At 44.6% G+C, this 72,089-nt stretch overlaps 1 long non-coding RNA gene across 3 annotated transcripts; it reads right to left on the bottom strand.

Moving 5' to 3' along the window:
• Positions 1–2,632: 2,632 nt before the first annotated feature.
• On the bottom strand, positions 2,633–57,055 carry LOC148031922 (uncharacterized). Of its 3 annotated transcripts, XR_015691728.1 has the most exons (10): positions 56,918–57,055; positions 50,651–50,739; positions 50,412–50,528; positions 25,208–25,346; positions 24,828–24,890; positions 24,532–24,636; positions 24,191–24,241; positions 23,657–23,967; positions 23,357–23,566; positions 2,633–3,104 (listed from the first exon to the last, which is right to left on the bottom strand). It is a non-coding gene; the product is annotated as an uncharacterized LOC148031922 (long non-coding RNA). The 3 variants fall into 3 exon arrangements; XR_015691730.1 differs by lacking the exons at positions 2,633–3,104; positions 50,412–50,528; positions 50,651–50,739 and having other exon boundaries at positions 23,215–23,566; XR_015691729.1 differs by lacking the exons at positions 2,633–3,104; positions 25,208–25,346; positions 50,412–50,528; positions 50,651–50,739 and having other exon boundaries at positions 23,217–23,566.
• Positions 57,056–72,089: the final 15,034 nt, after the last annotated feature.

The following is a 72,089-nucleotide window of genomic DNA, read 5'->3' on the forward strand; positions in this document are numbered from 1 at the left end:
ATATGGGAAGAAAAGGATAAGTTGGCACATTTCACTATCATGCTAACACTCTCAAAGTCCATGTATGTTAATGTAAAGGACATGGAAGATAGTGCATTTGGTGTATGAAAAACACTTGTGACCTAGGAGAGAAATTGTAGTTTCACAAGTTTATTAATTGAACGAACTCATTGATCTTTGCATGAAGAAGGAAGATTCTATATCCAACCATCTTGATGAGTTCAATACCATTATCAACTAGTTGACATCTCAGAAGATCACCTTGCATGATTTAGTTAAGGCTATGTTTTTGTTGGCCACCTTATCTTTAAGAGTTGGGACACTTTCAAGACAGCCATTAGTAACTCCATACCTATAGGTGGTCTTAAGAGTGTTAATGTTGAGAGTAATTTTCTTACTATCTAGTGCCCTCATTGTCAGAGGAAGGTCAATTGCTAGGGGGAATGTGGAATGATTATACTATATATACAGCATAATTGGTATTGGGGATATGCATTTCTCTATGGCTAATTGCTCTTTTTTGTCTTGCAAAATGTATGGCATATTCCAAACTTGACTAAGATTCTAATTAGTAAAGACAACTTGATGATTGTGGTTGCAAGTGATCTTTGGAGATCACCTATAGAAAATTTGCAAAGAGCCTAAATCTAGTACAGCTAGACTTCGACCACCTTTGTTTCCGTCCACTTGGCAGGCTCCCAGTGGGGAGTGGGCAATGGGCATTGGGCATTTACGTAAGGGAGCTGGCTGCTTGCGATGAACCTCACGGAGAGTCGAGCTACGGATTCAATGGAGTGACGAGTGTCTCCCTCTCTTTCTCTCTCAGAGAGATGGGAGAGTACTGGCTGCTGAAGAGCGAACCCTAGGAATGGTCTTAGGACGACCAGGCTGCCAAGTGCCCACTGCCAACGGAGGCGTCTCTCACTGGGCAGTGGGACGGCGTCCGCAATCCTCTGGCCCAGAAGCACCTGCGCGCCATGGCCCTCGGTGACCTCTGCTTCTTCTACCACAACGGCCCCTCCTCCAACCACATCGTCGGCATCACCCGCGTCTGCAAGAGATTCTACCCCGAGTCCTCGACCCAAACTTGGCTTTGATAATAATGAACCAGAAACCATAGTTGAATCCATAGCTAGTTAATAACAAATTAGAAATAAAAAGCATATCTTGATTCTCGTTGCTCCATACCCGGCAATGCCTGCGAGCAAGTGGTACCATCCGTTTAAGGGCGAGTTGGAGTAGCGAGCTAGAGCTTGGAATGCTGGAGCCTGGAGCAATGGCGAATTGAAGGCTAAAGCAGCAAGCGTGACGGTTAGCCTGAGATGACAGTGAGAGGTAGACCTGAGGCCCGAGGGGGGGTTTTGGATATTCAGTCATCACGACTCACGCAGTCACAGTCAAGTTTCAACGCACTCACATCGAAATTACGGCTTCACTAAACAATCTCGATTCTTGAAGCCCAATGCCCAATGTGAAAGTTGGGCTGCGGAGAGCCCACTGCCCACTGCCCACTAGCCTAGAGCCCTAGCACAAAGGCATGCCCCTCGCGCCCGACGCCTGTAGTCCCACTGTCCCACGATCCATCTTTAGAAGACTTATTATACTTTGTCATATATATATATATATATATATATATATATATATATATATATATTGCCCTTCTGTAGCAAGGTGTAGAAAAACTTCTCCTTCATGAAGAGCAAACTTTTTGCTTTGCCCTTCGACATCAAGGTTGATAAAATAGTTGCTTTCTGTTGAAGGTCAAAATGATCCTAGAAGGGCTGTGCAACCCCTTTTAAAAAACCCGGTCCAACCTCTTTTGCGCCCATCACACCTTTCATCAATTCCCATCCTACTTATCTCACTAGATAGGGCCGTGACAATTGCTCGAGAATTTGCTAGTCCAACCATAGCTATTTTTTTGAGCACACGAAGCACTGCTATGCCCTAGCAGCAATCGAGCTGAGCTTGACCTCATAGGGGACGGGTCAGCTATATTATGACATGTGGATAGATGGTAATTAGGTCTTTTGAGAGACATAGCAATGGAGGGTTGAAATTGCATGCCAAGAAGAAATATGTCCTCTTTTCAGATATTCACAAGCACTTAGCAGTTAAGAGTGCAGTGAAAGCAAAGGTAAGTTTTATCTCATCACAGACAAGAGTAAAGCTTGAGCACTTGGGTGCTCACTGACTCATGGTACAGTTTATTGCAGAAACAACTTCAAACAGTGCCCTGCTTTTTGTACGTAAGTTTTAGTCTCATCACAGATATGAGTAAAGTTTCAGCACTTGTGTGCTCGGTGACTCATGGTGCAGTTTGTTGCAGAAACAGCTTCAAACGCTGCCCCACTTTATTGTACATAAGTTTTAGTCTCATCACAGATATGAGTAAAGTTTCAGCACTAGTGTGCCCACTGACTCATGGTGCAGTTTGTTACAGAAACAGCTTCAAACGCTGCCCTGCTTTACTGTACATAAGTTTTAGTCTCATTACAGATATGAGTAAAGCTTGAGCACTTGTGTGCTCGCCGACTCATGGTAAGTTTTAGTCTCATCACAGATATGAGTAAAGCTTGAGCACTTGCATGCTCACTGACTCTTTTTTTTTTCGCTAGTAAAATGTGGCTGATTATATTACTCAAAAAAACTGATTACAACAGAATGCTCATGCTCAACAGATTAACTGGAGCTGATGCAAAGTCCCCACTACATCATGTATACAAGCCTCTCAAGGCGGTCTAGGGGGATGGGGGCAAGAAGCCATTGGGGGGGGGGGTAATATCGCCAGACGGGACTGCCTGCCTGCATCACAAAGAATAAGCCCTGGCCGCCCCAGGTACGCATGAAGTGACCACGGAGCTCCTGACTCGCCCTGCACCTGATCCCATCGGCCGCGGAGGAGTGAATGATGGAGGTCCATAGCTCTGCTAAGGTCGCAAGTGCTGAGAGTCTCTCTCCGCCGAAAGCCACCAAGCATCGTGCCTTCCAAATATGCCATCCAGTAAGACTCCCTATGATCTCCCATATCTACGAGCGGTCTGCTGTGGGCTCCAGTACCTGGCAGATGGGTAAAGCCTCCAGACCAACCACTGCGCATGACCCTGCCTCGATCATGAATATCGAATTCCAAGCCTCTCTCTCTCTCTCTCTCTCTCATAAAAGGTAATTGCATTAAATATGAAGAAAGTGCAAATTACATGGTTTTACACGACACAAGATGGCTCTAGGCCATTGTGCATAAAATCTAAGACATCACATTCAAGCAGAGTGACTAGAGGGGGGTAGAAGAAACTGTGGTGTGCCAAGCAAGCAGATCCTATCTAGGGAGAATATCTGTTAACTCAATCAAGTCAAAGCTACCAATGAAGAAGTCCATTCAAGCACGTTATACGACTCTTGCATGCCTGATGAAGCATCAAAGATGAATGCATTCCTTATGGTCCATACATGCCAACAACCCAGAAGCGTAAGAAAGGAAAGAGCACTTCATATCAGCCTGCACGGGGTCCACAAACTTGGGATGTCCAAAGACCCAATCCTTTGGAAGCATCGATAGCCCAACCACTTGGAACCAAATGGCCGATAGCAGTGACCAAACCTTCCATGCCACCGGGCAAATAAGATGGTGGGGGTTTTCAACCAATATCTGATAAAAGAAGCAGTAACCATTGGAAATCCTTCACTTGGAGAGCATTTAGGCAAGAGGAAGCGCACCAATCAACATTCACCAAATGAAGACCTTGGATTGAAAATGCATTTTGTTAATCCAACCTATCATTACCACAGATTTCCACCACGCTTGGCCTTTCTGGAGACCTCAAGTGGTATTGCCTTTTTGGGCAGGCCAATCCTTATCATGATAAGCAAATGATATACCTAATTGGCTGAAGCATAACCCAAAAGCAGCCAACCATTAATCATCCAATCCTACCAAGGGACCTCCTAGTCCAAAGAGGAAACAAGCTGCATGGCCTGTAAAGTGGTGGAGATGGCATTCCACAAATCACGATAGCCTCGCGGAACATGAAAGTAGCGTCGAGCTGCTCTCTCTCTCTCTCTCTCTCTCTCTCTCTCTCTCTCAAAAGGTAATTGTATTACTTACGAAGAAAAGTACAAGGTTACACGGTTACAAGATACAGGATGGCTCTAGGCTATCATGCGTAAAATCTAAGACATCACAGTCAAGATACAAAGGAAGCAAAGTGACTAAAGGGGGGTAGAAGAAACTACAATGTGCCAAGCAAGTAGATCCTGTCTAGGAGAATATATGTTCACTCAATCAAGTCGAGTTGCCAATGAAGAAGCCTTTTCAAGCAAACTATATCACTCGACATGCCCGATGAAGCATCAAAGATGAATGTATTCTTCATGGTCCATATATGCCAACAGTCCCAGAAGCGCAAGACAAGAACGAGCGCCTTCATATCAGCCTGCATGAGGTCCACAAACTTGGGACGTCCAAAGACCTAGTCCTTCGGAAGCATCAATAGCCCAATCACTCCGAACCAATGGCTGATAGTAGTGATCCCTTCCATGCAACCGAGCAAGGAACCGATGGCGGGTGGTTTCAACCAATTTCTAACAAAAGAAGCTCCAACCATTGGAAATCCTTTGCTTGGAGAGCGCCAAGGCAAGAGGAAGTGCACCAATCAACATTCGCCAAATGAAGACCTTGGATCAGAAAGGCGTTGTTAAGCTAGCCTATCATTACCACAAATTTCCACCACACTTGGCCTTTCTAGAGATCCCATGTGGTATTGCCTTCTAGACAAGCCAATCTTTATCACAAATAAGCAAATGATATATCTGATTTGCTGAAGCACAACCCAAACGCAACCGACCATTAATCATCCAATCTTGCCAAGGGGCTTCCTGTTCCAAAGAGGGGACAGGCTGAATGGCCCATAAAGAGGTGGAGATAGCATTCCACAAATTGCAGTAGCCTCGGGAACATGAAAGTAGCATAAAGTGGATCTAAAGGGCAGGTAGAAAAGTATCAGTAATAGTGACAAGTCCCAAGCACACCATCCTATTCAACATCGGCCTTTGTTGCTCTTTGCCTTGCGAAGAGAGAAGCTTCGAAACTGCCAGAACCTTTGCTCTCAGGGAGTTTTCCGCCTCCCAATCCAAAGGTGGGTGCCAAGAAGATTTAACAAGGACCGATCTCTAGGAGTGGACCAAATGATTCAATAGCATAGAAGACTTAGGTTGGGTTCATACGAGCGGAAGCAGAGATATATCAAAGGGGTGTGCTTTTGACATGGCATCCCCCAAATGGCTGAGACTTCCCTCCTCTTTCTGTCGGACCCACCCTCTTTCTACCGATCCCTCCCCTTCAAAAGAGCCTTGGCACTAAGAAAAAACCTCTCTTTACCTTCTTGTAGCACATTGTGCCTCTTACTTCACTGTTCACACAAAGGAGGCGGAATGTTGGTCATAGTTTGCAGTGCTGCTGCCTTCGTTTGAACCCAGCCTTAGATGGATAGGCCATTCAAAATTAACCACATGCCACCATGAGGCAGAAATCCTAGTGTTTCCATACTTGATACCCTGAGTCTCAAAGAAAAATCTCGCAATCAAGGACCAAGGTTGCCTACCCTCGCACAAGGGCCTAGAATAGTGACCAATGAAGAGCAATCATGTGTCTCCAAATCCAAAACAGCCCCACCAGCCATTCTTTTAGGAGTGCAAACATGGTGCCAGGAGATCCATGAGATACCCATCCATGTAGAATCTTTTTTCCAAAACAAAAACCAGATGGGTTGAGTTATTTGCTATAAATGAGACTTCGGCCAAGGGAGCAAGGGAGGGTAATATGAAACCATCAATATCATGATTGTCTGCACTATTTTTAATCTCACACGAAAAGGCCAAGCTTGTGATTTCCAATACACAAACTTATCCATAATACCCCAGGAGATCCAATCTATTAGCACTTAAACAAAACCTGCACTCCCAAAGTATAGCCAAGTGCAATTGATAAGGGCCGATTTAGATGCATAAATGTATAGTCCTGAGACAAGGGTGAATAAGTCCCATGTGACTATTGCTCTTTGTATATTATCCGAATCAACCTTAAGAAACATGAAGGTGTCGCCCACCAAGGCCTACCCCACCAACCATTACAATTGAAGAATTTTTGCTGCTAAACCCTAATTTACAGCAAAAATTGGGGTTTAGAAGAATGCTCAGAAATTGGAGTCTAGTGCTTGAAACTCAATGGCTGAAATTTGGGGATTTTAGAGCATTTCAAGAGGCCAACCAATCAACATTAAGTTTGGGGCTGAATTTATCATCCAAGGAGCAAGCAAACCAAGGGGCAAATTGATTTGAAGGCTTGCTAGTTACTATGGACAGCAAGATATACTAAAGATTGAAAGAAATCAAGCTAGATCTCAATGTACTTCAACCTTTAGCAATACAAGTTAAAGAATTACTACAAGGGGTGTCTATTTTGGTGCCAACAAGCCATCCACCATTGTCTAAGATTACACGGTAACATTTGCATTTTCAGTCTATGTGAAAGTTATGCTTACTGTAACTTAATTAGGTTATTTACCACCCTATCCAAGAAGAAAGACTGGTTTCATGATTCCATGGCCGGGATACCATCAATTTTCTTGATTTGGTGGCCCATGGCACCTGATTGGAAGTCAAAAGTATTGCTCTAGAGCTGAAATGATAATCAGCTGAGCATCACAACAAGAATGTCTTTAGATAGTGAGATGGAATCAAGCAGGGATGATGCCTCTCAATCTGAAAATTTCACAAAGTGTTCGGGAAATGCAATACCTAATCTTGGACCAAGCACTCAACATGGGCAGTAAGCTAAGAATGTGGGAATTGGACAATAGGTGGGTCCTTCTAGGCCTCTTCAAGAAAAAGAGGAATTTGATGACCAATTTAATGATTCGATGAGAACACCACCTGAAATTTCTATGCAATTGGCAAATGATCCTCAGTTTATGTGCTTTTTGAACCCCTCAAAAGAGGGTAGCAAAGGCAAGAAAGGAAATTGTCTTCTAGAGCTTTGGGATAGCTAGATGCACCGAGCGAAGAGCCAATACAGCAACAAGATGTTTTAAATGTGGATAATGACCATAAGCAAATGATGCCAAAGGGACAACCGATACATATATAAGGCCCCATCCTGCCCTCTTCTATCTCCACCCTTGATCATCTCTCTTTATCCTTTCAAAATCTCGGATTACACTCCACATCCGCTTCACACACACTAGGGGTTGGATCTTCCATCTCCACTCCTAGCACCTTCTCCTTCTCTACTCCATTCTCTACCTCTTTGCATTATGGTACTTTGTTAGGGGGAATGCCACCCTTTAACACAGTGCCTCTCACCTTTTTGCAAATGAGTACACCCATAGCACCTGGGACGGCTGTGATGGGCATCCCCCTCACTACCCCTAGATTCACCTCTCACATAGCCACTCAGATGCAGGGGATTTCATCCTCGGCTTATGGTGCATCATCCCACTTATCATGGGTTACACCTATACAGGGATTTCCATCTTTTGCTCCACATGTTCCCATCCCACCTCCACCATGGGCTGCTCATATGGCTACCATGCCCATGCCTAGTCAGCACATCCCTACCTATGGATCCACCTTGCACACTACCTGCATGCTTGGTGGACACTCTGGGGCCCATTTCCAAGTGCACTCCACTCCCCCATCTTACCCCCATTACATTTTTTCACACTACCCATCTCCGAGCACTACCACTCCTGTTGCAACGGCCAAGAATGCCTTCACGGATAAGAATCGTTTTAACGGGTCAAATTTCACCACTTGGTCAAATGTTATGCAACAAAGTGCTTGAGTCTCAGGGTCTTTGGTGTGGAAAATCAAAGTGGAAGAATGGATTGAAGCGTGCACAAGAGCGAGAGAAGAGCTCACAAGTACAAGAACAAGTCTTGCTTATTCAGTTGCTCATGAAAGTACAACTTGGGTCACTCTCACTCAAAAGTTGATGTAGACCCTTGGGTTGTTTATATAGCCCCAACTGGCTAGGGTTAGGGTTTCCCCTTCCACTCAAGACCATTCACACTTGCTTGCCCTTATCCACTCTTGCATAAGGAGGGTTCATATGCCTATACTCTCAACACCCCCCCCACCCCCCAATGCCAAGTGGCATTGGAATACTAAGTATAAGAGAATGCCCCCCCCCCCCTTAATCCAAATTGGATGCCTTTATAGAACAGGCTTACAAGGATGGTTATAGGCAGAAAGGATACAAGACTTAGAAGAGTCGATCATCTGTGGATTGGGAGGCAAAATTGGCCTCCAATTCCTTAGGTACTTCTGGAACACTGGGACACTTATTGGTGATATGCCCAGTCTTTTTGCATTTTTTACACTTCATTTTTTCGAGATACTTCTTCCAGCAATTACTTACAATATGCCCTTTTTTATGACACAAGGAGCACTTTGTAGAAGCTTTATGGACTAACGCTTGCTCATGGGAAGTAAATGCTGAAGAGCCTTCATTATGGTTCCTCTGCTCTTCATCTAGGCATGACTGAATGGTACTTGCCAAAGTTGGGTTCAGGATATTAGTAAGGGTAGTAACAAGGGTTGGAAAGACCTTCTTTACATACTTCAGAAGAATGGCAATGGCAACTTCATCATGAATTGGTGCTTGAACGAAGGCCAGCTGTGCCATGAGCCCCTTCATGTGTGAAATAAACTTACTTAGATCTTCTCTCTGTTTATACTCCAAGCTAAAAAACTCAATCTTTAGAAAAATCTTGGAGTTCTTCCCTGTAACGCCATAGAGCCTTTCAAGCTCATCCCACTTCTCCTTGGCAGTGGAGAGTTGGTCAATATGATGAATTAAGGATTCATCCAAATGAAGCATGATGATAGTCTAAGCTCTTTCATCGTCTTCTACATCAAGGGGATTTGATGGGTCAATAGCTTTGGTCCCTTTTATGAAGGGCCAATAGCCTCATTCCATCCTTTTGTATTTTACCACGACTTGCCAGGGATAGAAAACTTTTCCATTAAACTTGTGGATTTGAGGCCTTACATCTGCATAGGCCATGGCCATTATAGGAAGGTCTTACCTTTTGCCTTAGGCAATGGCAGTGTCTAGTCCTTTACAGGTAGCCAAGTATGAACCAAATAATAGAATTGATAGCCCTACAAATGATACCCAACCTTAAAGCTGTAAGGATGAAAAAGGTTGGAAATCATACATATGTAATATTTCAAGGTAAGATTTTGGCAGTCCTGTCCTTCGAACAGCGGCACTGGGTAGGCACAACGGCAACATAGGCATGACGGGTTAGGGAGCGTTTTTTTCTCTCTTTCTCTATTTTGCGTTTATTGACATCTCCTGCCACCCCAGCCCTAGATGACACTCAGACTGCTGTGTTTTGATTGTTTTGCTGCCGCTTGGCCATTCTGGATCTCCTCTATGCTGCATTTTGCTGATCAGAACAGTGGACCAGCTGCCATGTCATCACCTTGCGCTGAGTTTGCTGTTTTCACATTGTCTTCTGCCCATCTATCACTGATCCAGCATCCACTATTGCATTTGCTGCTGCCAAAAACCTTCAGAGGCTGCCTTGCTGCGTTTGAGGATCTGTCAGAGTACAACACACTCTCCAGCTCATAGTCTTTGCCCCAGTCTTTGATATGTAGCACATATTAACCAAGTCACCAATGCCCAAGTCTCTTTAGGATCCCAGCTCCAATAAGAACCCCATGTCTCATTAGCCTACACTGCCCCGGACAAAATACCAATAGTTAAAAGAGAAAATCCTAAAGTAATCATTTGGTAGATCCATTGGTCCATCCATGGAATACCGGGATATCTAATCCCATTTGCTCCCCAAGCTTTCACACCTTAGCATCAGCAAAGACCCAAAGAGCTGCCTTTGCTACTTTGGCGCTCCTTCATGTATCTCCAAATTCTATCCCTACACATGAAATTTCACTCTTCTCTATCTCACTCAAGTAAAGGGGTTTCGTAAGCCATTCTACAGAAATCGTCAATACAATCAGATTAGGGTGCTATCCTACAAATTTGGGAACCAGAGTAGCTACTAGTTCTACTAAGTTAGGTAACTATTCATTTTGTGGTCCCCATGATTAATGACATTTTTTGGTTCGATCTTCGCAAAAAATTTCGAAAGTCTTGTGTTGCATAATACATAAAAAAAGAAATCAACATTTGTTTAGTGAGTTGTTTTCTCTTTTTTCTATTTTCAACCTTTGGTACAAAAATAGGATCTTTACAGGAAAGAATTACTTCGACTAAAGAAGGATCAAGAACATCCATCCATTCAAGTTGTTTATGTACTTGTGGATGATTCAACCAACCCAACTCCGGCTACAACATTTGCGTATTCAAATGCTACAATTTGCTATCCAGAGACTTAGCTGCTAAAGGTATTTACCCCGCCGTAGCACCTTCTTCAATGAAGCACTAGTTCGCTACAAAGAGAGGAAGTATCTGTCATTTTTTCTACAGAGACAAATTTTGTTTCCATTGGTTTGTGATCCAAGGACTCTCTGTGCATTGAAGCGGCTCGTTATCCTAATTTATTTTATCTAACACAATCTGGTTCCCGTACTAACCCAAGATATGCTTTTCAATATTCACACATTGACTATCGGGAAGGATTTCTAAAACCTACGACCGAAATTTCTTTTGCTTACAAGTCACAAGTTTTTAGGGCCAAACAACTGAAAAGTACATGTGTCGCCCAAAGTGTGAGGGGCATGCTGACTTGATGTCATCTCCACCTTCCTCTGGCCTGGTCATCCGAAAAGATCAGCTAAGTATCGTAGGCTTCGTTGGCCTTTATCCAACCAACTATCTAATACTACATAGGCTCATCAAACAGCACTCTATTATCTTCTTGCATAGCTTTATTGCTTGCATTGCTTCGGGATCTCCCTCGAATTGTTTAGTAGATTCATGTGCATTATGCACCCATTTGCTACTTTTTTTAATATTATTTAAACGGCATATCAAGATAGTCAGTTCGAAACTTTCCCTTTCCTCCTAAGGAACCACACATGAAGTTTTTGCTTCGTATGGCTCTAGCCAAGTAAAACTCAGATACTCTTTCAACACTACTTTATTTTTCTTTTCGTAAGAAATAAAATCAGCTCAACAAATAGAGGGCTTTAAGGCTGCCTGATAAAGAAGGCAAGCCAAAGTCAATTGTCTTGCACGAATGTCTATTTTAATGACAGTAAAGCCTTACTTAGAGTTTTTTCAAAGTGGTTAACCTTTTTCGTTTTTTTTTTTTTTTTCACAACAGGGGAGTTTAGGGGTTAGTATTCATTCACTACATAGTGTATTTGCTACAATGGGCATTGCATTACCTTTAGATTTATTCATTTTGTTGTTCACTCTGTTCATAGTCTCTAAGTTACCCTAACCCTAACTATATTCTATTATCAATTTGTGCATTGTTGTACGATGGTATTTGAGGTTCTATGGTAGGGTATTTCTTTACAACATCCAATGGGCTGGTTGAGAGGTCGGCCCTGCCCGCACTGTCAAAGTATGGAGGGAGATCTACAAGCTGGCTGACTAGGCCATCGTACAAGAGGCGTCTGGCTACCAGGGAGGAGTTGAGACCAAGTGGAGGGAGATCGAGGCAGCAATCCCACATGATTTTTTGGAACCCCCCATTAGAGAGCCAATGCTGCCTAGTGAGGTGTGGGCAGCTAGGTTCTCACTAGGAGGCATCTCCTTTCAGGTGGCAAGTAGAGTGGGCAGTGCCCCCCACAAGATTTTGTTGAAAGTCTAGACTGGCGAAAGGCTAGCCCTAGACACAGATCAGTAGGAGGAGGAGCTACTAGTTGTACCCTAGAGGAGGATTTGTGTCATTAGACTCCAAAGAAAGATTCGGGTGTTGGACCCCTACATACCCTAGAGCAAGTTCTAAAAATGGCACCTCTGAATCTCAGAGAGACGGCCTCTAGATGGGATGGAGTGGGACCCTTGAGAGTGGCTTTGACCAGCCACAACAGTTTTCAAGAAGCCCCGGGGCTTCTTGGCTTACACAGCCCAAATTGGCGCGCATGTTTTGATGCAAGAGGACAAGGATTGGGCACCTTTGTGCAGCAAACACTAAGCAAAGCACAAGATTAGTAAGGCCTTTCGATAAACCATTTGGCGATGCTTGTGGAACAATTGGAGGCTGCAGAGGGTGGCATACTTATTGTAGTTACTCGCAAATAGAGGCTTGGCCATTGGGAGCTAGTTGGTTTAGATGCAATAGGATGAAGTCTGCAAGCATTACTCACTACTACAATTGGAAACTCCAAAGCATTGCCTCTAGTCTTGTGAGGCAGCCTAGCTGGTATGGAGAGGAGCCTACTGTATTCTCCACTTAGTGGCACCTAGCCTGGTGTATATATCTTGGGGAGCCCATCTATTTGACAAAAAATTAGCTAGGGTCACCGATTACTATATGAGGTTGAGATGCATGTATGACACTATTTTCCTCATTGAGGCAAGTTCCTGTGTTGTGGTTGGATTGGAGGCTCTACCCATCCATCAAGTACTAGAACCTACAACAAAGCGATCGCAGGTATGGGAGATTATTGGGAACCTCACAATATGGCACATCTTGAAGGAATGTTGTTAGGTGGTTTTGGGCAGTGAGTGCTTGTCCACATATGCGACTTTGGCAAAGCTTTGGACCTCGATCATCCACTCCCTTTGAGGCCATTTAGATCAAGTGAAAGGTGACTCTCAAGCTCATGAGAACTCCAACACCACTTCTTATGTACCTAGGGTGGCCATGACCTGTTCTTCAGGATGTAGGCAGGCAATCCTAGGTGGCAGTACTGTCCTCCTCCGTGGCTTCTATCCCCCATTTCCCTCCCCCACCCCCCCGACTGCCTTGAGAGGCTTGTATATATGATTCTAGTATGACCTTGTTTCAACTCCAGCCAGTCTATTGAGCACTTGTACTTCATTGTATATAAAATTATTTTGGGGCCAATAGGCTGTCCTTTATGTGAATTTTATGCTTGCTGTAATAAGTGCTTAATCAGGCTATTTACCACCCTATCCGAGAAAGAATTCATCCAAAACAATATAACGAACCCCAAAAAAAGCCAGTGCACAAAAAAAAGGGGGGCCACTGATGTGCCGCACATTTTTCACTGCAAACAGCAACAACTGCTTCTCTATTTCCAATCATCCACTCATACCTAGTGTGCTTGATGAAGTGTTCGTGGATGAAGTCAATTCATCCTGTGAAGCCGCTGTTGAGATCAAGCCAAAGGTGTTTTTCAGTGCACAAAGAGAAACTTGGTGGCATGAGTCCATGAGTAGAGTCAGTGCTCAGTAAACTGAATGTGAGGCTCCTCCCATGTATTTGACTTCAGTCTCCTACTGATTCCAGTAAACTGAATGTGAGGCCACTGCCCAAACGGAATGCTCATGCTCGATAGACTAGCTGGAGCTAATGCAAGGTCATTATTGCATCATGTGTACAAGCCTCTCAAGGCGGTCTAGGGCGGATGGGGGCAAGAAGCCAAGGGGGGGGTGTATTGCCGTCTGGGGCTGCCTGCCTGCATCATGAAGAATAGGTCCTGGCCACCCCAAGTGCGCAAGAAGTGAAAACAGAGCTCCTGACGAGCTCGAGACTCGCCCTGCACCTGGTCCCATCAGCCGCGGAGGGAGTGGATGATGGAGGTCCAAAACTATGCCAAGGCCGCCTGTATTGAAAGTCTCTCCCCGCCAAAAACCTCCTGACACCGTGCCTTCCAAATGTGCCATCCAGTAAGACTCCCTACTATCTCCCATACCTTAGAGCGGTCTACTACTTGGCGGATGGGTAGAGCCTCCAAGCCGACCACTACGCACGACCCAACCTCAATGATGAAAATCGTGTCCTACATCTCAGCCTCATACAAAAGGTGACGGCCCTGGCTAACTGCCTGCCAACAAAAAGCTCCCCATGAGATACATCCGAGGCAGAGTGCTAGACGGCGGAGAATGTGGCAAGCTCCTCTCCACACGAGTTGTGCCACCTCACACGACCAAAGATAGTGCTTTGGGGATTCTAGAACCTGCTGTGTGCAGCATTTACAACCTCCATCCTTCTACATTTGGGCTAACCAACTCCCCATCGCCAGGCCTCCATGTGCCAACAACCATAAGAAATACGATACCCTCCTCGGCCTTGAGCTATCCCATAGGTAGTGCCAGAAAGTCTGCCAGAAAGCATCCGTGATGCTGTGCTCCGCCTAGTAACTGCTACGTGAAGGTGCCCAGTGCATGTCCTCCGAGTACATGTCTGCCAATCTTGGTAGTGTACCCCAGGAACCTCAGTGACTTATTGGCGACCGCAATGGCCGGCTATAGCCACTCTCCAAGGTCCCACTCCAGCTCATCAAGTGGCCTACTCTCCCATACCTAGAGATGCCACTCTCGAAACTCCTCCCAGAACATATAAGGGTCCACACACCATGTCTTCCCCTGAAGGCCAACCACCCGAATCCTCCTCCACAGAAGGACAACTATCCCCTCATCTTGCTGCCCTCTATCAAGGACTAGACGCCCCCCTCCTATACAGTGAAGAAGGTCCCATGTGGGGCACCACCCACTCTACCTGCCACCTGTAGGGGGATACCTATTGGTGAAAATCTAGCAGCCCATACCTCACTAGGCTCTACCGGCTCTCCTATCGGGGGGTCAAGCCACTCCTAAGGTATCGCTGCGTCAATCTCCCTCCTCCTCAACTCAACTCCTCTCTAACAACCTGATGCCTACTATAGCACCTCCTAGTCCACCATCCTGTACACCTCCCACCATGTTCTGATGGTACGAGCAAGGCCGGCCTCCCAACCAGCCCACTGAATATGGGGGCACTCGCAAATTTGTACCCCATCCCGATCTCTAACCTGGGGATTCCAAACCACCGGCTGACAGTCTATCTCCTCCTGGCAACCTAGGGGGCTCTAAATTAGGGCCTTACGGAGGCCCTGCCACACATGAAGTAGGTTGCAGAGGAAAGAGGATCTGGGGGGCGTGATTTGGTGGGCCTTCGTGAAGATCCATCTCAAGGACAGCCTCCAATCACCGCCAAGCCTCAGTCTACCAGACTCTGATACTCTGGATCTATGATCCCAAGCCCTCCCTCTAACCAATGCTAGATGATGGTCGCCCACGCCACCTTGGCCTGAGAGTCTGTGGAACTGTCTAACCCAGTCCAGAGAAAATTACGAACTAGGTGGCGAAGCTGAACTACACAGGACGAGGAAAGCACCAACATAAGGTGATGTACCAAGCCATCACTAGGAGGACCTGGTTAACCACCATGGCTCGATCCACTAGGGAAAGGCGAGCGATACTCCAGTAGGTCAGCTTCCGCCGAGTAGAGTCGAGGACTGGAAGAAACTGTTGGATAGGAGTGACGTCGAGTCTGTTGAGAAACCCTTTACCCTTCACCTACAATTTGCGTTTTTTGCATTTCTGCGTTTTGCGTTTAGGGTTTGCGTTTAAGGTTTACAGCCCCAAAAAGGAGCGCCATCCTAGACTGACTATGCCTATTTATTGGCCACTCTCATTCATTCACCACGGCTGATTCATTCAATCCATCATCTCTTCTTTCCAACCTCTCCACTACCCTCACACCCCTTCAGGAGGACATTGCAGTTCGTGGTTCGTGGCTATTTTCATCATCATCCTTGTGCTACGGCACCCTTGGTCCCTTGTCTCACATTCACTCCATGATTCGGAACTTCATCATTCCATTCATCAGAGTTTCTTCTCTCTTCTCTTCTCTTCTCCATGTTTGCCGAGTTCACTCCGTGTTCTTCCCCGCCAACCCTACTGTCTCGATAGTACATCATCTTTTGACATGGTATCAAAGTTGGATCTGCTCAAATAGCGGCAAAGATCCTCCACTCCAGTGAAGGCAAAGACCGGTGGCGGGTTCGGCATCCACCTCTCTTCTTCTTCCGCTGCATCAAATTCTCATTTTTGCAGATTTCAGGTGTTTCAGCTTGCTGCCCACACCCCATTCGCGGAGGACATCTCAGCCCATGCTGTCCATTGTTGTCTCCATCAGTTGGCGCTTGATTTCCAGCCCTCTCCACGTAGTTTGGAGCTGATTCCAGCCAGGCGACTGCTGCTATTGTACAGACATGTTGCCGTACAGCCTGCCACGTCATCACTGTCCTACTGCCTACGTTTTTAGTTTTTCTCTCTCCTGCAGGCTGTCCTGCCTGCGTTTTTAGTCTTTTCCTCTCCTGCAGGCTGTCTTGCCTGCGTTTTTAGTCTTTTTTCTCACTTGTTGCCTGCGCTTTTAGTCTTTCTCTCTCCTATTGCCTACGTTTTTAGTCTTTCTCTCTCCTCACCTACGTTTTCCTACTGGTTGCAGTCTCTTATTGCTGGTCACATCCTCCTCCCACTAGCAGCTCACTTCCAGCCCTTCCACTACCCTCCCACCCGTTGAGGCAGACATTGCGGTTCGTGGTTCGTGGTGGCTGACCTCTTCCTTCTTGAGCAAGGCACACTGGTATCCATGGCTTCTTTACCAATAGATGACCAGACTACTGGGTGCTCCTACTATGGCATCACCGGACACACCACCAATGCTTGCCGACTTCGACCTTTGCTCCCCACCCCCCCGGAGTATATGTGTCTTCCACCAGGCACTCCTTGTGCCCCCTCTCCTTTCTAGGCCATAGGGATCGTTCTACATCGGCTATCAGAGTACTATGCTCAAGGCAATAAAACGCATCCGATGTGCACTAAGTCCTTTCCAGCACATGAAGGATCGATTGGTGCTACGACCTCCTGGAGATCGTCGCAATGCCAGCGGTAGTCTTCTCCCACCTATTTTCGGGTATAGTGGCTACCACGGCCCGCGGTTCTGCAGTTCACTCCATTGAGAGACAGTGATTGTTTGATACCGTCTCCTTGTCAGTCTGCTCCTTCGAGAGACAGTGGCTGCTCGACTCCTTTCTCTTCTTCGGCTACCCAGTCCGCTCCACTGAGAAACAACGACTGTTGCCCACCTCTTGCTCATTCTAAGCTCCACCCTCGACTACTCAGGTTCGAGAGGCTACCTCTAGGAGCTCTTCGGCACCCCAGATACCTTCTTCAACACAACCAGCTGCATTTCCTTCATCATCAGACATTTCGGAGTCTGTGATCCATGAGTTTTTGGATTCCCTATCTACTTTAGAGGGGGATTCAGAGGGGGATGTTATTTCTTTGCCCTCAGAGGGGGCATCTACTTCTTCGACTTCAGCGGGGCCCCCTCCACCTCCCACTTCAGAGGGGAAACCTACTCCACATGAAGTTTTTCAGTGGCTGTCTTCGACCAGTCATCTCTTCTACTGATACCCAAGATCTTCAGGTACCACCTAGATCAGGACCTCGGAGGTTCAACTACGACTTGGTGACGAGGCCTTCATATTCCTTCCAGAACGGATGCACGGAGCTAGTGGCTTCTCTATCGAGGTTGAGTTTCGGTTTCTCCAGTTCACTCTGTCTACTGTTCTTTATTGCAAGTTCCCTTTCCGGTGGAAATCTTGGCTCTTAGGGATCCTCTACATCTTCTTCCTCTTCTTCTTCTTGCCTTGGTCACTTGGTCAGCATGGAGCCACCTCCCGAGATCGAGTACGGGCATATTCTTATGGTTCTCAGCACCACACAAAGTCTGGCATTCCTCCTATGCATTACATGTTTTCATCATCTTTGTACTAGGACGCTTGGGCAAGTGAACAATTTTCCCACAAGGGACACTGTCCAAGTGGCACCTGCTGCATGAGCATTCTTTAGCATGTAGCATTGCATCTCCACCTCACTCTTCTCTTGTTCCCCTTTTTGGGCCTGAGAGGGGGTATTGAGAAACCCTTCACCCTTCACCTGCAGTTTGCATTTTTTGTGTTTCTATGTTTTGCGTTTAGGGTTTGCAGCTCCAAAAAGGGGCACCATCCTAGACTGACTATGCCTATTTATAGGCCACTCTCTCATTCATTCACCACAGCTGATTCATTCAATCCGTCACCTCTTCTCTCCACCCTCTCTACTACCCTCACACCCCTTCAGGAGGACATCGCGGTTCATGGTTCATGGCTGTTTTTATAATCATCCTTGTGCTATGGCACCCTTGGTCCCTTGTCTCACATTCACTCCATGATTCCATTCATTAGAGTTTCTTCTCTCTTCTCTTCTCTTCTCTTCTCCATGTTTGCCGAGTTCACTTCGTGTTCCTCCCCGCCAACCCTATTGTCTCGCTGGTACATTATCTTTTGACAGAGTCTAACCTGGAACCCTAGGTAATGGACAGTCTGCCCTCTGCACACCCATCTGAATCCCAAAAGTGGATGCCCCACTCCGTGCTAGAGTCCGGATCTGTAAGGAAACCAACTGACTTTCGCCAGTTGATTTTCACTCCCGCTGCAGTGCAAAACACCTTGAGAGCTAGTCTTACTCTCTCCAGCATTAGCTCATCAAACTCTATGTGGAGTGTTGTATCATCTGCATACTCTAAGTCTAACAACTCCGTCTCCTCTCACCGAAAGTCGGAGGCCACGTAACCCGCTCACCCGTGACCTGAGAAAGTGAGACATCGCCTCTGCAAAGAGTAGGAACAGATACGGGGCCAGAGGGCAGCCCTGCCGGACCGATCTCTCCTGCCGAAACTCCTCCCCCTGCTAGCCACAAGTATGAGAACCCTGCTAGTAGCCGATCTATAGAGTGTGGAGACCTCGCGGATCCATGCCTAGGGGAAGCCCAAGCTCACCATGATGCCCTCTAAGAAGTCCCAGTCCACCCTATCATATGCTTTCTTGAAGTCCAGGAGTAGTACCGCCAATCCCTAACCACTGTGCTGGGGCCACTCTATCGCCTCAAATAAAGTGAAGACATTGTCTAGGATGCTCCCATCTTCGACAAAGCCTACCTGTGTGTCATGAATGATGTCTGGAAGTACAGGGTAGAGTCGCCTACCAATCATCATGGCCACTGCCTTGTAGGTCACTGACAGCAGGGTGATTGGTCTCCATTGGGATAACTTCAACCGGTCACCCCCTTTGGGGAGGAGACCGATAAGATCTGCCAACAGACTCCCTAGCATCCTTCCTGAGCTGAAAATCTCTTGGAAGGCCAGCAATATGGGGTCCTTCACCACCTCCCAGCAGGTAGTGAAGAAGGCCCTAGAAAGGCCATCCTCTCCCGTGCATTTCTGCCCATCCTGTGCATGGAAAGCCTCCTCTAGTTCCTTCTCTATGAAGGGGTCTAGGAGGGAGCGTCCCATCTCCTTTGTGATGAGGGACAGGATGTGATCCCAGACCTGCTATCTACATTGTTGTCCTCTGGCTGAGGTTATCTCCTATTGAAAAAGGTGTCTATAGTAATTAGTGGCAATCTCCATCACGTCATTTGGGCTCCTGAAGGCTACGTATCTACTCTCCTGAGATACCGGGCTGATGCACCTGGAAAAACTCCCTGAACATCGTGCCCCCCTTCCGCGCCCAAAAGGCTGCTGAGGTGCAGAACAAAAACTCCCAGCGCCTATCCTCTAGGAGGGCAAGGGTTGCTCGTACGCGCACCTCCTGTGTGTGGAGGATGGGGTCCCCTGGTGCCTCCTGTAGTAGTCTTTGCATGGCTGCTAGGTCCCGCCCGAGTGCTCTCTCCTCCTCCCAGCTCTACTACATAGACTCCCTCTTGCCCCACTCCATAGTCCAGAGCTGCTCAATCTGTCTCTTCACCTCCTCCCTCCTATAGATCGAGTCAAGAATCCGTCAGGATCATGTGTCTAGGGCAAAGGCTGGGGAATCAAGTGTCACGAGAACCGGCCTCCTGTAGTAGTCTTTGCATGGCTGCTAGGTCCCGCCCAAGTGCTCTCTCCTCCTCCCAGCTCTACTACATAGACTCCCTCTTGCCCCACTCCATAGTCCAGAGCTGCTCAATCTGTCTCTTCACCTCCTCCCTCCTATAGATCGAGTCAAGAATCCGTCAGGATCATGTGTCTAGGGCAAAGGCTGGGGAATCAAGTGTCACGAGAACCGGGCAACGATCAGACAAAGTGGTGCCAGTCAAATGCCCTACCTGGCCTCCATGAGAGCATCCCTACTCTCCCACTTAAAACCTGTCCAGCCGCTCCGGTAAAATGCCGCCTAGCCACCTATATCCCCAAGAGAAGTCCAGCGACCTCTCCCTCCTGTGGAAAGCTAGGTCTCTCCAAGCATTGCATGCTCCTACTGCTAGTAGGAAGACCTCCCATGCCTCCTATTCCTCCCAAGCCATGCCTTGGTAATTTTTGCCTCTGCGCTGCTAGTCCTCTAAGGTCTCTAGGTTGTTGAAGTCTCCTCCAACAATCAAGGAGTCCACCTTTGGGAATCCTGCTCCGATCTCCACCCAGAACCTTCTACATGCCCTAACCTTAGTAGGGGCATAGACATTGAGGACGTCAAGGCAGAAGTCCCCAATATCCAATCTGATCCATAGAGCCCTCTGTGCCACAATCGTCCCATGGTCCCATACACAGGCAGTGAGGCTCAGGCCAATAGAGGTGCATACACCTCCACTTCTGCCATGGGCACCAATGGCATGCTCCCACTAAGTGTGTGAACTGTCTGGGAGTACCTTCCCTACCCAATGGGTCTGGGCGGGTTGTGCTCTTGCAAAAGTAAGATGCCAATCCATTTGGCAAAGGCTGCAGCTCCTGCCAAACAATCAACTTCTTGGAACCACGTACCCCATTGTAGTAGAGGCTGTTTACATTTTGGGATGCAAGATGTAAACACATAGGGAAGCCTGTGACTAACCGAACAGGCATTTGTTCGGTGTGGAAGTTGCTGATGAAGAAGAAGAACTATAGGGTATACAGATACGCTTTGTTGCAGGCCTAGACAGTGAACTCCATTCCCCCATGGTGGCCCTTGGGTTGCGGACCATGGGGGTGATAGATGCACCTGGTGGTACCACCAGGGCATCTATCAGCCACACTAAGAGACACGACTCTGTACACTGGTAAAAATGAGCCATCTGTGCCAGGGGCCACTCGATCACATCCGTCGGGGATCTCCAGTGCGGAGGAGCTCGAAAGATAACGCTCAGATGTGGGACATCGGCCCCAGCCCACTAGTTAATGTCCATCATGCAACCTAGCCACTGCATGGAAAAAAGTGTTAGTCCTCCTTCTCCCATCCATTGGGAGATGTGGTCTACCACCTGACTCATCACCTCCTCCTCTATCTGCATCATTGTCTAGTCTCCTGTATGAGAGGTCTAAAAGAAGAAAGCATAGTTTGGTCCGTCCGTGGTGCTAGTAGATAGACCTTGCCACTCCTTGACTTGCGTACCACGAAGATTCCCATCTCCAGGGGTAGTGGGAACTCTCCGCCCTCTGCAACTCTCAGGTAGGACCATGGACCATTGTGAAAAACTCCTGCGGTAGCAGCTGCGCCTATCTAGGGAAGTGTGACGGGCGGCATGGACAAATGAGCTAGTGTGTGTGTGTGTGTGGGGGGGGGGGGGGAGGGAGGGGGGATGGGTAGGGGGTTCACCTATACTGGGTAGGGGTCAGGGGGACTGATCGGCAAGGGAGATGGTGGGGTGGTCATAAGCACAAGGCAGGTGTGTGTGTGTGTGTGTGTGTGTTGGGGGGGGGGGGGGGGGGGGGGGGGGGCGGGACCCGGTGGCTCTTCGGGGGGAGGGAGGGGGCTGTGGACTAGGTTCGGGGTGGGAAATGTGGGGAGGAGGGTGGGGGGTGGGTGTGGGGGATGTGGACCCTCGGATGAGGTGGCCTATGACGCCTCCATGGGAGGAGGTGAATGTGGAGGCTTGTGGTCCTGCCGGGTGGGATGAGGTGGGGGGAGGGGGGGGGGCACTACTGGGGGGCAACGCTTGCCCTCCTACTCCCTACTGCTGCCGTGGCTGTGTTTGAGGCGCTAACTGTAGCCCCCCTTGACGTCTCCCTCTCTGTCGTCTCAGGACCCGTGTAAAGCCGTCAGTGTCCACCTACGGGCCTATCGGTGAAGCCGTCAGTGTCCACCTACGGGCTTGGCTCCAAAGCGTGTGCAAATTTGCTGGCTGATGCCCAAAGTCATGGCAACGCAGGCACTGCCCTCACTACCCAGTCACAATAACATGTTGCCTGAAAGAGTGTTTGCTGCCTCTATCTCCAAAAACTGTGGTATATTCTTTGTCTCTTTCATTACCACCCATACCTTTGGGACTCCTGCGGCTATCACTGCATCCGTGAATGAGGCGGAAAAAATAGTGCCAAAGAGCCATCCAAAGTCTTCCACTAACTGGCAATACTCTACAATCCGGTCTGGGGAAGAGTAGGGTGACCGGATGTGTAAGGAACCTGTTGTGGAGCGCGAATGCCTCCACTGTGAAGAACCATGTAGATGACCCCCTTCGTGGAAGCATCTGTTGAGCTATCCACTAGCTCACGGGCTACGTTTGCCAAGGTGAGTCGTACCATGAGGATACCTTGACCCATGAGAACCGCCTCCGCGAGCTGTGCTGTGCCAATGCGCAGCGTGGAGTGAAGCCAATCGCGAAGCAGGCCCTAGATGGGGAGTGTCCTACGATCTGACCAAAGACCGTTGTTTCTTTCAGCTCCAGCTCTGTGGCGTGGACGGCTAAGAGCTATTCCTCAGAGAGGACGATGCGCAAGGTGTTTGATTGAGGGCACCCGCAGAATGTACCGGCGTCTAACCAAAGGTTTCCATTGCGCATTCCTGCTAAGGACCTACCAATCTTGCAGGGCAGCAGGCAGGTGGACAAGGCCCGAGGGGGGGGGGATGAGGCGGGAGAGAGCTAGCGAGGGGGGGAAGTAGGCGGGGGTGGGTGAGGCGGAGGTAGCGCTGGGGGGACGGAGCAAAAGGCGGGGGGGAGTAGGCGGAAGAGAAGGCGAGGGGGGCATATGTGGCCAGTACGCAAGGGGGGGGGGGAGAGTAGGCGGGGCAGTGGCGAAGTAGGCGGAGGTAGCACTGGGGGGACAGAGCAGAAGGCGAGGGGGGGAGTAGCCATGGCAGTGGTGAAGTAGAAGGCGGGGGGGGAGGGTGGAGAACGCAGTGTCATGGGGGGAGAGAGTTGGGGGCAGCCACAGGGCAGTCGGCTAGGGGGAGAGCAGGTATGATGGCAGGGGCGGAGCGCAGCGCACGTGACGGCAGGAGCTTCACATGAAGTCAAAGTGCAATGGAAGAATGAAATACTTCTAGTGTAACTGATCCAATACCACTCTATGACTTTCAAAGCCACAAGCAATCTTCTTGTTCCTGCAAATAAGGAGGTAAATTTTCTCTCTCTCAACTAAGCAGATAGGAAAAATTTAAAGGCAGTTCGGTTTGACTAAAACCTAGGTTCCTTTGCAACTCTCACCTGCAGACCTTCAGGGGTCAAACAGGCAAGACCCCCAGCTTGCGCAACATTTGAAGGACCTGCTGCAAATGTCAGCATAGCAACTTTATGGAAATCTTTAACGACCGGTCATCTGTCTGAAAATAATAGTGATTCTGGAATAACAGACCATCCTAGACGCACTCCCGTGAACCCTGCAAATTCGGAGAAAGATCCAACATCTATGGCCACCTGAACAAGATTCCAAAAGTCAGATACCCACTTAAAGACTCTCAAATGAAGGTGTAATAATGCAGTCTTTACACTTGCAGCTAGCCATACCTCTCTTGCTCCAGGAATCTCATATATAGATTTTGGGCAATCGTCCGTCATAAAGCAAGAATAAAAAGCATCATAAATTATTACAGATCCATTCCTTCTTGCAAAATCAACCAGCTATTGCAGCTGTTCTCTTGTTGCTGCAACTCCCGTAGGATTATTGGGAGAGCAGAAATAGATCACATCTGTGCGCTTTGTAGATGTCAAGTCTGGAAAGAAATCATTTTCAGGGAGACCTCTCATGTAGCAACCTTGCTTTCATCTTCAGGAAATGAACTACCAGACCCAATTAGCTTGCATAATTCGGGAACCACCTGTTTTGATTTTTGGTTGAAAAGAAAATGGCAATGAGAAAAATATACAGATAAAAGCTGAAAGTAAAGAATAAGCAAGCAGAAAGGCAAAACACGTAAGTCTCCCTTGCTGCAACAACGTCGAGAAAATGTATCAGAAACAGCAAGCAAAACCATCATACAAACTATCCGTATCTGGTGCAAGCATGAAGTCTCATAAAGATATTTGAAGAATGGAACTTACTGGGTAAGATGGATCCTGTACAGCAACTGTTGCATATGGCCCAAACAGTATCTGCAAAGACATAGCCCCTATCAACCAATTCATAAGGAACTTTCTAGAACTGGATAGGCCACACACAAAGGCTGTTTGCACAGGTAAAACAATTTGGGGAGGTTTCACCCGAGAAGATTTTTTCCTTATTCAGAGGCTCTGCAAAGTACATGAGTGAGCTGATATTTATAAAGTATGGAAGTTTAAAAATGTACCTAGTAATAGAGCAAGAATTCTTTAAACATATCACAGCACATAATAAATAGCAGCAAAATCAACAATCATTTGGCAATGAATTGTCGGCAGCGCACCTGTAAACATGCAAAACTGCCTTTTGCCCCATCTGAAACAAAGATTTCTTGTGGTTGCACAGCAAGTCCACTACATAGGACTTCTGAAATTCTCTTTCTCAAAGGCTGTGATAAAAAATGAAAATGAATTAAAATAAGATTGAAATCAAATAAAAAGTCCATACTTCCAACACCAACGTCCAATACAAAAACGGGCAGCTAGATGCAAGGCCAGATTAACAATTAACATGTAAAAGCTCAACCAAGTTGGCATTCTCATCAAAGCACAAATATATTGGCTGTGATAGAAAAGTCACCTCAACTCCCTGATGAGAGACATAACCACTGAAACCACCTAGAGTAGACAAACCATGCGCATACTGCAGAGAATTTACAATTTTAAAGGCATCAAAATAAAGTATGACATATTCCAAAAATATGCTTATAATATGACATCTTCCAAGAATATGTTTATTCAGCCACTTCAGACAAGTCATTATGTGTATAAGCTCACTTTCTCACATCACAACACGAACACCTCAAATGGGGAAATCTTTTTGGCGAGCTTTTATGAGAGAAGCATACTGGTGAGTTGTACAAAAAGAAACTCTAATCAAATAAAGTTCATCCTCCTTCCAAAAACAGAAGATACCACAAGCCAAAAACTACTTTTAAAAAGCAACTTCCTTACACTTACTCCTAGGGAACATCATTTTGGAGCTCAAAAGAAGTATGCGCTAGCAGAGATCACTTTTGAGATCCAAGGTTGACCCAGAAATTATTTGTGCTAGCATGCATCACACCCCTTTTGGGACCAAAACCCTCCATGTTTGTACCTAAAACAAGTCATGTTAGAAGCATTTTAAAGCCTTTGGGCTTTCCATTCTAAATGCTTAAAGAAAAGTCCAAAAAGCTATGTACTCATGTCATCATTTTTCCTGTCCAAATATGATATAGTTATTTCCTCGTCAATTTTGTGCAGGGCTGGATTTGAATCGGCAGTCTTCAAATCATGAACCACAAGTTTGTCAATTACTCTACCCATCAAAACCGTCTTTCTGATTTTGTTATTCAATCTAATGTTAGAGAATATTGCTAGAATGCTCAATTGAAATGACTAAGTTTGTTATTTCAAAAATTGAATCGTGTCACAGTGTTATGCAGAGCACGACGCCCTAGGGTTCTTGCTTGGGCTTGCACTACCAAGCTCCTGCCCATTGCGCTGCTGCCCTGCCATCGCACCCAGCTTTCCCCCCCTCCTCCCTGCCATCGCGCCAGGCAATCCTCCTCCTCCCGTCACGCTGCGCCTCCCCCTCCTGCCAGCAATCCTCCACCTCGCACTTCCCGCCCCCCCCCCCCCCCCCAACGCTAGCCCCCGCCTTATCACCCCCTTCCCCTCTGCCTGTAACTGCCCCCCCGCCCCACGCTGCCCCCACCTACTTCGCCCTGCAGCCCCGTCCGACACGCCCCCCACCCGTGTGTTCTCATCGGGAGCCAGCCATCCGTGGAGTCTAGCACCTCCCCCATCGCCAAAAAACATCTGCCCCTCCTCGCCATCGCCCCCTCCCCCCAGTTGCTCCCTCCATCTACAGCAACACTCCCCTCCTTCAGTAGCACAGCAGCGTGATTGGTAGGTTTTTAGCAAGGACGTGCAATGGAAACCTCTGGTCAAATGCCGGTGCGTTCGGCGAGTGCCCCCCATCAAACACCTTGCGCATCGTCCTCTCTGAGGAACAGCTCTTAGCCGTCCGTGCCACAAAGTTGGAGCTGAAAGAAATAGCGATCTTGGTCAGGTCGTAGGGCACTCCCCATCTAGGGCCTAGCTTCGAGATTGGCTTCACTCCACGCTGCACATTGGCACCGCGCAAATCGCAGAGGTAGTTCTCATGGGTCAAGGGATCTTCATGGTCCGATTCACCTCGGCGGACACAGCCCATGAGCTAGTGGATAGCTCACCTTATGCCTCCACAAAGGCGGTCATCTACATGGCTCCCTACTGGTGGTAGAGTATCATCAGTTAGTGGAGGACTTTGGACGGCTCTTCGGCACAATTCTTCCTGCCTCCTTCATGGATGCAATGACAGCCACAGGAGTCCCAAAGTTACGGGTGGCTGTGAAAGATACAAAGAACATACCAAAGTTTCTGGATATTGAGGTAGGTGGACACTCCTTCAGGCAGCAAGTTATAGTGACTGGGCAGCCAGGGCAGTGCCTGCGATGCCATGACTTTGGGCATCAACCAGCAAATTTGCACACGCTTTGGAGCCAAGCCCCGCAAGTGGACACTGATGGTTTTACACGGGTCTAGAGACGACGACAGAGAGGGAGACGGCATGGGGAGCCTCAATCAGCCCCTATAACACAGCCACGGCAGTAGAGAGCAGGAGGGCGAGCAATGGACCCTCGGCAGAGCACCCTGCAAACCCCCCCCCCCCAACTCGTCCCACCCAGCAGGATCACAGACCTCCACATCCACCACCCACGGAGGTGTCACAGGCTACCTCACCCAAGATCCCACAGCCCCCACACCTACCCTGGGCCCTCCCCATGGATCCCCCCCCCCCCAACACCCTAGCCCACAACCTCTCCCTTCCAAGGCCACCGGCCCCCCCCATACCCGCTTCATACCTCCAATCACCCCACCATCCCTCGATCTTTCTCCTCCCCACCATCTCCCCCACCGACAGGTGACCCCTCCGCCCATCCCCCCCCCCCTTCCCACAGGAGGTGACAAGCCTCATATGCCTATATCCTCCCCTCACCAGCAGCCTAGCCCAAACCCCCCCCCCCCCCCCCCCACACAGCCACCAGCTCATCTGTCCCTGCCGCCAGTCACACTTTCTCGAGACAGGCGCAGTTGCTACCAGAAGAGTTCTTCCATAGTGGTCCGTGGTCAGTTCCGGAGCGCGAAGAGTTTCCACTACCTCTAGAGGTGGGGATCTTCGTGGTCCGCAAGTCATGGAGTGGCAAGGTCCATTTACTAGCATCACTAGATGGACCAAACTATACTTTCTTCCTTCAAACCTCTCATTCAGGACACTGGACAATGACATAGATAGAGGAGGAGGTGAAGGGCCACGTGGCAGGCTACATCTCCCAGTGGATGAAGGAGGACTGGCACTCTTTTCCTAACTATGGCCAAGTTGCATGATGGACATTAACTGGTGGGCTGGAGCCGAGGTCCCACATCTCAGCATTATTTTTCGAGCCCCTCCATAGTGGAGAGCACAGATGGATGTGATTGAGTGGCCCCTAGCGTAGGCTGCCCGTTTCTACCAGTGTACAAAGTCACGCCTCTCAGCCTGGCTGATAGATGCCCTAGTGGTACCGCTTGGAGCATCTATTACCCCCATGGTCCACTACTCGAGGGCCACCATGGGGGAATGGAGTTTACCTTCCAGACCTGCGGCAAAGCGTATTCGCATGCCCCATAGCTCTTCTTCTTCATCAGCAACTTCCACACTGAACAGATGCCTGTTCGATTAGTCACAGGTTTCCCTATGAGTCTACATCTAGCATCTTGGAATGTGAATAGCCTCCACTACAGTGGGGTACGTGGTTCCAGGAAGTTGATTGTTCAGCAAGAATTGCAGCCTGCCCTTCCCGAATGGATCGACATCTTACTTCTGCAGGAACACAAGCTCACCCCTGCCCAGGCCCATCGAGTAGGGAAGGTACTCCTAGGCAGTTCGCACACCTACTGGGAGTATTCCATCGGTGCCCACAGCAAGAGTGGAGGCGTATGCACCTCTATTGGCCCGAGCCTCACCGCTTGTATACGTGACAACGGGATGATTGTGGCAGGGATGGTCCTATGGATCAAATTGGATATTAGGGACTCATGCCTTGGAGTCCTCAATGTTTATGCCCCTACTGAGGTGGACTCCTGGATTGTTGGAGGAGACTTCAACAACCTGGAGGCCTTAGAGGACCAATAAGGCAGAGGTAGAGATTACCAGGGTATGGCAGGGGAGGAGTAGGAGGCATGGGAGGTCTTCCTCCTGGCAGTAGAAGAACGTGATGCTTGGTGGGACCCAGCTTTCCACGAAAGAGAGAGGTTGTTGGACTTCTCTTGGGGATACACGCAACTGGGCGGAGCTCTTCTAGAGCGGCTGGACAGGTTCTATGTGGGAGAGTGGGGTGCTCTCATGGTGGCCAGGTAGGGCAGTTGGCTCACACCACTTTGTCTGTCCTCCTTACACTTGATGCTCCAGCTTACACCCTAGACACGATCCTACCGGATCCCTGACTTGATCTACAAGAGGGAGGAGGTGAGGAGGCAGATTTTGCAGCTCTGGACTAAGGAGTGGGACATGAGGGACCGGATCGCGGAGGAGGTTGCAAAGGTCCTAGCCGAGTCAAGCAGGATTTGCCAAGAGGCAGCCCTACAAGCCAAGCAGCAGAGTTGGGAGGAGGAGAGAGCACTCCGGTGAGACCTAGCAACCACGCAGAGACTACTCCAAGAGGCACCAAGGGATCCCACTCTCCACGCAAAGGAGTTGCATGCATGGGCAGCCCTTGCCGATGTCAAGGATAGGCACTCCGAGTTTTCCTTCCGTACCTCAGCAGCCTTTTGGGCGCGGAAGGGGGACACGATGTGCAGGGAGTTTTCCAGGTGCATCAACCTCGCACCTCAAGAGATCAAATTCGTAGCCTCCATGATCAATATGGAAGGATTCGCTCTAGCCCAGATAAGGTGATGGAGATTACCACTGACTACTACAGACACCTTTTTCAGCAGGAGGCAATCCCAACCAAAGGACAACGCTATAGACAACAGGTTTGGGACCACATTCTATCCCTCGTCGCAGAGGAGATGGACGCTTCCTCCTAGACCCCTTCACAGAGAAGGAATTAGAAGAGACTTTCCATGCACAAGATGGGTAGAAATGCCCGAGAAAGGATGGCCTTTCTAAGGCCTTCTTCACTACCTACTAGGAGGTGGTGAAGGACACCCTACTGCCAGCATTTCACGAGATCTTCAGCTCAGGACAGATGCCAAGGAGTCTATCGGTAGGTCTAATTAGTCTCCTCCCCAAAGGGGGAAACCGGTTGGAGCTATCCTAGTGAAGACTGATCACCCTATTGTCAGTGGCCTGTAAGGCACTAGCTAAGATGATCAGTAGGCGACTCCGCCCCGTACTTCCAAACATCATTCATAACACACAGACAGGTTTTGTCCAGGATAGGAGCATCCTAGACAATGTCTTCACCTTCTTCGAGGCGACTGAGTGGGCCCAGCACAATGGTCAGGGATTAGCTATACTTCTCCTGGACTTCGAGAAAGCCTATGATAGGGTTGACTGGGACTTCTTACAAGGCACCATGGTGAGGCTGGGCTTCCCCCAAGCATCGATCCGTGGGGTTTCTACGCTTTACAAATCGGCTAGCAGCAAGGTTCTCATAGGTGGCAGGAGAGGGGAGGAGTTTCGGTTGGAGAGATCGGTCCAATAGGGTTGTCCTCTTGCCCCGCATCTATTCCTACTCTTTGCAAAGGCGATATCCTACTTCCTCTAGTCACATGTGAGTGGGCTACGTGGCCTTTTGACTTCTGGTGAGGGAGGAGACGGAGCTATTAGATTCAGAGTATACAGATGATACCGCCCTTTATGTAGAGGATTATGAGTTGATGCTGGAGAGAGTGAGACTAACCCTGGAGGTGTTTTGCACTGCAGATGGAGCGAAAATCAACTAGAGAAAGTCGGTTGGTTTTCTTACGGACCCGGACTCTAGCACGGAGTGGGGCATCCACTTGGGATTCAGATGGGTGTGCAGAGGGCAGACCGTCTGATACCTAGGGTTCTAGGTGGGACTCGATATCACTCCTGCCCAGCAATTTCTTCCAGTTCTCAACTCTATCAGGCGGAAGCTGACCTACTAGAGTATTGTCCGCCTCTCCTTAGCAGGCGGAGCCCTAGTTGGTCAACCAAGTCCTCCTAGCGACGGCTTGGAATATTGTCTCGTGTTGGTCCTTCTCCTCGTCTTGTGTAGTTCAGCTTTGCCGCCTAGTGCGGAATTTTCTCTGGGCTGGCTCAAACGGTTCCAGGGATTCTCGGGCCAAGGTGGCATGGGTGAATATCATCCGTTGAGGAAGGGCTTGGGATCATAGACCCAAAGTTCCAGAGTCTGGCCCTTTTGGGCAAGCTAGTAGTCCGCAGGCTCACACCAGAAGGGCAGCCCTAGAAGGTCCTTCTACAGGAGGGTCTCCAAGAGTACAGACCGAGGCTTGGTGGTGATTAGAGGTCATCTTTGAGACGGATCTTCACGACGGCCCAAATCACACTGCCCAGATCCTCCTTCCTCCGGGGCCTACTTCCTGTGTGGTAGGGCCTCCACAAGGCCCTAATTCAGAGCCCCCCAAGATGCCAGGAGAAGATAAGAGACCACCAGCCGTGGTCTAGTACCCCTAGGTCAGAGATCGGGACAGGATACAGATTGGCGAGCACCCCCACATCCAGTGGGCTAGATGGGAGGCTGCCCCTGCTCGTACTATCAAGATGTAGCGGGAGGTATACAGGATGGTGGATTAGGAGGTACTGCAGCAGGCATCAAGTTGTCAGCGAGGAGCTAATTTGAGGAGAAGGGAGATTAACGCAGCGATCCCTCAGAAGTGGCTTGACCCCCGATCCGAGAGCTGGTGGAGCCTAGGGAGGTGTGAGCCGCTAGATTCTCACCAACAGGTATCCCCCTACAGGTGTTAAGTAGAGTGGGCGGCACCCCCTACGGGATTTTCTTTACCGTGCAGGATGGGGGGGCATTTGGTCCTTGACAGAGGGCGGCAAGATGAGGAGATCATTGGCCTTCCTTGGAGGAGGATTCGTGAGGTTGGTCTCCAGGGGAAGACCTGGCATCTAGACCCTTATGTTTTCTGGGAGGAGTTTCGAGAGTGGCGCCTCTGGATATGGGAGAGCAGGCCACTTGATGAGGTAGAGTGGGACCATGGAGAGTGGCTATGGCCGGCCACTGCGGTCGCCAAGAAGCCACTGAGGTTCTTGGAGTACACAGCCACGATTGGCAAACATGTACTAATGTAGAAGGACATGGACTAGGTGCCTTCGCGTAGCAGATAGGGTGGAGCACAGCATCACAAATGCCTTCCGTCAAACTTTCTGGTACTGCCTATGGGATAGCTAGAGGCTGAGGAGGATATCGTATTTCCTACGGCTTTTGGCACATGGAGGGCTAGCGGTTGGGAGTTGGCTAGCCTAGATGCAACAGGATGGAGGGTGTAAACGCTGCCCACAGCAGCTTTTGGAAACTCCAAAGCACTATCTTTGGTCTTGCGAGGTGGCATAGCTCGTGTGGAGAGGAGCCCGCCGCATTCTCCGCCGTCTAGCACCCAGCCTTGGATGTATCTCGTAGGGAGCTTTCTGCTAGCAGACAGTCAGCCAGGGCCGCCACCTTTTGTATGAGGCTAGGATGCAGGACACGATTTTCATCATTGAGGCTGGGTCTCGCGCAGTGGTCGGCTTGGAGGCTTTACCCAGCCGCCAAGTACTGAAGCCCACAGCAGATTGCTCTGAGGTATGGGAGATCATAGGGAGTCTTACAGGATGGCACATCTGGAAGGCACATTGTCAGGAGGTTTTTGGCGGGGAGTGCCTTCCAGTATAGGCGACTTTGGTTGAGCTTTGGACTTCCATCATCCACTCCCTCCGCGGTTGGTGGGACCAGGTGCAGGGCGAGTCTCGAGCACGTCAAGAGCTCCGTTTTCACTTTTTGTGCACCTGGGGCAGCCAGGACCTATTCTTCATGATGCAGGCAGGCAGCCCCAGATGGCGATACATCCCCTCTCCATGGCTTCTTGCCCCCAGACAGCTTTGAGAGGCTTGTATACATGATGTACTCGTGACTTTGCATCAGCTCCAACTAGTCTGTTGAGTATGAGCACTCCGTTGTAATCAGCATTTTGAGTAATATAATTAGCCACATTTTAATTGCGAAAAAAAAAAAGTTTGTTATTTCAAGAAACAAGAGTTTCCCATGCAAAAAATTCCCATATTAGATGATAGCAGCCAATTTCAATGGCTCATAGGCAAAAGTCTGCTCTAACATGATGAACACAATTCAGCGGTGGCTTTGCAAGCACTTGCAAGGAAACAAAAGAAACTTACCTCAATGGGAAACACAAGTTGCAAATAAAAAGGACAGGGCTGCTGGACATTTTCAGCCTTCCCTCTCTAACTGTGTTTCAAGAAATATATTGAATTTATATCAAATACATAGTGGATTTAGGCACATTAGGAAAGACTGATCCCATTTCTCTTGCCTTATCTATTACCATATTTTCTTATTGTGTAGGAATATTTTTGTTAGCCGGTTTTTGTAGCGTGATTCCTTGAAAAAACCAGACCTGTTTACCATTCCGGCAACTATAATACTTTAAAATGTCATGCTATAAAACAATGTTAGTTATAATAGAAAGGATGCCTATTTAAACCCCAAAGAAACTATTGGAATGGAATTTATTTCTTGCATGAAAGGTCAAGAACTATTGTTTTTAATGGATCTTGTTTTTTTCTTTTTCACAGAGAGCTTGCCTCAAGGTTCAAAAAGGTATAGTCTAACTTGATAACTTAAAATCTAGCAAATTGGATAAAATCAAGAGCTTCTTTCACTTGACCACTTCCATCTAACCCTCCAAGCCAAAATTAGGCTATGAAATGGCAAGATCAAATTATGATAAATGGTATGCTTTAACAATATGCACCAAAACCTGTGTAAAAATGTTTGTCCCACATGTCAAACCCTGGTTTGGAAGGATCCACTCATCTATAAACACACATGCTGCCCACCACTCAGCCCACACCCCTTCCCAATGGATATCTCAGTTTGAGTTTGCAGTCCATCAGCCAGGCATCCACTATCAGCCTTCCATCAGCCATCCGCATCAGTTCTCAGCCCTCCATGCCTGCATTTACTGATAGAGACTGTCCATCAGCCATCAGGCAGCAGTTTTCGGCCTTTATCTGCTGCTTCTGAGTGATCTACATCTGCATTTTGCTGCAGCCAGGCATCCACAGCCTGTGTTTGCACTATTGCTGCTGTCCCCAACCTGCCAAGACATCACCTGCAGCTTCATTTTCAGATTGCAGCAGTCATCCACTTCATTCTATCAGTTTTCAGCCTGCGGCCCGCCATTCGAGGTGTCCCTATCATGTCCAGCCTGATCCAGACTCTCCAGATCTGTGTTTGCTGCTGCAGTACACATTCAGAGGTTGTCTACTACATTTCAGGATCCATACAAAGTACAACACACTCTCCAGCTCATACCCTCTACCTCAGTCCTTCAGATGCACGAGAGTTCTAGGTTCAGTATTCACATTGCATAGTGTGTTTATGGTATCGGAGCCAAGTACTCTCTACAGAAACATAGGCTTTTGATCAAGAAAGCTCGTCCTCAGAAACAAGAACTATCTAAAGAAACATAGCCATGTGCTCTCTAAAGAAACATAGGCTCTTGATTGAGAAAGCTCATCAACATCAGAAACAAGAACTATCAAAGGGAAGATGGCTTTGAACACTTCCACATCACTTTAGTCTCCAAAGCATCCTATGCCTAGAGCCGAGCAAGAGTGGTTCACAACTTGCCCAACAAGGTTTCAACACTGGAGGAGAGGCATCAGACTATCATGGAATCTAGAGACCCTATGAGATTTCCCGGGCCAAGTTCTCCTTGTGCATCGAGCTTAACAACAACTTGAAGGTAACATTGATCATTCCCCTTTAGGTTTGGTGCACAAGACTATTGATTTTGCATGAAGGATAGAACCTCCATTTGGGACTAGCCATCCTATTGGAGAAACCAACATGGAGTACAAACCTTTACTTTCTTCTCCTCCATCTACTCTGGTGGCAGATATGCATGCTTTTACTTATGTTTCAGCACCTATCGTTTCTGCTTCCATGCAAGGCATTAGTAGCGGTCAAGAAGAAAGAAATCTTCAAAATGTTTGTTCAATTCCAAGTCCTGAAAAGGACTGGTTTTGTATGTAAACACAAGAAGATGTGCATATAAGAAAAAATTTAAGTAACCACACTCCTTTCAGTTTTTCTTCGAGTTTTGTATCTCAAAACAAGATGAAGTTGGTGCATTATCATTTCAAAATCATCATCTAATTTTCAATTTTCTAAAAATGAATTTCCATTCACTTCCATTCCATCTACACCTCATTTTTCCATCCAGCCAACCCACCCTTCTCTTCTACTACATCTCACTCAACATTCACACCTAGTTCACATCACCTTTCACTACATACATGTACAATCTCACACCATGCTAGGGGCTTCTACAAACGTAGGTACATCCTTGCCTCTTAGGATCTCTGTGTTTTCACATCCAAGTGGTGCAGATGCACCCATGTAAGAGGCCATGGTAGGACTCTGCTGAGAACTTGAGAGATAGCAGGGGGATGAGAGAGAATGTTGTAGAGAGAGATTCAAACTTCCATCGCAAGAAAATGAAAGAAATCAGATGCTGCCCTGTCTAAACAGTCATTAACGCTATCTCCATTGATGGAACACACCGAATATGATGTTTATTTGGATAAAAAACTCTCAAACTAATGCCACCTACTACTATAATCTCTTCAAGGCATGTCACCAGCTCCAAAAGGGTCCCTTGCTAGCTAGAAATGGCATATCAACTATTGTAGCAGCTATGGCAGCCTTCTGTATGTCTCTCTCAGCTTACACAAGGCTGAAATGATCTCTCTCTCTCTCTCTCTCTCTCTCTCTCTCTCTCTCTCTCTCTCTTTTTGTAAAGGATGTTATATTTATAAAGTACTAAACGACAAAAGAGTTACAAAAGTCATGGCAAAAACGCAAAGGAAATTGCCATATGCCAGGGAAGTAAGTCCTCCCGAGGGAGTAAGTCAGAGTGCCAAATGAGATCTATCTGCCAATGCAAGAGACCTTTAAGCCTAGCAATATGTCCCTGAACATTAGAGGCTGAATCAAAAAGAAAAGCATTCTGAATGGTCCAATTGTGCCAACAGCCCCAGTATTTGAGAAAGTGAAACAAGATCTTCATATGCGACTGAGCCGGTGTGGGGTATTTGGGCCGCACAAAAACCCAATCAAAAGGGCTTAGCGAGAAACCAACCACTGCTCGCCAAACCGCTGACAAGAGTGACCAGATTTTCTTAGCGAGAGGGCAAGAAATAAATCGATGACGGGCCGATTCCAAACTCATGGTGCAAAAGAAACAATTGCTGTTGGAGATTCGACGCTTGGAAAGGGCTGAAGCAAGAGGAAGACCACCAATCATCACCCTCCAAAGAAAGACCTTGCATTTGAAAGGTGTCTTGTTCAACCAGCCCTCCATCACAGTTACCTTCCATCTCAACTCTCTCTCTTTTTTTTTTCGTAAAAATCTCTCTCTCTCTCTCTCTCTCTCTCTCTCTCTCTCTCTCTCCCCCCAGCCTCAAAAATGTCTTTTCCACTTGCATGGGCAAGTCTTGCCAAGTGGCAGCCTTTAATCCCATTTTTCAACTTTATCCAGCTTATTAATATTTAATTTTTAAAATATTAATTCTAAAAATTTGATTTAGTAATTATTCTAGTGTCCAAAAAAAAAAATCAACCGACCAATAATTAAATTGGTTGGGCCAATTTGTCTCCCAAGTGTCCCTAAGCAGTTATTGACCCCTAGATTGACATTAACTGATTAATTAATACCTAGTCTCTAATGTCACCACCCACTGACATTAGTAGCCAATGAATTGGTCTAGGCCCAAATTTGATACCACGTACCACCTAGTACTTGTTACGCATAACTTATTACAATTTTTTCCTTTAGCAACATTTGATATCTCGGGGTCCTAGGTCCCACACTATGAAATAATTAACTTGCACCTCACATGTGTAAGTTAGAATAGCACAGTTAATCTTTTAATCGATTAACTTTTAATCAAATGCTAAGCAAAGCAATAAAATTCCATGTCCTCGTGACAGGTACCACGGTTTGCCTAGATGCTATTCCTAGTGGATCTTCTAGTTATATTCCAATGTTAAAGACGACAGTTGGTCAAGGTTATCCGATTTCACTGCCTCCTCCTTCAGCACCTTATGTGTAGGCCATATCATGGGCTATATATTGATGTTGCACTTTGATTCATGACCCAAGCCTGGATCATGGATCAAAGTGTTAGAAGGATTGTCAGCTCATGTGTGAGTTTATGCATGCTAGATGGGCTGGGCATTTTAGTTCATACTTTAGGCATTACTTTAGTGATTTTTGTGTGGCATTTGTGGCATTTTATGCTAGTCGTCCAGCATTAAATGTTCGCCAACTAGCTGCCATATTTGGCATATTTTGGGCCTATTTATTATGTGGCTCCTTCTCCTCCCATTTAGTCATCATCATTCTTCAAGTGGTCTTCTTGTTGGAGAGAGGAACCAGTGCTAGTGCCCACACAGCCAGTGCTTCACTGTTATATGCATCATTCTCATGTTTGGTAGATGGATTCCATTTCCCGAACACATCTCAGAGTTCTCTTCCTTTGCAGTGTTCTATTTTCTTTGTCTTATGTCTTGTATTCAACAATTTATATCAGTACTTGTCTATGCTTCTGTTGCCGCATCACTTCTGGCATGGTATCAAATTGTAGGATCTAGGTTCCTACTGCAATTTTTCTAATGATTACATGTCTTTCTCCCCTTGCTAATTAGGCATGTGTTTTTCAAACCAACAACTTGCATTTTCACCCTACACCTGGATTCCAAACTGCAATTATCAATTTGCTGCATTAAATGCTCCCTCAACCTGCATTTTTCATCTTCTGTCCCTAATTGTCGCTAGATGACTACAAGCCATTTTTGCTATTTTTGGCAATTTTTTACTTTTTTCCTTCATTTTACAGTAGTTGGCCTTCATTTTTTGTCAAATTTTTTGTTACACTACATGTGAACTCTCATTTTGTGAAGTCTTTGCTATTGGTTTGGCTATATTCTCTCTCTATATACCTTCTATTCTCTATCTTCTCTTCTTATCCTCTCCAAATGGCTCTTCTATGCACTTCCACAGATGATAAGTTACATAGACCTAACTATCTTACATGGAGTGTTGTGATGAAAGCCTAGTTTATGTAGAAGTGGATTTGGTATATTGTATGTGGAGCTATTCCTCAGCCTCAACGTCCTTTTCCTCTTCCCGAAGATTTTGATGAGCACAACCATGAGGAAGCTGAAGCTGTGTTTACATGGGATTCGGACGATGCACATGCAATTTCTGCACTACTTCAATGTATTTCTAAATTAGTTCTACCAACGGTTACCTCTTGCCAGACATCACGAGAAATATGGTTGAGATTACAAATGTACGAGGCCCTTTTCCCCATGCGTGTTGTGACCCTTTATGGACAACTTTAGCAAATGAAGTTTGAGCCAAAGAACACCATTCAGTCATTTTTTATCCGTGTTACACATGTACAGGACTAGCTTTGAGACATGCAATCTGCCCTTCCAAATGCACATCTAGTGGAAACGGTACTCTATAAGCTCCCCCCGGAGTTTGATGGAGTGGTGAATGCTTTGCCACATATGTCGTCAATGTTGCTTGAGCATGAGGCATCATTGCATTTACAGGGGAGACTTCCATCTCATTATGGAGGTTCAAATGAGGCCTTTACAGCTTCATAGAGGGGTGACAGGACGAAGAAGTGGAAGGCTCAATGTTCTCACTGAGGTAAGAAGGGACATTTATAGAAGGACTACAAGAAGTTAGCAACCTCACGGAAGAAGAAGAAGTGGAATGCAGACTCCTACAACCAGTTGTCCTCTTCCTTAGACTCCAACTCTAATCCTCCGGCCAAGGGGAAGTTCAAGGAGCGGCAGGGATCCACTTCTTCAAACCAAGGGAAGGGCTTAACCGCCCCTTTCTCTACTGCTTTCTAGTCCAGGTGATGCGGTCATTCCTGGACTTTCCAATGCCAGAGAGGAAGTATGAGAGGGTAGTGAGATGGGGCAGCCGAGCCTCATCTATACAGGTATACACGTGCACACGTTCTAGAGAGGGAGGTCCCTGATGCATCGACCGAAGTCTAGTAGGTTCAAATCCTAGAGTTGGGATATACATCCAAGTTCATGATGGGCTATTTTTTTGACAAAGAGCAGGATTGGCTCCTAGTCCGAGCTGACACGACGGGACACTTTGGCTGTCTTGGCCAAAGGCGGGGAATCCATGGTCACATAAATCTAGAGGCATTTTTGACAGGATGGTCTTATATGCTACTGCGAGACATTGTTGACATAGAGATTTGTTACGACTCTTCTCTATTTTCAGGAATCAGTACGATCAACATCAATATCAGGTTCTCTCCAAGGCACCTTGACTGTGGCTTAGTCACCCACTACTTGGGCATCCATGGTTTTATTCTAGTGGTTCTCTATTGTATGGAGGACTGTGATGAGTCATTATCATTGTATTGTATCAAATCGCCCATGATTTGAGAGAGGGTGTTAGCAGGATTGTCAGCTCATGTGCGAGTCTATGCATGCCAATGGGCTGGGAATTTTAGTCCGTATTTTAGGCACTATTTTAGTGATTTTTATGTGACATTTGTGGCATTTTATGCCAATCAACCAGCATTAAATGTTGACCGACCAGCTACCTTATTTGGCATATTTTAGGCATATTTATTTTGTGGCTCCTCCTCCCATTTAGTCATCATCATTCTTTAGGTAATCTTCATGTTGGAGAGAGGAGTCCGTGCCAATGCCCACGTAGGCAGTGACTCACTATTGTACGTGTCATTCTCATGTTTGGTATATGGATTCCGTTTCCCAAACGTATCTTTGAGTTCTCTTCCTTTACAGTGTTGCAATCTGCCCTTCTAGAGGCACATCTAGTGGAAACGGTACTCTACAAGCTCCCCCCAAAGTTTGATGGAGTGGTGAATGCTTTGCGGGTGCACACATCTTCTACTCTTGTGAGCTTTACACATAAGTCGTTAATGTTACTTGAGCATGAGGCATCATTGTGTTTACAGGGGAGGCTTCCATCTCATTATGGAGGTTCCAGTGAGGCCTTTACAGCTTCATAGAGGGGTGACAGAATGAAGAAGTCGCAAGGTCAGTGTTCTCACTTAGGTAAGAAGGGACATTTACAGAAGGACAGCAAGGAGTTAGCAACCTCACGGAAGAAGAAAAAGAAGAAGAAGAAGAAGAAGAAGAAGAAGAAGAAGAAGAAGAAGAAATAAAAGAAGTGGAATGCGGACTCCTGCAACCAGTTGTCCTCTTCCTTGGACTCCGACTCCGATCCTCTGGCCAAGGGGAAGTTCAAGGAGCGGCAAGGATCCACTTCTTCGAACCGAGGGAAGGGCTTGATTGCCCCTTTCTCTACTGCTTTCTAGTCCAGGTGATGCAGTCATCCCTCACGACTCTCCAATGCCAGAGAGAGTGTGAGAGGGTAGTGAGATGGGGCAGCTGAGTCTCATCTATATAGGTATACAAGTGCACATGTTCCAGAGAGGGATGTCCCTAATGCATCAATCGAAGTCTAGTAGGCTTAAATCCTAGAGCTGGGATTAACATCCAGGTTCATGATGGGCTATTTCTTTGACAAAGAGCAGGATTGTCCGAGTTCACATGAGGGGACATTTTGGCAGTCTTAGCCAAAGGCAGGGAATCCATGGTCACATATGTTTAGAGGCATTTTTTACAAGATGGTCTTATATGCTACTGCAAGACATTGTTGATAAACATAGAGATTTGTTATGACTCTTCTCTATTTTTAGGAATTGGTATGATCAACATCGATATCAAGTTCTCTCTGAGGCACCTTGATGGTGGCTTGATCACCTACTACTTGGGTATCCATGGTTTTACTCTAGTGGTTCTCTGTTGTACGGAGGACTGTGATGAGTCATTATCATTGTATTGTATCAAATCACCCATGATTTGAGGGAGGGTGTTTGTAGAATTGTCAGCTCATGTGTGAGTCTATGCATGCTAATGGGCTTGGCATTTTAGTCTATATTTTAGGCATTATTTTAGTGATTTTTATGTGACATTTGTGGCATTTTATGCCAGTCAGCCAGCATTAAATGTTGGCTGACCAGGTGCCTTATTTGATTTTGGGCTTATTTATTCTGTAGCTCCTCCTCCCATTTAGTCATCATCATTCTTTAGGTGATCTTCATATTGGAGAGAGGAGTCGGTGCCAATGCCCACGTAGCCAGTGACTCACTGTTGTACGAGCCATTCTCGTGTTTGGTATATGGATTCCATTTCCCAAACATGTCTCTAAGTTCTCTTCCTTTGCAATGTTCTTCTGTTTTCTCTCTTCTGTCTTGTGTTCAGCAATTTATTTCAGCACTTGTCTATGCTTCCATTGCTGCACCACTTCTAACACAAAGTGCATCAACGCATAGCCCATGACATGGCCTACAAAACCCCCTCAATGAAATGGGAAACTGATCTAGGAACAATGACAAAATCCTAGAAAATAAAAGGAAATATAAGGTCGTGGTTATACAAGTTCATCCAAGTGAATATAGCAACCTATAACAGTACAAAGTATGACAGATCATGGAACAAATGGAATCAAACAAGGCTTGCCAAAAAGCGTGGAACTTTGGTGGAGGAAGGCCCTTTGTGAAAAGATCTAGCAAGTTGTCTTCAGTGAGTATATAGGAAAACTCCATATGTCTAGCTGACATCCACTCACAAACATAATGGTTATGAACTTCTATATGCTTTGTGTCAGCATGAAACACTAGGTTCCACACAATGGCTTAAGCACTCTGACTTCAATGTAGATAAGTGTCAGAGCCGTCTGATGCGCATGAAGATTTGCAAGTAGCTTGCGAAGCCAAACACACTCCATTGTGGCTATGAGCACTGCTTTGTAATCAACTTTACAACTAGAAGTAGGAATTGTAGTTTGTTTATTGTTGAATCAAGAAACAAGAGATGCACCCAAGAAGCAGTAGTTGCTACTATGAGAGACCCGAAAATCTAAACATCCAACCCAATCATTGTCAAAATATCCATGCAAAGAGAGTGAAGAATCAGCCTTGTAGAAAAGGCCAAGATCCTCTGTGCCTACCGAAACACACCCTTCATTTCCTGTCAACGAAGTATTGAAGAGCTGTGCATAAATTTGTGCAACTAAAAGACAGCAAACTAAAGATTGGGCATGTCATAATGATGCCCCCCTCAATGGTGGCAAATTGGATACCCAAATAATAGTGAAGTAGACTCTATCATGGCAAAGGCTTGTTGTAAATTAGCCTTAAATGCTGCAATTTGACTAGCATTGGTGATAACACCAAAAGAAGAATAAAAACAAGGCACAAAAATGTCCATGCATATATCACACTTTCATCTTTTGCAAAGGAAATAATATTCATTTGTTGCAAAATCACTAAAATACATCCTATATGGGAGGGGGGGCCACATCCACATCCATCATTAATAAATAGTATACACAAACATGTACGTACATGCATTTCTAAAAGGTTAGAAAGATTTGAAATGAGAAGGCTAAAGCCTTACGAATACAAATGTATCAAAAAAAATCAAAGAAACAATAAAAATATGAACGGTTGTGTGTCTTTTGGGAAAAAGGTGGGGTGGAAAAAATCAAAGAAACAATAAAAATATGAAAGGTTGTGTCTCTTTTGGGGACAATGTGGGGTGGAGTGCACGGCTGATTATGTGCCTCTTTCTCTCCTTTCTTCCAAGACTCATACATTCTCCCTTTATGGTGCCAATCTTTCTCTCTTCTCTCTCCTCTGTCTTTTGTGTAGAAATTCCTCTTTTCCCTTTGCTCTTTTCTCTTGTACAACTAAAGTTATGGAAGATGAAGATGATGATGATGATTTTGTTCATTGTTAAGTACTAGATTTGTGATTATTTCTTGTATTGAGATTAATGGCTCAGCCATGTGCATAGATTTTGCATGCTTCTACCTTGGTTTTGTGGTTGTTTCTGTTCGTGGGAGGGTTTTTGTCATTTTGGTGCGTAGCCAGGGAAGAAGCTGATCTCAACAACTAAAGTTTAAGAGAGACCTTACGAACTAGCCAAGGAAGAAGCTGATCTCAACAACTAAAGTTTAAGAGAGACCTTACGAACTTTGAGGAACTCTCTGTTAAAGAAGAAGAAGAAGCTGCTCACATCTTTAGCCTTTTCCCCCAAACTTCAATATGGTCCTTTGTCCAACTAACTACCCTTACCCGCGGTTCAAGATTGAAAAGAGAGAAATACGAAATGAAGAACAAGAGCGGAAAGTCCTATTGCTCCTAATTGAAACCCAAACTGATCACCACAATGGAAGAGGTTAAGAAGCTTATGATGAAAGTGGAAACAAAGAAAAAAGAGGTAGTTGAATCAAAAAAAAAATGTTGATTGTCCAACGTGATGAAGCAAAAGCTAGCAAACAAGCAGCCAAAGAAAAAGTTATACGTGATGAATGTGAAGTTGCATTGGCAAGCACAATGCCTATACTTGAAGAAGCATTAGCAACACTTGACACACTGTCTGCAAATGATATAAACTATGTGAAGAATCTTAAGTTTGGCAAAACTATATTGGCAACCCAGATTTCACACTAGAAAGAGCTACTAATGCTCCAGCACGGCAGAGCTGAAGGGCTTTGCAATTTGATCATTGCAATGGACAAATATGATGTAGCGGCAAAATTTGTTGCAACAAAGAGACAGAAACTAAAGGCTGCTTCAAACGTTTCAAATAATAGACGAAGAAGAAGAAGAAGATGGAAGGAGAAAGAGATCCTTCCTCTTTATCATCCATATCTCCGTCAATACAAAGATCCAAGAAGAGAGACAGAAAAAGAACCATAAGAAGAAGAAAAAGCCATTGTCCACAACCTTCTCCTCTTCTCCATCAACCACATGGCCTCCTCCATATCCATGGAAGCCTTTTACTCTCTCCACACAGGCGAATCCTCCTGAGCCACACTAGAGGCAAATGCGTTTGAATGGACCCAAAAGAGGACAACTAGAAGAAGAAGAAGGAGGAGGAGGAGGAGGAGGAAGAGATCAAGCTACTTCTGGGTAACAGCCAAGCATCGCCACCAACCAGCCGTTGGCACCTCAAAAACACAGAAGAAGATGCAGAAGATTGGAGGAGGAGGAGGAAGCAAAGGGAAGAAAGAGGTCATTCCCATCCCAAACTGAAAAGATAGAATGTAGAAAAAAATAGAAGAAGCACTCCCCTAGATCTCATCCTCCACTCGCCATGTCTCACGCCTTCTCCTCCACCTGGTGTTTCACCCACCTCAAGCATCTGCCAAAGATGCGATACAAGCATTGCAGAGTCCTTCCTGTGGGGATGTTAAAACTATTCATATGCAAATTGAGGAGACAGATTGTGAGATAAGATTGAGGAAGAGCATGTCATGATGGAGGCCACAAGAAGAAAGGTGAGGCCTAACCGGGATGCCTAGCAACCGTTGTTGGAATAGGAGTGAAAGGATCTGGGGGAGGCGGAGGCCCTCGGGGATTGAAGGGGCAGAAGAAGGAGATGATGAATGGTGATACAATAACCGATACATTTTCTTAAGGGAACCACATTTGTGGAGGGATACTCGCAAAAGAAGAAGCGGATGAAATTGTCGTAGAAGGAAAGATGAATAAGTCCTCCTCACAATCTTCCATATTTCTTATACCCCTCTCCACCATACAGCAAAGCAATGATGCCTCTTATTATCTCCTCCCTCAGCCCTTTCTTCCCCATCATTCCTACCTCATCTAGAGCTGGCGGCTCATGCTTCCCTGCTTGGTAGAACAGCCATTGCAACCATCCTCTGACGATGGCCATGGAAGTAGCATCCCTCCTTTCCTCTTTGCTTTTCCGCTCGACAATATCCCTCCTCCACCATGACTATCCACTCCCTAGCAATCTGTCTCACCACAATGGCCTTCTCTTCATCATCATCCTAAGCAATCCTCTCTTATGTCACCACCTAATCTTCTCGGACTCCTCTTCCTCCTAGTCAAGATCTGCACCACTTCATCCTCCAATTGCAAAACTACTCACATGTTTACACTTAGGGTTATCATAATTTTAAGAAAAAATCCATTAGCCAATATTAAATAAAAACTGCATGTGGCACTTGTTCCCCCACCTACTTTGATCGTCATTAGATAGAGGTGAATTTTATTTTTTTGATCATATTTTTAACCTTTAAGGAAAAACAAATTTAACATAAGAGATTATTCTTATGTTCTACTTTGCTTATATAACATAATAAAAGCTTCATGTGACTAACCCTTATTAGCCTTGCCTCCTCTTTAACAACCTCTCCCATAGACCTCACATACTTCACATTATCATTTGCTTAACATGGTTTCAACCCCTCTTTCTTTCCCTTCTTGATCTTTATGTCCACATGGCCAACTCTCAATGCCCTTTAAAGACAAAAATAATGACACACATTTAAAGTGAGACATAACATTCTCAAAGAAACAAAAAGCTAAAAATATCAAACCTAAACACATATTCTAAAATTTTAAAACACACCCCTGTGATACCTATCACTAGCAATCACAATGCAAACCCTTTTGCAAGGGGATAACTAGTTAAAACAATTTTATCCTCGTAGATAACAATGCTAAACAAACCTTGAGTGTGTCTAGAGCTACATGATAAAGGGAGTCATCCTTATTTCCCCACTGGACACAAAATAAGCTCATGATCCCTTATTGAAGACAAAACCCTATCCTTTGGAGACTATACAAGTTTTTCAATGTGAGAGTATGATTGAGGCAGGAGTTCCCTTACTCTGGTGGTCATGGATTTGGAATCCCTATACCCTACCATGGCTAGGCCTTGTGATCGAAGTTGTTTTACTAACAATTTTGGAAGTGTTTTATGTTAGACAATGGTTTTTCTTTGACAAGGTTTGCGAGGACGCTTCACGTTTCAGTGTGGGAGAAAATGATAACACCAAAAGAAGCATAAAAACAAGGCACAAAAATATCCATGCATATATCACACTTTTATCTTTTGCAAAGGAAATAATATTCATTTGTTGCAAAAGCATTAAAATACACCCTACATGGGAGGGGGGCCACATCCACATCCATCTTTAATAAATAGTATACATAAAAGTGTACGTGCATGCATTTCTAAAAGGTTAGAAAGAATTGAAATGAGAAGGCTAAAGCCTTATGAATACAAATGTACCAAAAAAAAATCAAAGAAATAATAAAAATGTAAAGGGTCATGTGTCTTTTGGGGAAAAGGTGGGGTGGAGTGCACGGCTGATTATGTGCCTCTTTCTCTCCTTTCTTCCAAGACTCATACATTCTCCCTTTATGGTGACAATCTTTCTCTCTCCTCTCTCTTCTGTCTTTTGTGCAAAAATTCATCTTTTCCCTTTCCTCTTTTCTCTTGTACAACTGAAGTTATGGAAGATGATGATTTTGTTCATTGTTAAGTACTAGATTTGTGATTATTTATTGTTTTGAGATTAATGGCTCAGCCATGTGCATAGATTTTACATGCTTCTACCTTAGTTTTGTGGTTGTGTCTATTCGTGGGAGGATTGTTGTTATTTGATGACACCAAAAGAAGCATAAAAACAAGGCACAAAAATGTCCATGCATATATCACACTTTCATCTTTTGCAAAGTAAATAATATTCATTTGTTACAAAAGCATTAAAATACACCCTACATGGGAGGGGGGCCACATCCACATCCATCTTTAATAAATAGTATACATAAAAGTGTACGTGCATGCATTTCTAAAAGGTTAGAAAGAATTGAAATGAGAAGACTAAAGCCTTATGAATACAAATGTACCAAAAAAAAATCAAAGAAATAATAAAAATGTGAAGGGTCGTGTGTCTTTTGGGAAAAAGGTGGGGTGGAGTGTACGGCTGATTATGTGCCTCTTTCTCTCCTTTCTTCCAAGACTCATACATTCTCCCTTTATGGTGCCAACCTTTCTCTCTCCTCTCTCCTCTGTCTTTTGTGCAAAAATTCCTCTTTTTCCTTTTCTCTTTTCTCTTGTAACTGAAGTTATGGAAGATGAAGATGATGATGATGATCTTATTCATTGTAAGTACTAGATTTGTGATTATTTCTTGTATTGAGATTAATGGCTCAGCCATGTGCATAGATTTTTCATGCTTCTACCTTGGTTTTGTGGTTGTTTCTGTTCATGGGAGGGTTGCTGTCAATTGGTCCCAAATGCAACATGTGAGAATGTATACAAGTAAACCAAGCCCATGGAGCTTGCTTTGAACCATAGAAAGCCTTCTTGAGACAATAGACTTTGTGCTTAGAGCTTGTGACTGCAAATCCTTGAGGTTGAGAAATATATACCTCTTCAATGAGATATCCATGGAGAAATGTCTCTTGATGTCTAGCAAATGCACTTCCCAGTGAAAGTGGGTAGCAAGGGCAATAACACTCCTCATGGTCGTAATGCGAGAGATAAGGGAAATACTCTCCTCAAAGCTGATTCCATGATGTTGGGCATAGCCCTTAGCAACAAGGCAAGATTTGTACCTATCAATAGAACCATCTAGCTTTCTTTTAATTTTATAAACCCATTTGGTACATATTGCATGCTTACCATGAGGCAAGTCACATAGCTCCCAAGTGTCATTCTGATGGATGAAATCAATCTCTGCCTTCATTGCTTTCACCCAACAATCATCTGAAAAAGCATCTTTATAGCATAAAGGTTCTTCATTGCATGATGAAGCCATCAATGAACATGCAAGAAGACTACCTTGTTCCTTGCGAGCAGAGGCTCATATGTGGGCAGCCAAAGAAAGAGGTTGCTTGTTGTCTGGAAGAGTGTCTAGCAACCAACGGGGGAGACTTTTCGGCTACTAAACTTCAGCCCTTGTGTGCTCCAAGAGAACATGAATAGGGGGGCTGTTCATCGGACAGGGTATCCTAAAGCTATTGTGGCTATAAACCAAGCTGAATAGGCTGCTGTAATGTATTTGTAGATGGTGAAAAGGAAGGCTGAGAAGAAGGATCAGCCATGGAACCTTTGTGGAAAAGTGGTAGTAGGTTGTCAAAAATGTCTGAAGCATCAATAATAGCCTGTTTTGACAGTCCAACAAGGGATGAGAAGAATTTTCAGCAAACATAATATCTCAACTAACAATAATCTTGCTTGTAGAGGGTTGATAAATGCGGTACCCTTTGCTTTCAGCATTGTATCAAATAAATATGCAATGAATAGCCTTATCATCTAGCTTATGCATTTGAAGGCACATGAGCATATGTTAATGATCCAAAAATCCTCATATGGGAGAGAGAAGGCTTGGAGCTAGTCCATGCCTCATAAGGAGTGATGGTACGTAAAGCTTTTGTGGGACACCTATTCAAAACATAAGCTGTGGCCCCCCCCTTAAGTACATGAGAGAGAAATGTAATGCTCGGCAAGAGGTGATGTGCTTAGATGCACCACTATCAAAATATCAAGTTGAACCCACATCAAAGATAGAGAAACAGGTATCATGAATAGCAGGATTATACCAACATTGAATGAAAAAAGTATAATCCTTAAACTAAGAATAGTTCATAGTCGCGTATGAGAACAAGACCGGACTCCTTTTCCAATGCAATGCGCTTATGACATTCAAGGGTCATGCCCCCTTTTTCGGCAATAATTACCCCTCTTGGGTTTGTTGACTATACCCTTTGAAGGGTTGGAAGAGGATGGACTAGTATGGAAGGATGTCTTCGATGGAAAAGGAGTGAAGTAGAAGGATAACCAATATGAAAGTTTACTAATTTTTTACCAGTAGGTTGTTTTTTACTTTTGGTTTGGCTTTTCCACAATGATGGATGGAAAAGGCATGTTCACTTGCCATAGTCGCATTGTGGTTGAGACGGCTTTGTTCTTCCTATAACAAAAGAGACACAAGCTAGTCCAAACTATAGATAACTTGGTTGCCCGTAGTTACCAACCCCAAAGTTGTAGGAAAATCTTGATATGACTCAGATAGGCCATTAAGAGTGATGGAAACAAGCTAATTATCTGAGACCTCTTCATCAATGTTTAGTAATTGCTCAATAAGATCTTTGATGCCAGTGAGATAGGCATCCATGTTACCTCCTTCCATGCGAACGTCTTCTAGTTGCTTATGTATGTAAGCAATGCGCACTTGATACAATGGGGCAAGCTTATCCCATGCAACCTTGAATGTCTGGTCATGGATGAACGATAAAGCGATTAGGGCATACGCTTGGGCGTCACAGTCATCCCATCATATATGCTCTTGAGTGGGAGGCGATATGGAAGAAAACGATCATTCGGCATCATGAGAGCCACCTCTTGATGTGGAGGCGGGAGGTGGTGCCAATGTTGGAGAAGCTGGCCTTTGCTCACTGCCATTTACAATATGAGATATATTCTTGGCGACAATAACATGTCGCATCATATAGGCCAATATAGGTGACCACAACCAAGGTGCTTGATAACCAAGTTGGTTTAGTGATTGCTTGCGGCGAGGTACAATCTAGTAGCTTCTATATAATGACCCAATTCCTCTCCCAAACGACTCCCAAGGGCTCTAAGTTCCATCATTTTCATGCCCTAGCTTCCACTAGGGAACCAACAAATGACGAGCATCTCTTAGCATTTCCGCTTGGGACATGTTGGGATAACTCTCTTTACAAATGGTTATGTAATCAGATGATTGAGAGCCTTCCACACCTAAAATTGTCCAAGAATGTTTGTAAAGCTTGTCAGATTGGGAGACAATACCGTAAATCTTTCCCTTAGTAAACCCCTCGTAGAGTTTAGGGAGCCCCGTAGGTTGATCCACATTGATCTTCAAGAATTAGCATCCACTGTTGCTACTAATGGTACATCATACTTCTTTTTTATTGTGGATTATTATACAAGATATATATGGGTTTACTTCTTGACGTATAAATTTGATGCCTTCATATACTTCTCTGCCTAGGTGTGCCTTGTGCAAAACCAACTCCCCTTCTCGAAATGGAACCTTAAGAGTGTAGGAATCGGACAATGATGAACATAGCATGCTCTATGTTGTTCTTGGCAAAGCTTCCCAAGCACCCATGGACTAAGGCTATTAATACTTCTATGTACATCCTCAAAGAGTACCCGACTGCAATGGTCCCTCAAAAGACCCACATTGACGCATTCTTTGGCACTTGTTCTCTCATTTCCCACCTTTTGAGTCTTTGGCATATTGCTTGTTTGATCCCAGGACAAACAAAGTCATTACCTAGAGATATCTAGTTTTTTTATGAGAGGGATATTGTGCAATCCCCTGCACCACACTTTGAGCCGATTCCTCAACCTAGATTGCCTAAGATAGTGCCCTCTAAGCCAGGTCTACTACTCACTCTTGACCCACGTGTAGAGTCTTGAGCTCCCAAGCCCCCTTCTAGGGACTCGTTAGCTTGTTGGTACAAACAAACCATGTGGGATTCGGGGATCCTTTCACTGGACTCCATCATGGAGGGACCTAGAAGATCTACCTGGCTTGTACCTACCGCATCATTTGTGTCCGCATTTACGGTAAATAGAGAGAGAGATTGGTGCAACAATCTTCTAGCACACAGTCCTCAACCATAACAATCCAATTTCCAAATGCATTTGTACGAGCAGTAGTGCACAAAGTAGCTAGCATTTTGGTCCATGGCTGTTGCCCTTTGGCAAACCAATGTAATTGCTTTAAAACATCCAATTTCAAAGGTTCCATGCTACTACGGAACTAATTGCTTAAAGCACTATCCCCACACAATGTATTGCACACTAGCGATTATAAAAAGTCATTCCTTTATTTACAAAAGACTAGCATAATGATCCAAACAAATGCAAAGCTGACAGTTCATGATTGATTAAATTAGTGTTCAAGAGTCCCCAGCATTTCTAAAGTGGGTCAAAGAAATTATCAGCATTTGACTTCCCGAATTTTCAATTTTTACCTGCTCCATGGCTGAGGCTATCACTTTAGGAATTGGTTCTGATGAATCTCCAATTGAAAGATCTATTATCTTTGCATTGGGATGAGTGGCGCAGTGTTTTGCAAGTTTTCGACGTACCTAAATTTCTCACCGTAAAACAGCCACAAACCAAATTGTGCAAAGTTATATTATTTACAGATAGATGTGATTACCATCACTGGGGCCTAAAATAAGGAAGAATGAAGGTTTGGAAGAGTCACCTCCAGGACAAATAAGTCACGTTCACACTGTGCCAGGTTGGCATTGCCCTGAACCTTAGTAGCATGTTGTGTCTAAGCCACACCTTTAGCTGCCATGGCATCATTCATTATGTTGACAGTTGAAGTCACGTTATCAGTGTACCACATAAACAAGTTGTTAATATAAACACATCCTTTTGAAAGTAATGTACTTCACATTGATGATAAAGAGCTGATTAGCTCTCCAACAATCAGCAATTCTTTGGACCAACCAAACTTTGATTGCCATGTCAAAAGAGCTAACTACACCATGTGACCACTTCTTTATATCAAAAAGAACAATCTTAATGTGACTGAATATGTTGCATTGCATACAATATACTTATTGAGCTCATCAATACACTAACTAGAGCTCATACAATACACTTATTGAGATTTGAAAGGTGCTAATTAGATGTCTTCCCTTTCTCCTCTCCCCCCACCCCCAAAACAAGAATAAAAAATAAAAAAAGGAACACGTTGAAACAAAGCAATAGATGGAGGTCTTACACTTAACCGAAGTATAACAACAAAGCAACAAAAAGTATCTAAAGTTTAACAGATACAAGTTGTAAAGAAATGGTAGGGTTTGGATGGAGAAACACAGAGTGTACGGTAAACACTCTGCCAAAGAAACTCAAAAACAAAGTAGTAGTAGTAGTAGTAGTAGTAGTACACACTACAAGGATACAGGAGTATAGCGACGGTCATTTTCAACGCAAATTAGCGGCGTCGCTATTTGCATCACGGCACAAATAGCGACGGTACTCGGGAAAAAAAAAGCGAGCCGAAACCCGAGCGCGTCATTTTGCGCGAACGAACGAAAGAGGGAGTGAAAGGGAGAGCGAACTGTATCTTGCATTTGAGGGAAAGGGAGAGAAACAGAGAAAGAGAGAGAAAGATAGCTTCTCACCGCCGCCGTTTGCGAAGAAGAGGAGGAAGTGTATAAAGAGTGAAAAGGAGCCGCCGAATCCATCCTCGAGCTTTTGCGATGAGTGCATTGTTCCCTCTTGCTTTGTTTTTATTTTTACTCCTTTTCATTTGATTGTTTTTGTTAAAAATCATGTGTATTGAGAGAGAAAAAGAGTAAATGAGAGAGGGAGAGGAAGAGAGAAAAAGAAAGAAGGAACGAGAGAGAGAAGAAAAAAACATTAAACATAATAGAGAAAGAGAGAAAGAGAGAGGGAGGGAGGGAGAGAGGGAGAGAGGAGAATGAATGAATAAAAAACAAAGAGAGGGTAAGATCATGTTCTTTAATTTCTTATTTTCTTGTTTGTAGTAGTAGTTGTTGTTGTTGTTGTTGTTTTATTTCTTCTTTTCTTGTTTGTTGTTCTTGTGGTAGTCGTAGTAGTAGTAGTGGTAGTGGTTGTTGTTGTTGTTTAATTTCTTCTTTTCTTGTTTGTTGTTGTAGTTGTAGTTGTAGTCATGGTCGTAGTAGTAATAGTAGTGGTAGTAGTAGTAATAGTAGTAGCAGTAGTAGTAGTACTAGTAGTAGTTTTCTCTATAGATTCTCCAGGACGTTGGAGATAGCAGCGTGAGGCGGCGAGGGCACGACTGGAGGCAGGGGTGGTCAATCATCTTGGGAGTAGCGGCCACAAGTCATATCCGGAGGACTTTGTAAGTTTTTCTTTTTCTCTGCTTGCTTATTTTTTTGCAATATCCCTTGTACTGACAATCGTATTTCTAACAGTTGTATTTTGTTTTCTTTGCAGCACTCCATTACAAACCACGATCCCACCGGCCTAGAGACTCGATATGCAGAGAGACATTGCTAATACCGATGTTTTTTGCGACAACGGGAGCAAATTTCTTTATGAACATTTTCGTTGCTTTGAACGTCGGTATAAGGCTTGTATCTTGTAATGACATTGTGCCAAAGAAACTCAAAAACATAGTAGTGGTAGCGGTAGTGGTAGTGGTAGTGGTAGTGGTAGTGGTAGTGGAAGTGGTAAGAGAAGGAGGAGGAGGAGGAGTAGTAGTAGTAGTAATAGAAGAAGAAGAAGAAGATTGTGGTAGTGGTAGTGGTAGGAGAAGGAGAAGGAGAAGGAGAAAAAGGAGTAGGAGTAGGAGTAGGAGTAGTAGTAGAAGAAGAAGAAGAAGACTAGCAGCAGCAGTAGTACTAGTACTAGTAAGTAGTAAGTAGGAGGAGGAGGTGGTGGTGGTGGTGGTGGTAGTGGTAGATGAAGAAGAAGGACAAGAAGAAGAATAGGCACTGTGAAGAGAGCAAAACATAGTCCTTTGGGCAGAGAAATGATGAAGGACAACAGCCGAAGAAGCGAAACGCAGTCCTCAGGGGCTACTGGCAGCAAATGCAAGACCTGAAGATGAAGGTGACAGTCTCCAAAAGGTGCTTGTGAGCTGAGTGACCACTGTAGTCAGCAAACGCAGGTTGCTGATCAAGGATGCTGGCAACAGGCTGGTGACATGAGAGATCTGCAGCAAAAAACAGCCTGTTCTAGGGTCACCATGTACTCGCAGCAGCAAAACTCAGGTCCCCAAGTTGAGGCTGCAGTAAGGGCTGGACAGTCAATGAGGAAAACACAAGTGCGCAACAAACTCCAAACAAGGCAGCAGGCTGGGCAAAAGCCAGCTGATTTGGAGGCAGGTCTGAATGGTGTGGGCAGCAGCAAACAGCTCCAGAAGGCACCACGAGTCACTCTCGTTGGGGAGCACCCACCTAGGCATTGGAGAGGTGGAGGAGATCAGTTGTCGATGATGAGGGAGACTGGCTGAAGAATGAGGTGCAGAGTGATGCCCATGCCCTATTTATAGGCACATGAGTCACTAAAGTGTCTAGGGTGGCACCGGACTCTCTTGCCTGGCACCCAAACACTAATCAATGATACAGATGAAGCCTTCTTGGGGCTGTAAATGGAAACCTAAATAAGAATTAATAAAGTTAATGACTTTGGTTTCTCAACACAACTAGTTGGGACATCAATATATGGCAATAAAATTTTCTATAGTATTTGCCCCAACATAGCACATTCACATCAACGTGTCCCACAATGCTTTAGAGGAAACACCAAAAGACCCTTGCAAAAAACCAAGAAAGATGGAACTGAGCACTAAACAAAACGGCTTTGAGACAGACATGCTTCTTGGTCAACAATTACATATACTCAACATATTAATTCTGGAAACCCTAACTCTTGCATGGCCACCAATTTCACAGTCAATGGGCATTGGACAGCATCAGGATCTTGGTAGCTCACAGGTGGGACCAAAAGAACTATCAAGAGCATTTTATCTCAAGGGCAAGACTAAAGGAACTTCTAAAATGTGCATTCCTAAGGTTCAAGTGAAAACTTTCACATTAGCTCACAGGTGGGACCAAAAGAACTATCAAGAGCTTTCTACCTCAAGGGCAAGACTAAAGGAACTTCTAAAATATTAGGATTTAATGCATTAACAAGCAGCCCCTTCAAGATTAAAAAAAAGCTAGTGGGATTTTTAAGTTGACACATGCAATTAGAATGCCTCTCTGGTTGTTTGAAGCTTTTCATCTCTCTCATTCAGCAGCCACAAGTTTGTTTCAGCTCTTCTCCTCAGTTTTGCTGCAGATTTCTCAATACTCAGCTATATATACAGTGCATGGAGTCAGGACAGCATCAAACCTTCTCCTCCTAGCATGGGAATCCATTGGGCAGCTCCAGAACTCCACTATCAGAAGGTTTTGTTGCTGATTTAGACCTAAATCTCTTCACAATAGGTTCTCAATGTTCTATTGTGACAAATCCCTCTGTTTGTAAGAGAAGCAGTACACAAATTTGTGGGAACTGTTTAGGACAGATATCTAGGCAAATGCTCCACGAACAAAAGCTTAATTGCTAGCTGCCATTTCTAGGGTTTTGCAAGTTGTGGACCTTTGAAAAGTCCAGAGTTCGTAAGAGACCAGCAATCCAGATGAGTCATTGAGCACCTGAGGATCAGATGTGTTGCAAGAAACTGTTGGAAATTCAGCCTAATCTAGAGCATTCTTCAATATCCTAAATAAACACCAAAAGGGGAGCCATACATGGGGGCCAATAGTTGTATCTATATACACCATACAGGTGCACTCCAGCTCTAGGTCTCTGTGGCTTCCAATAGCTGAATTTACTGAATTGCCAAATTATGTGTTTGTTTAATCAAGGTTTACTAACAACAGTGTGAGAGCTCTAAACATCCTCATCTAACTCAGAGTGAGGCTCACGATGTGGAGATGGAGAGGGAAAGACACACGGAATGGCATGACCACTCATGGAAGTTCTCTCTTTGTACCACTGTATATCAGCTCTTCTCTTGAAGAAAAAAGAACTCAAGGGGATCTCTTTAATAGTGCCTAGCAAAGATATAGTTTTTCTTGTCAACCAAGCACTAGCTAAAGGAGCAAAAGCATCATGCAATCATTGTAGAAGATGGGATGTGAGGAGTTAGTTTGCTACCATAAAAATAAGCCAAACTCTCTTCAATGCAAGAAACTTGAACACACAAGAAAGGAATGTTGGCACAACGAGGATGCCAATGTAGGACCACGAAGAAGAATCTCCATAAATTACAGCCTTGGATCTAGATAGATTATTTTTAACCCTTCCATCTTCAATGCTACGTGATGAAAAGGTCACTACCCAACCAAAAGAACTCGGTTGTAGCCAATGACCCCAGAGGCAGCCCTATAGCTACTGAGCTGGAATGTAGGGGAGAGACTTCCACCTATTTGATTTACAGTGTGACCAAGATAACCTATGCTTCAAAGGGGATGTTGAGAAGCCAAGGGTAGATAGCAATGTATTGGTCTAGAATGCATTGCCAATGTCGCACATTGAACTTAATCCAAAGGATGACAGCCAAATCAGATCCACTGAGGCCACTACTGCTGCAATTAAAGAGTCCTAATCTACAAGGAGAAGGGGTGGAGTGAATTTTGCCAAGATCCCAACATATTTAGGAATGCAACCGCAACCTAGGGTTTATAATCTACGCTAATATACTTGATGCCTATTTAAGAGGTCCTATGCTTGTGATCAGTTACATGTGTGTTCTAGTTTCACGTCTATTGTTTAACTTTCATTTCCTCTTATGATGAAGCATCTGCACGTAGTTGCTGATTAGGCCCTCCCATTTGATCAAACTTGCATACTGCTATTTCAACTCATATGGAGGCAAGGTGTCTTGATTCCTTGGAGTGGGCCATGAAGTCAGCTACCAACTTTTAAAAAGCGAGAGAAGCGCGAGAAGGCTGGTCAGCCTACCTGATCTGTTGCTGCCAAGCCCACAGAAAAGAGCAAGTCCACAAGCAGTAGTAGGAAAGACTCTCCTAAGAAGGCAGTTGCTTGTGAGGAGCAACAAAGGCTATGGGACAAGAACAAGCGTCCCATATGCAAGCAAATGGGGCATATTGCTTACAGATTGCCCCTTGGCTTTCCAAGATACACTTGAAAAAATAAAGAGACCCACCACAAGCACATTGAATATTTGAAAGGATTTCATGATTCACTCACTTGCCAAATACATCAATTAACGTATTTTCATAAGTGTTAAGAGATGAGTTGTTCAACGTTGTATGCTTAGAAAGAGTGTGCAAGCAACAAAGAAGACAAATGCGGTGAAAACATCACACTCTATGCCAGTCTCGTTTTCTGTTTTGCAAAAAAGAAAACCATGTCAAGTATGTTAGGTGCCATAGATTCGTCAGAATTTCAGCTTGTCTACAGCAGCAATTCAATTTGTCTGCACACAGGAAGGCCTGAAGTTTTCCCTTCAGATACCTAAAACTAGTGCTTCAATAGTATCAGTATTAACGTGGTTGTTGTTGTTGCAGTGTTGTGTTAGTCGTTTAAGCGTGCAACAACTGGAATTCTAGATTTCATCATCAAATCAAAAAGCAAAGGCTAGACTCAATTTTGTATAGAAGATCTGAATAGCGAGCTGTAAGAGTATTAAAGTTTACAACTCGAAGAAATTTTTTGCTAAAATATGGATTGTCGTATCAAGACGATTGAAAGACCAGAAGTGTTGTCACTGCAAACACTTTTGGAACATAAAAATCCATGCCTTATCCACATATTGTGAACCCATACTGCGAGTCTAGAAGACTTGCATGTATATATCAATTAGCTAAAGTCTTTGTATTGAGAAATTCCTGATTGTAGTTGCAGGGAATCCGCACGTTCAACACAAAGACAACAGCAAAGAAGAGAGCAAAAGGAGATCACTAACTCACAGCTCCGGCACCTGGCAGATTAGATAGAAAGACTGAACTGTTACCTGGGTCGTTTTGGGCAGATTTGGCCGCGGTAAGCTTCCTGCACTGCAAGCAAAAATACGAGGGACGATCGTCTGATAAGACACAACACGAGAACGGGGGTGTCAACCCGTCTTGAAACGATATTACTGTACTGCACAGCCGCCGTTCCGAAAATTGCGGAAAACTACCGGTACATTTAATTATCGCATGAAAAAAAAATATTGTGAATAGTTTTTTTCTTTTTTAACGCGCTTCAGAGAAATTTATATCAATAATAATGGTATCTATTCTATCTCTTATTTCCAGATTTGCCTGGAGGCTCACCCCCAAACCTCACATTGTTGGCATGGCAAAACCTCAAAATTTCTTGGACTTTGGGAGCTAAAAAGCTTGATTTTTCTAGGACTTTGTGACTCCGCAATCCTCTCTCTCTCTCTCCCACATGCGATCATTCAAGGCCTCTGTCTCCTCTCTCTCTCTCTCTCTCTCTCTCTCTCTCTCTCTCTCTCTCATGCAATCATTAATAGCACGTCTACCTCTCTCTCACAACTACGTTGACATGTGCAGCTCAGTAAAGGAGTTTGAAGTTCTATATGCAGTTCTTACATGTTTGTTATGTAGCAATTTTACTGATATTGCTTACATATGCATAGTGTTTCGAAGTGAAGTACATTTGTAGATAAGTTTTTGCATTGTTTAAATACATGGAGGATGTCGAAAGGAGAATATGCATGCATATGTAGTTCGAGTCACTGATCATGATTTTGAATGCTCACATTTCTTTTGGTCGTAGGTGCCATGGCCAAGTGGGAATAAGAACGGAAACACTGCATTTTCCTAGGTGATATCTAGGCAAGGTGAGGTTCTTACAGGCAAGCCGTCCATCCTAAACATTGTTGTTCTTTCAACGAGACGGTTATTATTTCATAATATGATGCATGCAAACATGTGCTGATTGGCCCTTTGGAATGCATGTCGTCATCTTGGCTCGACTACATTTTCGAGCAAACTGTAACATCTTGCTTGGAGCATTGGGTCGAATGGAAAACTTTCATGATGGAGCTCTATAATCCTTTCGATGGATTGCCTATTGGGGATGCAAAGATGTCCTTGGATGTGGATGTTCTGCTATAGCCATGTACTTCTGGATCAGTGGATTATGTAGCATGTTGAAAGCAAACACATCCACAATATCTGATGTAGTCAAATCAATTCTAGTAGATGGCTGTGAAAGTGATCCATCATTCCAAGAGTCTAGAGGGTTATTGAGAATAGATCGACAGTCCAAGATCCTATTCGCAATCACTCTGGTTGTTTTGCAGACCGAGATGGATGTATCAATGATGCTCAATAGTTGAAGCTGTAAGGGCTTTGCATTGAGAATTCGTTTTTAGTCTGGTAAGAGTGACACCACGTATTTGTTTCTCTCTTTCTTCGCAAGACATGGTCGGCATATAGTTATCATTATGTTGACTCCGTGTTATTGGCATGCAAGGATGAGAATAGTGCTTGCCAAACCCATTGTAACTTGTATTTCTTTTGTAGATGGATCATTCTTTTGCGAGTTAACAGCATGATGTTACATTGTGACTATGCCACAAGATGCGCACATTATTAGTCTTTCAATGATGTTTTCGCATTCTATCGCCAAAGATGATTTGAATTTTTCTATGTTGTACCAAGTTGCAGCAAACAGTTTTAGTGATGTTTTTCTAGAAGCCATAGTTTTCCTTTTTCTAGAAGTCCTGAAGGATGCCTTGTGACTTTGTTTCTTTATAGCGTCCATTGATGCTGATGAGAACAATATGTTTTTGTCATAAAACCGTAGTACACTTGTTCATGGAAGAATATGTTATACTTCGTAATTTCTTTTTTTAAAAGATAATTTATTTTTTCAACGTGCAGGATAATGATTTTTTTCTTCTTAATAGTAATTCTAATAAAATAAATAAATGAAATCAATAAACAATAACAGTACTTCAAAAACTTTAAAAAAACTAAATGAAATGAGAAAACATGCTATATAGCATGTCGAAAAGTTGGCATAAATCTCTTCATAATTAAATAATTATGGAAGAAGGTGCCATTGCCCCATTCATTCAGAATATTCCGCTTGTTGAAGCTTTACATTTTCAACTTTTCAGTACAATCAAAAGTTCGTTATGCTTTTATTTTCGCCATACGTTCAAAAGATTGTTTTCTTTCATTTTCGTTTCACTACTATTTACTAATCTAAAAAGAACGAATGACGAAGATTTGAAATTAACCTTAATAAACTAAAAAGACAAATGACAAATTTATTTAAACTAATCCTAAAAAGAACGAATGACAAAGATTTGAATCTAACCTTTTAGCTTGCAAACACAATGACTGAGGAATTGACTTATGCATCTCCACACACTTGTGTATGACCTTCCTCTCTCCTCAAATAAGATACGAATTTCGTAATGAAGAGAATCGCTCATACTACTTAACTCTCCCCCCTTTATATAGGCTTAAGGTTTCCCAACGCTCAAAGCTTTCCTTTAAGCTTTTTAAAGCTTTTGTAGTTTACAAACTTGAAAAGCCTAAAAGCTTTCAAACATTTAAGCTTTTCTTAAAAAGATTTTCTTCAATTTTTGGTGTACATTGACGTTTTCCTTCTTTAACCCAAAAACAAAAACAAAAAGATAATTACAAAACGTCACATAGATGTTGCACTTGTAAAGAAACCAAAGAGTCAAGACTTTGTGTGTGCGTGCATGCATGCATGCGTGCGTGCATGTGTGTGTGTGTGTGTGCGTGTGTGTGGAAGCAAGGACTGAGATTGGGGCCACCATAGGAGAGTCTCTCTCTCTCTCTCTCTCTCTCTCTCTCTCTCTCTCTCTCTCTCTCTCTCTCTCTCTCTCTCTCTCTCTCTCTCTCTCTCTCTCTCTCTCTCTCTCTCTCTCTCTCTCTCTCTCTCTCTCTCTCTCTCTCTCTCAATGACTAGATTGCCCAACCATCCCTCCATTGTGCTCTAGGAAAGCTATTCCTCTTGCCATGGTCAAGGCTCTGAAGGCCACAATTCTCTTTGATGGAGCTCACCTAAAGTAGGAATTATCATTGTTTGGCATGATTATTGCTTCCTTTTCCAAAGCCCATCCACTTGCTTGAAGGAGTTCTACAAAGAAATGAAGTCATTCTTGAAGAATCACAAGCTCCGATATTTATGTGAAGGACATAAACGATCAAGACCCATCTAAGAGGTCATCTTCCAAAGTAGATTTCAAAGAAAGTATTGGTAAGGGTTATTGCATGTGAAGGAGCTACATCACTATAGTTTCTGTTGGATTAGTAATAGCTAAATAAGATAGCTCGTCTCTCTTTTTTGAGGTATAGTGCAACATAGATGACAAGTGTTGGATAGAGAAACACCATCTCTCAATCCAGCGGCTCTCTATGCTTGCATCTCGAAGATGTTGCCCACTTGATGTAATTCAAGGGGGGATTGTGATGGCTAGTTGCTAATGTTTTGCATGGGAAAACTCTCTATGGTAATTTTTAAACATTGGCCTTCTATTTAGTTACAAGATGGCATAAAACATTGTGTTTTATTTAACTAAAATTCGGTCATCTTTTGAATCACTATTTGTGCAATACTACCATGAAGTCATATATGGAATAGTTAATCAATTTAGGATGTGTATCAAGTACATTCCATGCAATATTGTTTGAGAGAGAGAGGGAGAAGGAGAGGGCGGAGAAAGATGCATGACCTCAAGGGGCCAAGCCTATGTAACTCATGCTATCCTAATGGGATAATGTAATCATTTTTTCAAGTGAATGCTCAAAGCTTGAATATCTTACTTTTCATAGTAGGATCATGTTGTGGGATTTATGATGTGTGGTCTCTATATTATGGATATCATGTTATTAGAGTTAATATGTATAGTAGAAGTTGATATATGGGTGAATGTAGGAGACTGAGTAGATTATGATGTTTGCCATACAATAGAGGTTGACATGCATATATAGAGCTTGATGCAATTTGGTTTGTAATATGTGAGTTCTTAAGTGTACTTTTACATTAGAAGTAATGCATATGCAAGCAAAGTGATGTGCACATAAAACAATTTTCAATGTGATACAAATGCTAAAGCAAGACACTAATGTCAAACTAAGTTATTGCTACATGGTCAACTTTTTTCAATATTCTTTATTCATGTGCTTAATATGCAACATTCTTTTACTTATTGCTTTGTATGTTTGTGGATTTTAGCTTTCTTAATCATTTTCTTTGACTTAGATTTTGAAGTTCTATTCTCACTTTGTAAGTAAATTGACCCTAACCCTAACTTTGTGTCTATGAAGATCTCCAAAAGTCTAAAAAAAATTTATAAAGTAAATAGCTAAACTAAAATTGCACAAAGGAAAGATCTTGCTACAACTAATCTTTTCGTTTTATGAATATCTGCATTGTGAAAGCGCAACAAAATTCGAAGAACTTAGAAAGTCAAGAACTTTGAAAGTCGACTTTCAAAGTTCTTCCTCTCTCTCTCTCTCTCTCTCTCTCTCTCTCTCTCTCTCTCTCTCTCTCTCTCTCTCTCTCTCTCTCTCTCTCTCTCTCTCTCTCTCTCTCTCTCTCTCTCTCTCTCTCTCTCTCTCTCTCTCTCTCTCTCTCTCTCTCTCTCTCTCTCTCTCTCATGGAACTTCCCCTTTCTTGGAACTTGATGGCACCATCTGATAATGTGGATTAATTTTGCTACATAGAACCTTTTATGATACATAGTCAATTGTTTAGAGAGAGAGAGAGAGAGAGAGAGAGTCAAGTCAAATGGTAGGGGCATAAGACATCAAGCACATATACTACTACCTAGGTTGTAATATTGTAATAGTTTAGGAGAAGTTCAAGGTTTAGGGTATGGTTAAGGGCAAACGTGTTTAGAGAGAGAAGAGCAAGAAAGAGAAATTGAGGGTGTAAAAAGCATTGCTTTATAGGAGTCTTAATGAGCCCCACTTGCATGGATCCTAGCATGGAGTGCTATGATGATTTAAGAGAAGCTTGCTCAAGGTTTAGGGTGTTATCAATATGATATTTATTTAGATAGATAAGGGGGGGGAAAGTGAATGAGAGAGAGAGAGAGAGAAGGATGGAGGGGGAGGGGAAAAAACACCCTTGCTTTACAAAGTACTCTGGCAACCTACTCTTGCACGGGTTCTAGCATAGAGTGCTAGTATTTACAATGCCTCTCTAAAATGAGGCAAGTGAGACAAGCACTGGGCTTTATACCTTAGCTAAGGACTTACAAAAACCTTTGAAGCATCTATTAGATCTCCTAAGGCCCCTAGACACAACCAAGATCTCAGCTTTCATCTTGACCATCTGTCCTTGGGTACTAGCAAGCATTGAAGTCTTCCAAAAATTATGTCATTCCTCAAATTCCAAATGCCTTACATGATGACCGCCCTTTCAATATTCCAAAGATACAAGGTCTCATCATCAAATGTGCCTTGATCCCCAAACAGTCATGCCACTTTACAATCCATTTTATTGTGAATCGTTAATAGACTGGTGCGCAGATCGGACGCAGGTAGCTCACGTAGTGAATTCCCAAAGGTCCCCAAGAACAAAGCACTCTACTTTTTAGCACAAAAACCAATGTAAAAACAAGCACGACATGAGACAAGAGACAAATTGGGTTGAATCTCCCCCATGCCTTGTGTCAGCGCTTCACAAAGCATGTATTTAATATATATTTTCAATCTTTTTGCTCAAAAATAGCCCAATTACAAAAATATACAAGCTTTTAGCTTTTGAGTTTGCTTTCTACCAAAAATAGGAAAATAAAGCTAATGGACGGTGCCCAAAGAGTCTGGCACGCCCAATCTCAATGTCCAAATAAAAATAACATATCCAGGCGCATAAGCGCATACAAAATAATAATAAATAGTCGATGTCTCTATAGACATAATCAAAATATAGGCGTGGCGCCTATCAAAATATAGTCGAAAGATCGGAAACTCGCTAGACTCCAATGCTTTCCTCCGCCACTGCTGCTATCTCTACACATCAACTGAAGCATTCACAATCGTTAGTAAAATAACACAATTAAACCGACAAAAGTGAATACCTAGCAGTCTTCAGCTACATAAATAAATCAACTGGTTAGAAATAAATCCTAACCTTAATTTATTACGAGTGCGCACTCTAAACTCATAAACGTTTATTAATTTAATATGCATTTTGCGGAATCACCCGCTATGGAATCACCCATGTACACACTAAATTAATGAAACGCCCGAAAAGGACAGGCGTCCCCATCAACTTCTCGCACAAAGAATCCTCTTTGCGTATGAGCCCCGGTCATCTAAGTTTACGGAATCCACCGTAAAACCTCACGGAATCCACCGTGGAATATGCCTCTTGGCATCATAGACGAGTAATTAACTAAAGTTGTAAAATGGCTAGGATGACTTTAATCCAATCAGTGTGAATTTTGTGTAGCTCCAGCAAGATTCTTTTGAGGGATAGCTCAACGTATGCTCAGGAATGTGGATATTAAGCCCTCTAATATTACATCATGGCCTAGCATAGCAACGGGTAAGCATTCAAGCCACTTAGCTAAGTCACGTGGTAGACTCAATTATCTACAAGCATTGCAATGGAAGAGGTAGAGAATGGAGGAAATGTATGTTGAACCTTTAGATCCCCAACTCAATTACAAGCACACTCTACAAAACCATGAGTTTGATATTGTAGAGATAAATAAAGAAGGCCCTACATAAGGATTAGGATAAATACAACTCAACATGTAGATCCAAAGCACAAGATGGGGCTAGAGTATACAAAGCTGTGGTGGCACTCTCTCACAATAGAGTGCATGAAATATATGCTACGCTTTCAGTTCACTGGGGTCTATCTTTACTTCTTGGGCTATCCCCTGCTGAAGAAGACTTCTACATATGGTTTAACAACACTTGTGATTCAATTTAAATTTGTGGACAAAGGATTTCATCTTGTCCTTTTGGGCTCCAAGGTAGAGAGAGATTAGGTATTGGATTTTGTAGTAGGATATCGAGGGAACCTGGTTTATGATTTGCCATAGTCTTTGTCCTTAATCATGAGTGACCTATGTGGGTCAAACTCACATATATTCCTTCATGGCTCATGGATAAAGTTTCGGCCCTTGCAGCTACATTGGGTAAAGTTATTTATTCTCCTACTTCTACCACATGGGGGCTTATTAAATCTGCAAGCCACACTTGCATTCTATGGGATAGATGCAATGAGCCCCTAGAATATCTGCAACTATAAGACCCCTTGGGAATGAAAGTCGTAATCTTAATTAATTTTGTAGCTTTTCCCAATGTATGTTATGTTGTAAAGCAAATGGTCACTTTGTGCATAACTACCCTTACAAGGTTAGTATGGTAGTATAGTCCCAAACTGAAGGAGACCAGGAGATTGAAGTGGCTAGTGTTAATGTTGAGTCGAAGTAGTCTAATCCCTTGGGAGAGAAATGTTGGGGGTAAAGGCGCCTCCGCCTAGCCGCTCGTGTATTACTACACTGACTGTCACTGCCACTGCACACTGCAGGTGGTGGGCGCCTATCACCGTCACTTTATTCTTGGTCACACATTGTGACTGTTGGAGTTTCCATTTCTTGTCTCTCTCTTTCTTGCTCTTGCTCTTCCGCCATAGCTCTCGAGTGCAAGCTTCGATCCTTCTCACCTTTCAACTAGTATCAAAGCTCGGCTTCCCGACTCTTGAGCTTGGTTCGTGGCATTCTAAGCTCCCCATCGACTCCCTACTCGCATTGGGTCTCCATCCCGACAGCCATATCCGACTCCTTCGAGCTCCCGTCACTCCTCGGCTTCCTGAGCACCTTCCCGGCCACATCGACTCCTTGTTCGCATTGGGTCTCCATCCCGGCAGCCATATCCGACTCCTTCGAGCTCTCGTCACTCCCCGGCTTCCCGAGCACCTTCCCAGCCCCTTTGGGCACCCTCAGGGCGTTCATACAGAGGTATACACTCTTTCCTTGCAGGGTTCTATGCTGGTCATAGGGTAAACAGGGAAGGGGCAGCCATTAGTGAGCTTCCATGTGGAGTTTGAAGCTCCCCCTTCAGCTTGGCTTGATCAGGCTTTGTTGAGGCTTTGTCCAAGGCTTCATTAGCCCCTTTGTGGCCCTCCCCACCAGCCCTTGCTTGACACGTGGTGCAACACCTCAGTCTACAAGTTTGCGCTGATTGCACCAGCTGGGCAGACCATTTCCAATCAGCATTTGAATGCTCCATTGAAGCCTGGCACACTCTTGGTAGTTCATACCCTCATTTGGGCACTCCCTATTGCCGGTTGGTATGTCTTGAGCTTTGACAAGGCTTGGAGCACTGACAGTGAGCTTCTTCTTGGCTGGAATACATAGCAGACCTGCTATTCACAGGTTTGGGCAAACTTCTGCAAGTGCACTAGAGCTCACCCATACTTCATATGATGCCCGTATGCCTTGGAAACAATGCCCATTGTTGGTGGATGTAATGCTTATGGTTTGCCATCATTTTGGCACTGATTTGGGATTGAAATTTCTCAGTTTTGACAGTCATTTCATGCTGTAATAAAAGCGGGCTAAAGCTATTCTACATGCTTTGGGTTATGCCTATTGGTTCTGGATTATGTATTGGATATATGCCATAAAGTATTGATCTCTAGGGTACGACTTCGAGCTTGGATCTCATTTCGGATGCTTTTGGAAGAGCTTTGACATTACGCACTCATTGACATGGTTCATGCTTGATAGTGGTATATGCTTTGACAGTGATGCTCCTTGGGTTTATGCATACCCATTGCCTACGGCTTGATGCTCATGTCCCGGTTGATTACCCTATGCATACGTTGAGCTTGAGTGCTCATTGAAGCTCTATCTTGGATGCATTTTGGATTATCTGGAGTTGTCTTGGATGTTACTTGGCTTGTCAGAGTTTGGATTGGGATGTACTTGATGTCTTACATCCTTATGGATGCTACATACAGATGCTCTACTGCCTACATGTTCGGGATGTACTATTGATGTATTGTCTTGGACTTATGTCATTGGCACTATGTCTTTCCTTGGTTTGAGCTCTTGAGCTCATACATATGGCTTTTGTGCCAGTGGGAGCATTCTTGAATGCTTATCAGACATAGAGCAGGCGGTGCTTTTATGCATTGAGTAGTTACAGACACTTGAGACTTTGGGATTTCTTACCCTTTGGGATGATGCATGGTTTATATGTCTTGGTTCACTGTATGCTTATGAGCTGAGTCTCAGATTTGGATCTGTGTCTTTGTGAGCTGACACCTACTTGTGTCAAGTCTTGGTAGTGGCAGGAACACTTTGCCCCGTTGACTAGGGGGTGTGCCTACTCACTGGTAGATATTTGTATGACATGTTTGGGTGTTGGATTCATGCGACTGTCATATGCATATGTTATGCCCACATGATACTGGCTTTGGTCTTGGCAGTATCTGATTGACCTGGGGTCCGATTTTGGCACTATTAGCTCTCATTTACTTAAATCTGTAATTTATTACAGCAAGCATATATGTATGGATTGACATGGATTTTTCATGCTGAAATATTCTGAAATGATGTATTTTCACTAGTACTTGGTGGGTAGCAGCTTTGGTTACACTTTTCTCTCCATTTTCTCTCGATTTTGGTGATTTTTTGGTCATTTTCTGCAGTAAACAGCAAGCAGTTTTGAACTGTCTACAATCTTCCAGCCTGCATTATGGCGAGTTCGTCCACTGAACATGCTATTTTCAACATCACTAGGCTTGATGGTATGAATTACTCTTATTGGAAGAGCCAGATTTGGGAGGTGTTGGTGCAGAAATCGTAGATCAAACCTTTGAGGTTGAGTGGGCATCCGCCTGTAACTATGCCAGATGAGGAATGGCTTGAGTTTGATGAGTTATGTAAGTCCACTATTGTATTATCTCTCACAGAACAGGTTCATTACAACGTCTTTGAGGAACAACAAAGTGCATGGCAGTTGTGGGATAAAATCAAGAATCTCTATGACAAGAAAAGTCCAACGAGTCAGATGTATTGGCTAAAGCAGCTTATGGATCTACGCATGAAGGAGAATGTGACTATGTCTGCTCACTTTAGCCAGTTCCATGCTATACTCAAGAACTTGACTTCGCAGGACGTCACTTTGTAAAGGATTTCACTCCTCTTTTCTTGCTTGGTACTCTTAATGAGTCATGGGATGTATTCCACACTGCATTATGTGCCTCTACTGCTACCTTGAAATTATCTGATGTTGCGAGTACTCTTCTGCAGGAAGAGGTTAACCGTAGGAATTTGGATGCCTCTCATGTGTCACATGCTATGATAGTTAGAGGCAGGAATGATGGATATGGAAAGCATGGCAGTGGCAGTGGCAGTGGCCGTGGATGGGATTCTCAGAAATCTTGGTCCAAGTCTCGTGGTGGGAAGTCACATAGCAAATCCCGTGGCAGGAATGTAGATCTTACTTGTCACCATTGTGGGAAAAAGGGCCATATTAGGCCACAATGCCATGAAATGTGCAATGAAAGGCGCAAAGATAAGGGAAAAGACAAAGTGCAGGATAAGTCTTCTGATCACAGCATAGTGCCTGCAAAGTCCAGTGTTAAAATGGAAGAGATCAATGTTATGCAGCCTGAGGATGTTGATGATGATGATTATATCCTTGCAGCTTCTTCTAGTGCTTCGCAGATGACAGAGATACACTCTTTGTATGCACAGAGTTGGCTCTTGGACTCAGGTGCATCCTTTCATGTGACACCTTTCCGAGGGTGGTTTCATTCATACCGTACTGTTTTGGGTTCTGTGCGCTTGGGTGATGACAGCTCTCTTGATATTGTGGGCATTGGTGATGTTAGGCTGCAGTTTTCTTCTAGCAGCAATTTTGTTATGCAGGATGTACGTCATGTACCTGCTTTGACACACAGTCTCATGTCAGCTGGACAACTTGATGACGCAGGATATCATGTATGTTTTGGAGACTCTACATGGAAGATCACTCGTGGCAGACTTGTGATTGCGAGAGGTGCCAAGGCTGGTAGCCTCTATCCCTTGATTGTATCAGCTTCTTCCCTTGATCATGCTTTGTCTGTGGGTTCTATCTCACATGTATCTCTTTGGCATGCCCATTTGGGCCATATGTCTTTGAAGGGAATGAAAATGCTTTCTGGTTTGCTATACTTACCACCCCTTGATTATGCACGTTTTGATTCATGTGAGCATTGTCTTTATGGCTGGCACACTAGGTCTACGCATAAAAATTCTGGTAGGCCACGCATGAGTGAGCCCTTGGCATTGGTACATTCGGATGTCTATGGGCCCATGGCTTGTCAGTCTATGGGTGGTGCCAAGTATTTTGTTACTTTCATAGATGATTTCTCATGGAAATTTTGGGCTTATCCCCTTAAGCTGAAATCCGATGTCTTGGCTGTGTTTCAGAGATGGCTTGCATTGGTTGAGAACCAGTCTGGGTATAGGCTAAAATGCCTAAGGACAGATAATGGGGGTGAGTATGTCTCACGTGCTTTTGAGCAGTTATGTGATGAGAGGGGTATTAAGTGTCAGTTGACCACCCCCTACACCCCCCCCCAGAATGGTTTGGCTGAGCAGATGAATAGAACCATCCAGGAACGTGTACGTAGTATGCTTAGCCACACAGACCTACCACAGAGCTTTCGGGCTGAGACAATTAGTACAGTTGTGCATATCATAAACAGATCACCTTCTAGTGGTTTGGATTTTCAGGTTGTCAAGGAGGTATCGACTGGAAAACCTCCCTTTTATGCGCATCTCCATGTCTTTAGATGTGAGGAAATTTGCCATGTGGCTAGGGACAAGAGAAGTAAGCGATCTTAAGAGTGTCAAATGCATTTTCCTTGGTCATGGGGATGCAGGCAAGATGGGTTACCGTCTCTGGAATCCGCAGGCGCAGAAAGTCATCCGCAGTCATGATGTAGTCTTCCATGAAGACAAGATGCACAGGCAGCCTGAGAGAGTTGTTGAGATCGGCAGGGTCATATTTCAGGAGGAGCTGAGGGCTCCCACACAACCAGTTGGACAGCCTACAGCTGCAGTAGATGCTCATGGTCACGGTGTTGGACAGGCAGTTGGGCAGGCAGCAGAGCCTGCCGTGAGACGGTCTACTATAGACAGATGTCCACCTGATAGATTTCAGCCCTCGATGCATTATGTCTTGGTTACAGATACAGGAGAGCCTTTCACTTATGATGAGGTTATGCGCAGGGGTGACAGTCACTCCTGGGAGAGGGCTATGCAATTTGAGATAGACTCCTTGCATAAGAATGAGACTTGGCATTTGGTTTCCTTGCCTAAGGGCAAGAAGGCTTTGCCATGCAAGTGGGTGTACAAGCTGAAAACTACCCCTGGACACCCCAAGATGGCATACAAGGCTAGATTGATAGCAAAGGGTTTTAAGCAGGAGCATGGTGTGGAATTTGATGAGGTCTTTTCTCCTGTGGTTAAGATGGCCACCCTGTGCTTAGTCTTGGCTTTGGTTGCTCAGCTTGACTTGGATTTATACCAGATGGATTTCAAGACGGATTTCTTACATGGGGACTTGCATGATGAGATTTATATGGAGCATCCTAAGGGCTTTGCAAAACCTGGCAAGGAGCACCTAGTGTGCAAATTGAAGAAAAGTCTTTATGGCTTGAAACAGGCACCTAGGGAGTGGTATCATAAGTTTGATGCCTTTATACAGTCACAGGGCTATAGCAGGAGTGCTATGGATCCGTGTCGTTACACGAAGAAAGCTCGTGATGGTTCTTTATTGATTTTGGTACTCTATGTGGATGATATGCTGATAGCAGGGAAAGCTCATGATGAGCTAGATGCTCTTAAGGCTCAGCTCAAGAAGAGCTTTGAGATGAAAGATCTGGGATAGGCCACTCACATACTTGGTATGCGCATTAGACGTGACAGGCATCAGGGACTCCTCTACTTGTCACAGAGAGAGTACATTCATAAAGTCCTTGAGCGCTTCCGTATGCAAGACGTAAAGCCTATTGGCTGTCCATTGCCTTCTTATGTGAAGGTATCACAGGCTGATTGTCCGCAGGCAGATGAGCAAAAGGCTGAGATGGCCTAGATTCCCAATGCATCCGCAGTGGACAGTCTTATGTATGCCATGATAGCCACTCGTCCAGATATTGCCTTCGCAGTTGGTGTTGTGGCACGCTATATGGCTACATCTGGCAAGAAGCATTGGGATGTCGTGAAGGGTATCATGAGGTACCTAAAGGGCACTACAGATATGTGCATATGCTATGGCAGCCAGGATACAGGAGTCGTGGGGTACAGTGACTCTGCTTATGCAAGACATGTAGATAGTAGGAAGTCCACTTCCGGCTATGTATTCACATAAGCTGGAGGTACTATTTCTTGGATGTCCAGGGTGCAGAAATGCACGGCCCTTTCTACTACAGAGGCTGAGTATGTTGCAACCACTGAGGCTTGCAAGGAGGCCATTTGGTTGTGCTGACCTTGGTATTGATGCTATCCCTACACTGCATTCGGATTCTATGAGTGCTACTCAGTTAGCCAAGAATCCGGTCTTCCATGCGAAGATCAAACACATTGAGGTGAGGTATCACTTCATAGGTGGGGTCGTTGAGGACAAGTTTGTTGATCTTGTCAAGATCTTGACTGACCAGAATCCTGCAGATCTGCTCACGAAAAGCCTCTCTGCAGAGCGTTTTGCCTTCCTCAGGAGGTTGATGGGCGTGGGATGAGATGACGTCTTTCCTCATCCTGTTGTACATGTGTACATGTTGTACTGTCTTTTTTCTTTTTCTTTTGACTCCTCACTAGGGCAAATTCACCTTTAAGTGGGAGGTTGTTGGGGGTAAAGACGCCTCCGCCTAGCTGCCCGTGTATTACTACACTGACAATCACCACCACTGCAAACTACAGGTGGTGAGCGCCCATCACTGTCACTTTATTCTTTATTCTTTTAGTGACAGTTTGAATAAAGGAAGGCCCGGTCACACATTGTGACTGTTGGAGTTTCCATTTCTTGTCTCTCTCTTTCTTGCTCTTGCTCTTCCGCCATAGCTCTCGAGTGCAAGCTTCAATCCTTCTCACCTTTCAAGAAACTAGCTAAGAAGGATGACTTGATCAATGGCTCTCTAAGAGGTACTACACCATCTAAGGAGGGGAAGAGTACTATGGTTGCTTTGACTATACACAAGACTAGCTTTGGGGTGTAGTAAACTCAGCTATCTTACCTTTTCACATTATAGTCTTAAAGCTTGAAGGCTCAAAGATGGTTCCATGACCATGATCACAACACAATCCAATGTCGTCGTTCCTTCACATCCACCACCAAGCACACCAACGAGTTGAGAAGCTAGTAGAGAAGGAGAAAAAGAGAAAGAAGACAACAAAGAGCTTCACCTTCCCTTAGTCCCTCACTCAACATACCTCTCACTCACTCCCTCTTAGTCACTCTCAACACAATGGTAGCAAGCTAATAGAATAGAAAGATTGAATGGTCTTGACAAAGCTTTCATATCATGGATGTGCCAAAAGGGTCAATATAATTAAGACCTTCTACACTTATATAAACACAATTTAGGGTTAGGGTTAGGTTACCTCTCTAAGACGGCGTACCAATTTAGGGTTAGGGTTTTGCCCCATTGTGCATTTTAGGGTTTGTGCCCTTGTCAATTAGGGTTTGCACCCTCTTTTGGGCATCCTACCCCCTTTGTGGAATTGAGGCCAATCAATCCTCATAAGCATGCTTGTACCTTACTTTAAATAGACCAAGCCTATGCCAATCTAATCACAAATACATGTATGCAATCCATGCCACACTTGCAGGTGCACCTAATATAACTACAAGTAATGAATACAATCTGAACGCTAGCTGTGTGATGTCCATGAAGTACAACAATAATACATGAGCCCAAAATAATATAATTAAGCTCCACAAAATAATAATCCTTTCAAAAAATAGCAGTTGACACTTTCTCTTTTGCAGCCTTCTCAAAATATCGTTAGCATTATTTCCCCCTAGATGAATGCTAGTCCCATGGCACTCACATCATAGTAGGTAGCATGCTTTAGCTTGCACCAAAGACATGGAATGCTAAAAATAGTCAATGAAGAAGTAGTCCTAATGGGGGAATAAATGCTACAAATGAAGAACTTTTATTGA

Source organism: Lygodium microphyllum, chromosome 8 (genome assembly GCF_053477565.2).
Source record: "Lygodium microphyllum isolate KBCC chromosome 8, Lygodium_microphyllum_v1.1.10, whole genome shotgun sequence".
NCBI lineage: Eukaryota > Viridiplantae > Streptophyta > Polypodiopsida > Schizaeales > Lygodiaceae > Lygodium > Lygodium microphyllum.